This window comes from Strongylocentrotus purpuratus, unplaced genomic scaffold, assembly GCF_000002235.5.
Source record: "Strongylocentrotus purpuratus isolate Spur 01 unplaced genomic scaffold, Spur_5.0 spur5_scaffold_1, whole genome shotgun sequence".
Classification (NCBI taxonomy): domain Eukaryota; kingdom Metazoa; phylum Echinodermata; class Echinoidea; order Camarodonta; family Strongylocentrotidae; genus Strongylocentrotus; species Strongylocentrotus purpuratus.
The window spans coordinates 47,017,458-47,089,546 of NW_022145594.1; the positions used below are offsets into that span (position 1 = coordinate 47,017,458).

General features: G+C 37.4%; 3 protein-coding genes and 1 long non-coding RNA gene across 7 annotated transcripts in view; all 4 read left to right on the forward strand.

The window, feature by feature from the left end:
- The window catches only part of LOC100892282 (ubiquitin carboxyl-terminal hydrolase 2), a 16,162-nt gene extending 10,284 nt beyond the window's left edge, over positions 1 to 5,878 (forward strand). For both annotated transcript variants that reach the window (XM_030978361.1, XM_030978362.1), the window contains 6 exons: positions 798 to 966; positions 2,320 to 2,391; positions 3,343 to 3,421; positions 4,333 to 4,440; positions 4,969 to 5,095; positions 5,625 to 5,878. In XM_030978361.1, the coding sequence (XP_030834221.1) occupies positions 798 to 966; positions 2,320 to 2,391; positions 3,343 to 3,421; positions 4,333 to 4,440; positions 4,969 to 5,095; positions 5,625 to 5,718 (649 nt within the window). In that variant the 3' untranslated portion in view covers positions 5,719 to 5,878. The remainder of the gene's footprint in view (positions 1 to 797; positions 967 to 2,319; positions 2,392 to 3,342; positions 3,422 to 4,332; positions 4,441 to 4,968; positions 5,096 to 5,624) is intronic.
- A 7,741-nt stretch (positions 5,879 to 13,619) lies between these two features.
- LOC763730 lies at positions 13,620 to 16,236 on the forward strand. Of its 2 annotated transcripts, none has more exons than XM_030978363.1 (3): positions 13,620 to 14,059; positions 14,815 to 14,960; positions 15,747 to 16,236. In XM_030978363.1, the coding sequence occupies exons 2-3, from the start codon at positions 14,891 to 14,893 to the stop codon at positions 16,046 to 16,048; spliced, it is 372 nt and encodes a 123-aa protein (XP_030834223.1). In that variant the 5' UTR covers positions 13,620 to 14,059; positions 14,815 to 14,890; the 3' UTR covers positions 16,049 to 16,236. The 2 variants fall into 2 exon arrangements, with proteins under 2 accessions (XP_030834223.1, XP_001199793.3); XM_001199793.4 differs by having other exon boundaries at positions 13,622 to 14,059; positions 14,809 to 14,960.
- A 17,159-nt stretch (positions 16,237 to 33,395) lies between these two features.
- Positions 33,396 to 38,131, forward strand: LOC115921176 (NACHT, LRR and PYD domains-containing protein 1-like). 2 transcript variants are annotated; one of them, XM_030978364.1, is made up of 3 exons: positions 33,396 to 33,571; positions 34,544 to 34,833; positions 36,280 to 38,131. In XM_030978364.1, the coding sequence occupies exons 1-3, from the start codon at positions 33,480 to 33,482 to the stop codon at positions 38,004 to 38,006; spliced, it is 2,109 nt and encodes a 702-aa protein (XP_030834224.1). In that variant the 5' UTR covers positions 33,396 to 33,479; the 3' UTR covers positions 38,007 to 38,131. The 2 variants fall into 2 exon arrangements, with proteins under 2 accessions (XP_030834224.1, XP_030834225.1); XM_030978365.1 differs by having other exon boundaries at positions 36,325 to 38,131.
- A 9,538-nt stretch (positions 38,132 to 47,669) lies between these two features.
- On the forward strand, positions 47,670 to 53,704 carry LOC115921177. Its single transcript, XR_004062791.1, has 3 exons — positions 47,670 to 47,831; positions 51,259 to 51,356; positions 52,213 to 53,704. It is a non-coding gene; the product is annotated as an uncharacterized LOC115921177 (long non-coding RNA).
- The last annotated feature ends 18,385 nt before the right edge of the window (positions 53,705 to 72,089 follow it).

Sequence of the window (72,089 nt, forward strand, 5' to 3'; positions counted from 1 at the left end):
ACGGGTACAACATAAGAACAACCATAGTGCTTATAGTATTGAGTTCTTTTACAGTATTTTTAATGATGCAGTCACATAATCATGTTACTACCTTCTGCCTCAGTCACACCTTTGCATATTTGGCTTGCGTATTGCTGCGTTTTTATGGCAAGCCGTTTTACCATTTATTAATTGAATTCTTTACAACAGAAAATCATTTTTTGATATCAAGAATCCCTAGGCTTGACAGTAACATAAGGCCAGTTCTTCAAAAGTAGTATGGTCCCGTAAGCACCTGAGTTGGTTCTTTTTGATGATGGCCAGGACCGACTTGACTTCGAGTACCGGTCTGATTGTTTTGTTGCGTACCCTTTCCCTTCTGGTGACAGGTCGAGGATGTTATAATGTCAATGCTACAGAAAAATATTAAATATCTGTGACTTACATTATATTTGTATGCTCCTATGTTAGATGTGATTAATTGCATTCCAAACATCAGGCCTAAACAAAAAATATGTTGTATTGCCCTTTATGTGCCAAAACATGCGTCGGTCGGTCGGAAATCTTTTTTTTTTTTTAATTTCTTTTTTTTAAACTCCCTCTTTGGGCTGATATTGTTCAGTTTTGAATGCTTTAATACATTTTTTTTCTAAAAAAAACGGTTAAAGTTTCTTTTTTAAAGCCTACCGTAGACTCCAAGATTTTTGGGTCGCTCGCAAAGGGCAATGTACAACTTTTTTTTTTAGGCCTCATCATTATCATCCAAAGATGCATCGTACATCATTAGGTCAATACAAATTTCTTTCTGAATCCCTTAGCCCCGTTGATCTTGCCAATCTCATGTGGCGGCGCCAGCAGCAGTTGACCCAATCCATCATCTTTGACCTCTTCAATGGCCTCACACGCAGCACACTACGATGTTCCACCTGCGATTACGTATCAGTGACCTTTGAACTATTCTATGACCTTTCAGTGCCTATACCTACGGTAAGTCAAATTACCTTTGAACTATTCTATGACCTTTCAGTGCCTCAACGTGCAATAATAGTCAGCTTCTTTGATTGTGGGCATTGACAGAGAGACAAGACAAAACATTATACTGTGTCTTTATCTGTTTACATACCTGTAGTTATGTGACCCCCTTTTATTTCTGTATGACCTGTTGTATTTTGTAAAATATATTTCACTAGTTATAGAGATGTCATGATCTAGTAGATGCATCGCTGGACTGTGAATCACATGGTTCAGGGTTCAAGTCCTGCTGCTGTACTAATGTCCTTTGGCAAGACCTTAATCTTCGTTTGCCACACTCTACCCAGGTGTAGTAAAACTTGTTTCCTGCTTGAGCAATTGTGGTTGAATATTGAACAAATCTTTCACCATCCAATGACCCTTATGTGGAATCATATATTCTTTGTTTCATGTTGTTTCTCCATACAGGGTTGTAGTAACCTTGCAGATGCCTTAGAGCTGTAGAATCTCATATTCTTTGTTTCATGTTGTTTCTCCATACAGGGTTGTAGTAACCTTGCAGATGCCTTAGAGCTGTAGAATCTCATATTCTTTGTTTCATGTTGTTTCTCCATACAGGGTTGTAGTAACCTTGCAGATGCCTTAGAGCTGTAGAATCATATATTCTTTGTTTCATGTTGTTTCTCCATACAGGGTTGTAGTAACCTTGCAGATGCCTTAGAGCTGTAGAATCATATATTCTTTGTTTCATGTTGTTTCTCCATACAGGGTTGTAGTAACCTTGCAGATGCCTTAGAGCTGTAGAATCATATATTCTTTGTTTCATGTTGTTTCTCCATACAGGGTTGTAGTAACCTTGCAGATGCCTTAGAGCTGTAGAATCATATATTCTTTGTTTCATGTTGTTTCTCCATACAGGGTTGTAGTAACCTTGCAGATGCCTTAGAGCTGTAGAATCATATATTCTTTGTTTCATGTTGTTTCTCCATACAGGGTTGTAGTAACCTTGCAGATGCCTTAGAGCTGTAGAATCATATATTCTTTGTTTCATGTTGTTTCTCCATACAGGGTTGTAGTAACCTTGCAGATGCCTTAGAGCTGTAGAATCTCATATTCTTTGTTTCATGTTGTTTCTCCATACAGGGTTGTAGTAACCTTGCAGATGCCTTAGAGCTGTAGAATCATATATTCTTTGTTTCATGTTGTTTCTCCATACAGGGTTGTAGTAACCTTGCAGATGCCTTAGAGCTGTAGAATCACATATTCTTTGTTTCATGTTGTTTCTCCATACAGGGTTGCAGTAACCTTGCAGATGCCTTAGAGCTGTAGAATCACATATTCTTTGTTTCATGTTGTTTCTCCATACAGGGTTGTAGTAACCTTGCAGATGCCTTAGAGCTGTACACCAAACCAGAAACATTAACAGGAGACAATAAATTTGTAAGTTTAGTATTTTCATTGTTATATTAAAGCCTGTGTTGTATGATAGTTGAAGTAGTACATGTAGTCTGTAAGGTACCCAAGGCCATGTTGGGTTTTTAAGGGCTAAATTAAGTTTTTCTTCAATTGGCAAGACTGGATTTTTTTTCTTTATTGCAAAGTTGTTTCGGAAGAATAGGTCATACATGTACATCTGTAACTAAAATATACTTTTGAAAACTATACTTAAGATATGACATGGCAAAACCGTAGCTTTAAAAAAATGATGGCGTTAAATGCAAAACGCTTCACAAGTCGGTATCTTATAACACATAGATAACTGGATACCCTTGTTGCCTGCACATATCATTCAGTTACTTCAGTAAAAAAACATGCGGTGGTTACCTCGGTATATCTGAACGAGTCTTGAAGATGTTAAAAGATTACCAATTTTATGGATAAACAGTGATAAACATGATTACATATTGCCAAATTATGCATCTTGATGCCCAAATTACTACTAATAGTGGAGATCGTAATCCTTATTTCTAATATGAACCAGGGGGTGTTTCACAAAGACTAAGTTCGACTTTAAATAAAATTGGACTTAAAACTATAACAGGCCGTTCATTCCATTGTTTGCTTTCACCATTTACTGTCATTGGTCTCTGAAGAGACGCATAAATCGTGGTCACAAATCTACAGAATTTACATTTTTTAATAAATCTTTATTGAAGAAAAAATATTATCTAAAGATCATAATTGAAAGACCAATGGTGAGAGCAACCAGTGGCATGAATGGGCTGTCATAGTTAAGTCAAACTTAAAGTCGATCTTAGTCTTTGTGAAACAACCCCCTGATCTATTTGAAGTTTAGCCAGGAAAAAAAAGGAAACCATTATCCATTCTAATCACTCAACAAAACTTGTATTTTCCCCCTCTCATGTTCATTGCCTTGTGACTGATCTGCAGAGGTGTGAGAAGTGTAAGACGTTACGATCAGGAACCAAGAAGATGGAGATTGAGAGATGCCCTAAAGTTCTCATTATCCGTAAGTCAAATTTTGTTGTTTATGTGTTTTATTTTTAAAGTCCCTTGATTTTGGGAAAAGTTCTTTTTATTTGAGAACTCCTTGTTTCATAGCCATTTCAAATTTGTCCAAATCGTTCATGATTGATATAACAGTTGAGTAGTCATGCTTCAATGTTATTTATTTATTTATTTTAAAGTTTGTGTGGCATATCTTGATGCAAGTTTTCAAGTACTCATTCCTCCAAAAGGCAACACCTTCTGGTGATATTATAGAAGAATGACTGTGTTTCAGGCGATCCAACATTTGGGTTGGGTTTAATTTTGCCAGACATTTTGGCCCGAATTCACAAAGGAGGTTTGTCGACAAACCTAGGTTTTTGTGCGTCATATGACGTACATAATCCTTCGTTTGTCGACTTTTAGGGTTAGATTCTGGGTTTCAATTGAATTCATTTTCTTTAGATTTAATTTAAGTTTAAGGTGGGTTAGTGATAATTTGTACTAGGGTTGATGCTGGTTATTAGGTTAGTGTAGGAAATTGAATAGAATTTATTCTTTGCCAGAGCATGTGTCAGACAACCATAATAGGCCATTTTCGTAATGTAACCAAATTTACGGTTAAGTGCCTTAATACAGATTATTTCATTCACCTGTCACAAATAATTGTATTTCAGTAGTCGGAATGTAAATTGCATATATTACGTGTTATGTTTGTCCTACCTAGCAACAACATATGTAATTTGAATTCTTACTATTGAGCTACATTTTTTCTTAACAGGGTATGAAATAATTTGTATCCAGGCACGTCACAAAGGCATAATGCATAAATTGTGGTTACATTACGAAAACGGTCTATTGAAATCAGTTGCACTTGCTTTCAAGGATTGATAAACATCAATCTCATTGGCTGTTTCATCTCTTTCACGACAGAATTGAAGCGGTTCTCATCGTCGCACTCAGGACTGACGAGGAAAGTCGAGACGCATGTAGACGTCCCTCTCCGCGGCCTTGACCTTAGCAATAACATGTCACAAGATGGTAAGGGGGTGTTTCACAAAGATCCCAAGTTGAACTTAACTCTAAGTTAGACTTAAACATTTTGGAGAGCCATTTGTAGCCTTAAATGAAAATATATTCAAAAGCAAGTATTTTAGATTTTTTATAAATTCCACATCAAGAACATGAAATACCCGTTGGTAATAGAAAATATTAATGATTTGAATCAACATTTTATGCCTTCTAAGATAACTTTTACAAAATATTTTCATAGATGCCCACAGCTTTCCATAACTGTTATATTCAATATTACACCATATCACAGACGCTATTAAATAAAAAAGGGCCATGCATCTCAGATTTGGCAGTGTTAAACAATGCATTTAAAGAAAGAAATGAAGGGGTCATGGAAGTTAATACATTTTTGTGATCTTTCTTCTTCTCAACTTTAGGTTTTTAATTGTCATATGAATAGTAGTATTAGTATTATAGGGTAGGGTGAGCCTTGAAATGACCCAACTACTATTTTAGAGCCCTGCTTGATATACATTTTTATTTGTATCCTTTCAGCTGATCCTTCCTCACGTTACCAGCTACAGGCTGTGTGCAATCACTACGGGGGCACTGCAGGAGGCCATTACATAGCGTACTGCAGGCATCCAGACGATGACCAGTGGTACAAGTACGACGATGAGAGGTGAGCATGCAACCAACATGCAGTGGTATTAACTTTATAGTAAGCGGACTAACTTTAGGAAAGAGATGGATGGCGCCATATTAAATCCTGTGACAAATGCCTATTAGTATCATCATTAAAAAGGATCGGCTAACTTTGTTCCAGATTCTGAAACAAAAAACTGGATTTAGCTCATGCTGCAATGATAATTATAAACCTTTCAGTCAGAAACCCTATGACTTTTACAAGCTGATCACCTGTCTGATTATCAAGATATTTATGATTGGAAATCAAAACCAAATTTTGCGTTTGCCTAATGGTTTTCATAACACTACAGTCTATTGGGGAAAACGAGTATGGTAAAAACGGTCACTCAAAGATTTTTTACTTTTTTGAGGCACTTCATGATCATTTTGAAGCTCAACTTTTTTAGGGCTTCAATAGTACACCATATCAAAGACAGTGAAAACATGTAGGGCCATGCATCTCAGATGTAACATTGTTAAATGATGCCTTTAATTTGTATTTTGTTCATTTTCCTGTTTTGTAGAGTCACCCAGCTGAAGGAGTGCAATGTGGTGACAACCAATGCTTATATCCTCTTCTATACCTCAAAGATGAGCCGCAAGGACTCGCGGCTCTGAGACCTACCCCTTCCAAACCTCGCCATTGGATCAACTTAGATGATATAAACATAGTCTCACCTGTACATTATGCATGTGTAGACTGTAGTACAGTCAAACCTGCTTTAGTGACCACCTGTCTACAAAGACCACCTGTCTACAAAGACCACATTTTTTGTTTCCCTTGAAATTGGTTTCTCATTGAAACATGTACTTCAGAACCTGTCTACAAAGACCACTTTTTGTGTTTCCCTTGGGCAGTCGCTATAGACAGGTTTGACTGTATCTAGATGCGCTGTACTGAAGCTCAACAGCTACCCAGATCAAACGGTGTTCACAATGATTGGGTGTTTAGGCATATGGCTCCAGTAACTCTGTTTTGTCACTCACTGGTGCATCATCATTTGGCATCCACCTTGCCTGTCTGTTCTGACATATGGCTCTAGTACCGGTAAACTCCGAAGATCAGTGTTAATTCAGACCCAACGATATCCAGCCAGCTGGCCTGTTTAGGCATGCAGCTTAAACAACCTTGTTCTCCACTGAAGCGATATCACAAACTAGATAGTATTCTCGAAAGCTTGCCTTCTTGGACTGACAGACAAAACGCAAGCAAAAGTACTACTCTGAACACCAGCCAATCACCCAAAGCAAGTGATATGGACTGGAAGTCCATCTTTTACAAACTTACTCGTTCAATTGATGCAAGCCATGTTCTGAAGCTCCACAACAACCCAACCAAGTGATATCGACTGGAAGTTCATCTTTTAAAAACTAGCTCATTCACCTGGTGCAAGCTGTGAGCTGAAGCTCCACAATAACCCAACCTCCTCCGATATCTACAAAAATGCACCTTTCCTTTCAACTGTTCAAACCTTGTGAAGTTCCTCAAGCCCCTAAGCTGAAGGATACCCGCAATTGTATTAAGACACAGCCCTTTTTGCCACCCTCTGCAAGAGGTAAGAATGGCCAATCATCCTACATGTACATGGAAGCCCTCCAGAGTGGATTAAAGCAAAAATTCTCTCCTTTTGTGTAAATATATTGTTTTTAGTAACTTTACACACTCTCTTTAATTTCTGTTTGCTCAATGATAATGTCAAAAATTTATGAAAATGTGATTTCCTAGCGTTCGCTTGAGCTATAAAGTACTAAATACTAGTAGATCTAATAGTAATGTAGCAAAGACGATACACTCACCATGCCAGGCCAGCACCCTCGCCTGATAACTGTCAGTCGTTGGCTGGAGGTTTGACATTACTGTTTCCGAATGTAACAATCCCAATTTTGTTGTCTGTCAACATTCAATTCATTTTTTTCTTCTTCACATCTCTTTAAAAACACATCAAAAGATATACAAACAAATCAGTATAAATTAAAACAGTATAAATATAAAAACATTCATTGACATGGAACGGTGAGGGATCAAGAAAGGCCATTGGCCTGTCAAGGTTGATCCCCTATATTACCACCCGTCAAGAGAAATACATTATACAAAATATAAAAAATGAAAACAATCAAACAAACAGATAATATAACATAGCATAATCACATAAGAAACACAACATAAGTATTTACATAAATCACATAAAAGGCAATTAGATCAAATAAAACTACTCACTACTAAACATATCCTTGTTGTGCACATATTTGTCTGATAAGACTGAGACTTGTTTTGCCTCCATCCAATAAACAAAAAAATAGTACTATGCCAGTCCCTCCTGAGATAAATAATTTCCAATATTCTTTTTCACAGCTTGGTATATTTGTATCGTATTCAAAATATCCTTTGCTGATACGGTACTCATAATCTCCTATTCATTTTTATGAATCTATGCATATTCATGAGTCCTATACATATTCATGATACTCCTCATTTGGACAAGATTTGAGCAAGATTAGTAGATAGGAAAATCAATCACCTCTTTGATCCCTTAATATCAACATGTATTCAAAATATCATTTGCAGATACGATATTCATAATCTTCTATTAATATTCATGAGTTCTATACATATTGATGTCCGAATATCTTGTGTCGAATATATATTATACAAGTCCTTGTGAGGTCTTTCACAGCCTGACTTATCTCAAATTTGACAAAGAATTGAATTTCCGTCTTCCACATGTTGAATTGAATTGAATTGAATTGACATTTATTTCCATTATCATGACAATATATACAAAGATAAAAGATGGCATATCACAACAGATAAAAATATCAAATTTACATATAAAGTGACATATTTCTATTCAAAATATACAATAAATATGAAAGTATAACCCATAGTACAAAATATATGTACATGTATATAGACTGATAGAAGTTTGTGCAATATGTTCACGGGTAGGACTATACGACACTCCTAGGGTATATTTTTTTCTAACGAAGTAATAACAAAATTGATCCAAGTAATTAAATGAATGAATTGGCCGTTGATTAAATTTAATAGAATTAAGTTGGGCTGCAAGGACTGACTGCAGATATCCAATTCCCAACTGACACTAAACTTACTTTTGAAAAAGTATCTTATTCACAGGTACTGCAGAAACAACAGTTAATTATTGCCTTCACATTCACTTTTTGTATTCATTACCGTTTATTTTTGGTCAGAGCTTCATTTTTATGCCTCCACCTCTAAAATTGGTGCAAGAGGCATTATTTTGAAACATCAGCATTGAACAAATTGAGAGATTTAAAGCAAGGTAAATGGCCAATATCTCTTTTCATAGCGTCAATATGATACTCTTCATGGTGAAAACCTTTGTACATGCTAGTTTGGTCACTGCTGTTTTTGCGATTGTATTCTTACAATAGCTTTCAGTTTTAATTCAGTAATTATCTTGTGGCATACGCAATATTTTGAGATTAAAGTGATTGGTCACTTTAAGAATAGTGAAGAAAGCAAGTTTGTTTGTAGACTAGAAGCCTCTAGATTAATGACTTTCATGCTTATTTGAGGGACCTGGGACCCGTTTCACAAAGCCTTTTATCAATTACAAATGACAAAAATCAGTGACAAATCTGCTGATAACCAATCAGAAGCAAGGATTTCACTAGCTTATAACAAAAACTGTCATTTGTCACTGATGACAAGTTTTGTGAAATGGGGCCCTGGTAATTGAGAATAGATGCCTTACCAGAGGGCCTTAGCTTATCAATTTATTAGATGGTTTAATCATTGCATCATTTGTGAAAAAGTCTTTGGGCAATGCCATTCTTGGCTATCGGGGTCCTACACCCCTCAGCTGAAGGTATTTGGTAACGAAATGCAGGGATAAGTGAATGGTGCTGTCTTTAAAATACAGCGAAAAGCTATCGAGTGATTCAAAGTACCGTAGGTGATTGTCACTGAACTCTCCCTTATTTTCTCTTTTATGATGAGTACTTCGAAACGTGTGTGGGTTTTTACAGACGTGTATCAATCAGATATGATTATTTACGTCTGGGGATTGACCTTTCTATCAATAATGATATTTTCTTATAAGACACTGTGTGATTCATAGCTAGTTGTTTTAGAGATAGTTGTGTCAGCGGAAGTCACTTTTGATTGGTTAATGTCTTCAAGGCACCCCATATAGTTTCTTCCCATAGAGATTATATGTGGAAGGGTTCTACTTGGAGCTCAATGATTTAACCAATGACCGGGCTTGTTTACACATACCGTGTGTCACAACTATCTATCTCAATATGCTATGGTTGGAGTATGTCTAAACTCCTGCCTTGATGCTATCAATAAGATGTATTTTATTTTTTAGATGTTGTATGTGATTGAACAACAAACTAACAGCAAAAAAAAAATTAAAACAAATTGACAAATGGGATTTTGATGTGTGTTAGGAGTAGCCAAATCTAGTATCTCTATTCTTAAAGATGATATACCGGTAGTTATAATTTGTATTTCAAAGAGTGCTCCTTATAATTTTATACTTGATATTTGATATCCTTTGATAGCAACAATGTTATTGATTTAAAATTCCATGATGTGCCACAGTTACTGATAAAAACTCTACTCTCTGTCTCTTTCAACACTTGCTTTGGCCACGTACAACTTCAAGGTCACTTTCTGACTCTAGTCAAATTTCTAATTTCAGCATTGAATCCAACCCTATCCCTAACCCTTATCATAACCACAAGGAAAAAGGGGGAACACAACACAACGAACCAATATCCAATCTATCGCCGTAAATCTGTTTGATGATTGTTGCTCTCACATCTACTTCATTAGATCATGAGTAGTGTTCATGCGGGTGAATAAATAATACTGTAGTCGGCATTGATCATGCTGAGTGTTTTTAGTATAAAAGTGCTGTGTGGTTGCAATTCTAGCAGAATTTAACAGTATTATTAGTTTCTTAATAAAAAAAAATTATAACCATCGTTTTTAATATTATAATTATTATTATTGAACATGTAAGTACATAACATGTAACAAATGCCAAAAGTACTGCATATAGCTACATCTATCTGCTCTGTTTTAGAGAAGAATTTAATGTTTCTACGGTCGGTCTGTGATGATTACAAGTCGGCTATTGGGAAAGTCCTCTGTGAACAAAGCACATTGCTATTCAAAATGGTTCTTTTCTGTGTCAATCCGAATGGATTATTATCATTTGGTCCAATGCCAATTTGTCTATACCCAGTTTGAGAACTATCCACTTGGGCTAAGATCAATGTACCTAGAACCTACATCCTGTCTATTTAGTGTCCAATTGGCAATGGCAGCACAGCTAAAGCCAGGTAATAATCTCCAAGTTTGGAAGCGCTTAGTGATTGTAATAAGCGCTATATAAAATCTGAGTATTATTATTCTTATCATTATATTGCCCTCTGTCCTTAGTATGATATGTTTTGTTCTAATGATTAAGGATTGTTAAGATATGATGTGGTAAACAGCCATAAAAAAAACCTGCTACGTTTGAAAAATATATTACTTGTAAATGAATGAATGGCAACTGCTTGCGACGAAGGTCCTATTCTCTAAGCTGTGTAATGTAAGATAAAGATATGCGAAGCGTACACTTATGTCATCATATTAAAAAAAAAAAAACGTTAACCACCGCATGCCTTAACAAGGCACCCTTTAGACATTTTTTAAAAAACTTTATTTTTGTAATAATTTATTAATATGTTATTGTTTGGCACTGTATTTTTTTTGTTATAACGCTTCAAGACTTGGGTGGAAAGTGCTTTATAAGCATCATTTTATTAATATTCATATTCATATTATTATTATTGGGTATTTGATGAATTGCTATTAGATCAAATGGTAGTTAACTGTTTTAATTGATAACTAAATGAGATTGTTAACTAGATTGTTAACTTGTTAACTACTGATTTCTCTCATTGCCATAGGCTTAATACAGGGGCCACCTGGTACCAGTAGGCAATGGGTTAAGTAGAGTTGGAGACTGCTTTAAAGTAAGAAAACAAAATGATGTGAAACCAAAATAGTTCATGTAATTATGTATTCATGAAATTGTGATATATGTATATCTGTTCGATATAAAATTTCTACCAGTATTGTTTATTTATTTGTATTCAGGTACATGTACAGTGTATTGTATCTCTAAAGTGATAACCTTGAAGAAAAATTGTAGCCGTCCTACTTGAAGTACAGTGTATTATGTAAGATGTACAGTATTTATAACTTTGTACAAGAATTGCCCCCCCCCCCCCATTTTTTTTCTTCATGAAAATTGTTAAATGTTGAATTACTGATGAATTGAATTTGAAAATGATTACATATCTTTCATTTGTGCTCACTGAAACATTGAATTCGTTTTTTAAAACCATTTTGGACTGAGAAAAGTAGTTTGCAGAATGATGCATTTTGTTATGTACCCTGTACAATGAAATGTACATTAAACAAATGCTTTAAATTTGCTTCTATATTTTGAAGTTGCATGAAAACTCATCTACCGGTATTCTCTTTTAAATCTCCTCGAGTTAAGGAATATTTTTGAGTTTAGAACTAAATTGGTTCTCAGAGAATTCTGTTTTATTTTTCATTTTATCTTTTGTAATGTCTCAAAGATTTTAAAGTCAAAAGCACTTACAAAATTCTTTATTTTATACTTTTTTTCAATTTGTATTTATTCTACTCATTTGCATCAAAGAATATGACGGGTAAACTAAAGATCATAGATTTTAAGTTACATAGAATGTATTAATTTACGTAATTGATTGTGTACGGGATAAACCCAAATAAACTTGTGAGTGCCGAGAGACGTGACATACGATACATGTTTTCCTTTCAAGCTCTTTTATTCACTTTTTTTTCTCAAAATTTTGAAAGATCAAATTTCATTTATTGATAATGAATAATGCATATACAATCGCTAAGGAATAGTATGTCCCTTGATTTTTGTTCGTGTTTTTTTTAGTGCAAAATTCTTAAGATCTCAAAGATTTGCCTTTTGTATTAATGTTGTTCTTTGCATTTTTGTGTTACAATTATGATTTGTGGATTGTGAAAATTAAGATTTGTTGGTATATATGTGCTCAGTACCAGTCCTACTTGAAAATACTTCATTTTTTTATCACGCTTAATTGAAGATTTCCTATCTCTCCATCTAGCCAAAAATTGACTTCAACTGTGATTTTGGCAGAAGACTATGAAGGATAGAAAAGTGAAAGGAAATGATCTTTCTTTAAAAGAATGCTAGGTCAAAGAAGAACTTCTGAAGCAGTTTTGTCTTGTTATATATATATTTTTTTCTTTAGTTTTCATTTTTGTATAAACATGGACAACAATCGTTCTTGTAATATTTATAGGAACATTGATTTATTGAATAGATTTTTGTAAAGCTTTTGTGCAAAAGATGTAGATTTATGTAAATGTGAATTAAAAGTGATTTTATATCGTTTATAACTAGCATACTCTAGTTGTGTGCTATGATAGTTAATTGCAAAAATACTGTAAATATTTATTTTACTGATGTGTGAAATTCTATTACAGAGTTTACTGTACAAAAAATGTCTCTTGTATCCTTTTTGTCTTCATAAATTGATTTACCTAAAATAAAATTTAAAAAAAGTTAGCTAATGATAGAGATGGGGAATGAGAAAAAGAAGGGAGGGAAGGAAGAGAGAGAGAAAAAGAGAAGAGAGTGGGATGAAGATAGAGGGAGTGAGAGTCCCATTTTTGTGATTTAAAAGAAAGTGTGTGTGTAATTGGGTTTTTACAGGCGTGTTTTAAACGATGAATGTTATGTATGAATATTTACGTCTGGTGACCGACCTTCAACGTCACCATCGGAAAGACGTGGCTCAGATTCGAACCTAGGTCATACCCTGGTCCGATCAGAATCAGTTTGTACTTTGTAGGCGAAGACAGAGAGCTGACCGTACCGCGGATATTACCACTAGACCACTCCCATCACCCTAGACAATCTCTCAATATGGTCTACATTCAAGCATGTTACATTAATTCCCATAACAATGAAATATATTGCCACATCGACTTTTTACCTACTTCGAATTGGGAAATGGTTTTTGAAAGTAAAATATTAAAGTAGCCTTCACATCACTTGCTTGATTTATATTAGTGATGACGTTGTATCAGTCACAACAATAATATTGGCAGAGTAAGCCCGCTTTCAAGATTACAGTTCTCACCTGAGAGGAAAATAATAGTGTGTCCTGGTAGACAGGCTATAGCCCAAATCTAAGTTCTGTTTACTTCGTTGCCTAGCAACCTGGAACTGTTATCAGTGGGACTTTCATCGATGTTCGATAACCGCTTAGCATAACAATAGACCTTATTGCCCAGTAAATATTATGAATAGGCAACCAAGTCGTCTTGACTTTTGTTCCCGCCCACCGAATGGATCACCAATAATGAGGGCGTACCCAGGCACTCGCTGAAAAGAGGGGTGCATTGGTACCCCCAATCCAGAGTAAACCTGAAATAAACCAAGTGTTTTCGAATCTATGCCGCCGTAACTATGACAATGTAGTCTTGTACTTTGTAAAGTTAGAAGCATCTCAAGGGGATTCGTTCGGGTTGAGGGGTAAACTTGAGTTTTGTAAAGGAGGGGCACCACTGCACCCCTCTCCACCCGATGACCCCGGGTCAAGTTATGAATGAATGTGTGTCAATACAGCATGCTAAGCTAAGGTAGTCAGTGTTTATCAGCTGTGTGAATAACAGTTATCTGTCGCGAAGAGAGTGCTGCGTGTGATTTTAGAGCATACAATCTGCAAATATAACTTTATTCCGTGATTATTTATGGTGGATTACTGGGCTTTATTATAATGTCTAACTAAAAGATGGCAGAGTAAATATAACGATTGGAATATATACCTTGGTCAACTTTGAAGGGTGGTTTTGTTGGATTTCAACAAGGAATTACAACTGGTAAGTGGACGGATTTTTCAATATTTCTCAGTTGCATGCAATGTAAACTCGTATAATATATGGGTTATGGAAGCATAATAAACCGTTGAAGATATTTTACAGATGTTCTTCAGTGCAGTTAGCCCTAAGGGCTAGGTGATAATATAATGGCATTGCTATTAATATCACATTTTATATCTAAGGCTATGTATACATGTAATAGATCTAGAGCAGTACAGTGTAAGCGTAGACGTGTATATGATTCTTGTTTCTTTTTAGTTTTTCGATATACTACATTATTTTGCCAACCAGGCATCATTTTGTGACTTTCACTATGTACAGTGTAGATTGCCTACAAGAACGGATTATTCGAGAATGAATTTACGAATCCTCTTTGATAATATTTAGACAGAAGTCATATACATAATTTCATATTGACTATAGCATGATATAGGCCCTAATGATAACGTATGTGAACTTTATTGTACATTTTATCATTAATCATTAAGTATTATCAAGGAATATCTCTTTGGTATTATATAGTATAAAAGTATTGAATGCTTTGAGGGGTACGATTAAAATTAATACCTAATTAAGATGATCTATATATTGTACTGTGACCCGAGGCGTATCGTAGTGCATATACATGTAGTACAGTCTTGAGATCACCGACGAGCTAAAGTGTTTATATGTAATATGTATATTGCATAGTGTCTATTATATATCAAACTCCGCCATCTTTACAGTATTTTCTTTTGTTTCCCCTCCAGTTTTAGAAGAACAAGAAGAGAAGCACTAGCAGTGTTTTAGAAGCATTTTACAACTCAACGTTCGTGTGCAAAGGAAAATAAGATGCCGAGAAACGGGGACCCTACTTCATATTACCATCTAAACTCAAATGTGCCCATCAAAGCACCAGAAGGTGGGCCTACGTATTTAATTATGCTAATGAGAGAAAGAGATAGACGGAAGGAGAGGAACGAGAGAGAGAGAGGGAGAGAGAGAGAGAGAGGGACAGAGAGAGAGGAAAGAGAAACGGGACGCCCATCAAATCACCAGAAGATAATAATGCTATTGAAAGAGAGAGAGAGAAAGAAGGAAAGAGAGGAGACAGAGAGAGAGAGAGAGAGAGGGGGGGGGGGGTAATAAAGAGAAAGAGAAACGGGGAAGCCACTTCATACTACCATTTGAACTCAAATGTGCCCATCAAAGCACCAGAAGGTACGCATTTAAGAGAAGAGAACCTGAAAGAGATAATACATAGATAGATAGATGGATGGATGAATGGATGTAGAGAGAGAGAGAGAGAGAGAGAAGGGTGGGGGGGGGGGGGAGAGAAACGGGGACGCCCATCAAAGCACCAGAAGGTAATATGCTATTGAGAGAAAGAGATAGAAGGAAGGAGAGGAGAGAGAGACAGAGAGACAGAGAGAGAGAGAGAGAGAGACAGGGAGAGAGAGAGAGAGAGGGGGGGGGGGGGGGTAACAAAGAGAAAAAGAAATGGAAACGATCAGAGAAAGAGGGGGTGGGGGTGGGTGTGAACTTACGGTATATATGGGAGAGTGTTTATTTCTATCAAGAACTCAACACCCCTTCATTTGGGAAAGGGTTTTTAAAAATCCATACATTTTTGTAATTCTAATTCGTCATTGTAAAGCGATTTGGTCACCTTTTAATTTTTTTAAAATCCCTTTCTCTTCTTATGCAGGTCCGCTCAGTGACCAAGTCCTCTGGACAATCGCCACGAACCTAACGAGCCCGTGGTACGAGCTCGCCTACGCCCTCAATCTCCCCGACATCGAGCTCGCCCGCATCGACAAGCTCTACCCTACCCATCCCGAGCACGACCGCCATTTTGGTGCGCTAAGGGACTGGCGATACAGGTCATTAAAACTCATACCTCCTCACGAAGCCGCAATGGAACTGTCCAACAGCATGAAGAAACTTGGTCGTCAAGATTTATGTAATTTTGTATTGTATAAATACCAAGAGGCGTTACAATGTTCTTGATTATTTTGATTGAATTATTATTACGTTTCATTAATTCATCTCCTCTTGTTTTCTTGTATCGCCGTAGACTTTAATCAGAAGCGGTTCTGGAATATAATCATTTAACAACTAAATAATTCATATCTCTTGTAAATTTGATGTTTTTGTTGTGTTTTTCAAACTCAAGAATAAAGGATGGATGGATTAGTTTAATCATGGCCTTTGTTGAATACATTTGGACGTAAGCTTTAATAACGTCACATTCCAAATCGGAACAAATCATTGTTTTCATATTCAGAATATTACAAAACTTGGTAAGGGTATGAATAATTTAGTTGTTAACTGTATATTTTTTATGGGGGGGGGGGGGGGGGAAGGGGGTTGAGAGAGTGGGTTGGTTGAAGACCCCCCCCCCCCCACCCCCTCCAGAACAAAAGTCGTCTAGAGCCGCTTCTTATTTCTTTTTGTTGCCAACAGTGGTATCATATCGATATAGGCAATGAACAATGGTGAAGCGAGAATTTTGCAATACGATATTTCTGGGATGAGATTTCACTGGGATGAGATTTCACTCCGATGAATCATGACAATGTGCTTCACATTATTCCCTGATAATCTATGACATCATTCATCCCATTTGAGGATCCTAATACAATTCATATTTCCAATGACTTTTCTGTAGACACTATAAGTAAAATCTGAACTGAAATCTTTTATTGTTAATTAGTAACTCGTTGCTGTATTTAATATTAACCTATCATCAAATCGATTTATGTCTGTAATGTCTTTTTTTATTTTGATCATTGATATCATTTACCTAAATATACAACTTGATATCTTTAAAAAAATAGATGTAGAAAAATAAGTAACGCGTAGCTGGTACTATAGTTATTGAAAAAAATGCTATTAATCTATATTTAATGTATAGTGAAACTGAAGTCACATCAACGTTCTGTATGATTATTAACCTAAAAATATCATATTTCGCTAGGATTTCCTCTAACATGTGGACAAAACAAAAATCTCATGATATTAAATGAGTTCAAATTCGAGGGTATTCCATTCATTCCTCCCAATTTACCTCTCTAACAAGAACGACACACTATTGATTATTATTTTCTATTGATTATTACCAGGCGCGGATCCAGGATTTCTTAGGGGAGGGGGCCCAACTTTTTTTTTGTTTTGTTCCCGAAAATTTGAAAATCGCGCTGGCCGAAAAGTCGCTCAGTGGGGGGGGGGGGGGGGGGGGGGGGGGGGGGGGGGGGGGGGGGGGTACAGAGCACAATTTTTTTTTTTTTTTGCTCCCGAAAATTTGAAAAACGCGCCGGCCAAAAATTCGCTCAGTGGGGGGGGGGGGGGGGGGGGGGGGTAGTGAGCACATTTTTTTTTTTTGATCCTCAAAAAAATTTCAATTTGCACCCCCCCCCCTTGAGCGCCAGGGGGGGGGGCCCAACCTCCAAAAAAGGTAATATCACGTGATTTTACATGATTTTTTCTCAAGGGGGGGGGGGGGGGAGCCCGGGCCCCCCGGGCCCCCCCCCCCCCCCCCCCCTGGATCCGCCACTGATTATTACGACACGTTACTGGCACGGCCGAGAGAGATAGCATTCCGCCCACAAACGGCCAGCCATCAGCTCTTCACTCTGAAGTTCCTATAATATTTTGTTTAACCTTTTATCATTGCTTAAGTTCAAACAAAACGATGGAACAAGAAATGGGAGAGGGGCTCATAACAATACACTCTACAGAGGATTGGTCGAATGTTTTTGGTAGATTCTTGGTTAAAATGACCAATCAAATGGTAAATTTGGTCAAAATAAGGAACATCACTGGAAAATGTTTTGTCCGGTGAACAAATTATACCTTGTCAGTTGACTGGTTCGAATTTATTCAGTTTCATGAAGAATGCTTTATAAGTTTAAAGTGTTTTATGGAAGGAGTGTACTGCAATCATGATGCATCTGTTTGGAGGTAAAGGGCGTTAACTCATACACTTTAACACAGAGTTAACGCCCTTTTGGCTCTGAACAGACCAATTCATTTACCAAAGATGTTTTCATTCACTTTGTAAACATGTTCGAGTTGTCATAATTGAGGTATTGGTATATTTTCAACTCAAAACGATCAAAGTAGTGCATTTACAATGAGATCGAATTGTAGTTTGTCAACTATCAAGTGATGATAATTATAATGATGAATGTAAATAAACATAAATAGATGTGAAAATATTGTATATTAGAACGACGATTCTTTTTCTTTCTCTCTCTATGAACTCATGAGAGTATATTATGTTGTTTAGGCCAAATTCGGCGCCGATAGAAAAATTAGTAGCGCAAGCAAAGAAGAAAAAGAAGGACAATACGAAGAAGGCTATAGAGAAGAAGCAAAAGAAGAAGAACAAGAACAAGGTTGATAAAGAAGAACACTAGAAAGAAGAACAAGAAGAAAGAAAGGAAGAAGAATAAACATAAGGAGAAGACTAGGAAGAAGATGAATAAGAAAGAAAGAAGAAAGAAGGAAAAAAGAAACCAGACAGAAAAGCGGGAGGGAGAGAACAAGAGGGAGAGAGAGAGAATAAAAGGAGAAATAGAGAACAAGAAAGAGTGAGAAAGAGAATCAGTCATTGGCGTAAATAATAAATGATCGCTATATTTTTTCTTTCATATTTAACCCTAAATAGACATATTTATAAAATGCATTTTATTTATAGAAAATTTCAATAACTGGTAACCAAGCTTCCCACAAATCTTCAAAATGGGCTGCATAGCCCTTTGAAGATTAACAGCAGAAAAGGAAGAAGAAGAGCACTGCAACAATAGGCATATACGGCAATATTTTCACGATGGGAGGTTGAGGCCTCTTGCCACTAGAAAGATTTTTTTTTTTTAGTTTTCTGTTGTTGTTGTTGTTGGGGGTGGGGCTTTGGGAGGTTCTTGCAGTCATTTTCTACACGTGCCTCGCTATTTTTTTAATTTTTTTAATTTTATTATTTATGTTGTTTATTTCTTAGGAGGGGGGGGGGGGCTTGATCTCTGAACCCTACAGAACCACTATTATGGTTCTATTAGAACCACTGCGTAAAACACTATTTCCCCACATTTTCTTTAAGGCCTGCATGTTTGCACTTGTTTTACCAGGAGGGCTAAGACCCCCTGCATGGTCACTGACAGGTGGTTATCTCATCAAATCAGCATTCAAGTAACATAATAAATAGGGTACCATGGGGGACCAACGGTCACCACTTAGGCATTGTTTGCTATATAGAGGGCGCAAGTAGCTAAGTAATGCATTGGGGCTTAATATTTTTATGCTCTCTTAAAGACAATTTTATAGAACACAGGGTCTTCTGGGGAACCACGTATATGGATTGGGTCCCATGGGCCTGTATAAGGGCTCCTTCGGATTGCAAAGGCAAGGCTGGGGGTCCAGGGGCGGAGCCTCCCCCCCCCCTCCAGTCGCTCTCAAATTTGAGCTATTCAGAATCTTCAAGATAGCCGTCTTGACCAATAGAAACACACCCTCTCTCTTAACAACAATTTTTGAGAACAACATATTATTTTGGAGTCCAGGTGCCCGCCTTAGAGCCCCTGCTGGGGCAAAGCTTTTGCTAGGGAGCCCCAAAGATTTTCAGTTGTTAAATTATTGATTTTAGAACCTTTAAACTGGCCGTCACGAGTGATAGAAATTGTTATTTCTCCTTGAAATTCACAGAACCTTTATAATAAAAATAATAATAATAGCTCGTTCTTATATAGCGCTTTCAAACTGTTCTATTTTCTCTGTTTTCGTAGGCCCATGTCAAGCAAACTCATCAGAAATCTGTAATCTGTATGTGTAATTATAGGTTTCATGATTTTGTTTCCTCTCTCTCTCTCTCTCTCTCTCTCTCTCGCTCTCTTTCCCTTTTTTAGGCCACCAAAAGGGGTTGGCCGTGGCTGATTGCCCCAACCCCTCTGATCCACCACTGACATAACAACAATTATTATTATTATTATTATTATTGGAGACCCTGAAAACTTTCTTAATACTGATGTCAATTTATGTAGTACTATGCTAACCTGCATGGTATAGTAACATAAACAAGTCAGATCAAAAGAAGTTGAAGATTATACAGAACAAAATGGTGAGATTTATCAACTGTTCTGGTCCAAGAACTCATGTTGGCTACAGCGAACTTTCTAAAGCTGGTTTTCTTGAAGTCGACCAAAGATCAAAACAACTCGTATTGCATCATGTGCATAAAATATACCATACTAGGTCGAATCATTATATTCGATCCAACTTCGATCTTGTTACTGACGTACATGATTATAATACAAGAAATAGACGATTCAACTTTAACTTACCTGAAAGAGTAGGTAGTATTGGAAATTCGTTTTATTACAATGCCATAAAAACATTGGAATTCCCTTCCCAATGGTGTAAAAGAAATAGGAAACTATGATCATTTTAAGAGGAAATTAAAGGAATACCTAATACTTGACAGTCAGAGAAGAGAAGTGAATGACATGTTATATGATTGAAATTTTTATTCTTCTGTCGGTTCATACTTTTTCATGTTGTATATACTTATGTTTTCGTACGTTATAGAATTTCTACAAATTCATCATTATTTTCCTCTTCTTCCTTCTCCTCTTTTTCTTCTTCTCCTTCTTCTTTTTCTTCTTGTACTTAATATCATTTCTATCATCAGTTTAAATGTTGTTATTATTATCTTTAATAAGTAGTTCTTTTAATTTTCTTATCTGTCTGTAAATATTACTATTTTAACTTATTAATTTTATACATGTCTGTAAGGGACCCCACTGGAAATAAGCTCTCGAGCTTTCGTGGGTTATCCTGTTCAAGCTGACTTTTTTTGATCTGTTATTATTGTATATTGTTGTATGTTGGAAGCTTGTCGAATAAAAATCAATCAATCAATCAAATTCGTTCACCAGTCGCGCGCAGAGTCAGAGAATATCCTTTTGAAATAGCCAGGCAGTTGTGAAAAAAGAAAGTTTACATCAGAACAATTATTAACAGCTAAATGCAGAAGTAATCTGGTGCAAGGTCATTTTGTCATCACAATCCATAGTCATAGCCTAGACGTATGCATAGCTCGAATGTCGTGTGTGTAGCGAGCACTAATTTGAGCGCCAGGGGGGGGGGGGGGGGGGGGGGGGGAGCGGGTCTTCGGGCCCCTGGATCCGCCACTGTTGCGACATACTGGTTAGTCCAAAATCTGGCCGATTAAATTTTGACCTCCACCACACCGTACCAACACAAAAATATTCAAATATTAGATGCAGCGGTAGGATGGCTGGGTTACGTTTAAAAAAAGACGCCAGCCGGGATCCGGGATCAGCCAGGGGATTCCCCTCTTATTCGCGCATCACGTGACCCAGCCATCGTGCAGTCGCCATTTTCCTACCAGAAACGTGCACGTACTGTCACGCCCAAAGGTCACGCCACACCACTTTTAATTCTATAATCGACGACATGCTGCCTTTGTAAACCTGATCACACTGAAACAAGATTACTGGTTAGTCTATTTTAAATAGTCTTGTTCCTTGTTTATCATTATGTTACTAGTAGTCTAGACTAACTCCAGCTCCAGGAAGCTCGCCCGCTCCGACACAGGCGCCGCCGACACCGACGCCGCGACGCCTGCGGCGCCGGTGTCGGAGCTTCCTGGAGTTACTACTAGTAGACCTAGATCTACTAGTTGTATGATGGAATGCATGCAGTTTCAAACTTGATGGGGGTAATTGAGTATAACCATGGTCGGCGGCACAGGGGGGGGGGGGGGGCAGGGGGTGCAGCCGCACCCCCTATCATTTGAAAAAAGGGAAGAGGAAAGGAAGGAGAAAGAGGAAAAGGAAAAGAAAAGAAAAGAAGGGGACGAGAAGGAGGAATTAGGCCAGGAGAAAGAGAACTATAAATGTAAATTATGACGTAAGGAAGGGGGGGGGGGGGAGGGGGAAAATAAAGATAGAGAATCAGAACATAAAGAAAAAAATAGAAAAAGCAAGCCAAATTAGGCGATCAGATTTTATTAATAGACGCGTCATTACATTCACATTAGGCCATGTAAAATTGATTTCATGTTGATCGTCCCCGCCCGCTTCCTTTTTTCCGCCCGCCTCCTTATTTTGATATTTGATATTTTTTTTTTTTGTATTTTTTTTGTTGTCTTTCTTCAAACATAAATGTAGGGAGGCCAATGCCCAAATCTAACTTTTTAATTACGAATTTGTTTAAAATAAAACAAAGATTAAAAGAAAGCATTTACTTTCACTAAGAAAAACTCACCCATCTGCCGACTCCAGAAGTTCCATAAAATAGGAGATATCCAGGTTTTAAGCACTACCTTCCTTCTACGCTTGGCCGTACGCAAGAGCCTTGAAACAATCAATTTCATGGTCCCAAAAATTACGTCGAGAATTAGACAGGCCCGAGGGAATGGGCGTGTCATCATGGTCAACAAGTTCAAAACTTCGCGCGAAAGTACATTCATCATCACCGGCTAGCCTTGAATTAGTCGCACACACCGACAAAGTACTACAGGCCGTCCAGGTACGGTAATTGCATGCAAGCCGCAATCGAGCCATGCTAGCCATGCCATAATGAGAGAAAGCTCGAAAACCACTCCTTGTAAATTAAGAAAATGATTGAAATAAATAAATAGGCCTACCTTAGTTTTGATATGTATTCCAATTATTTCCTCATGAGTAAAGATCAATCTGACACTGCAAAATCCAACAGTTGCAGCGAACACAATACGATCGATAAATCCAACAGTTGCAGCGAACACAATACGGAATCAAACATAGTCAATAGGACTGCACGCATTGATAGACGTGTACTGACGGAGATATTTCTCTCCCTCTCTCTCTCTCTCTCTCACTAACCATGATGATATCATACACTAAAACACACACGTTCAAATCATGGCATTCATTACACTTCTCAATTGGAGTATAGACTGCTCACGTAGACTTTTTTTTTTACTGAAATGTCTTTTTTTACACTTCTCATACATTACTGCACGACACACTGGTGTCTAGTGCTGAGAAAAAGGTACTATGTGTGAGACTACGTCAAATTTGTTTTGCGCGCGATGAGACCGGACCTCATACATATTCATATTATGATGTCGCAAGACTTCTATTTGGGCTGGAACAATGACGTCTTTGTTCACAGTTTTGCTCCCCAATTTGAGATGGCTCTAGCTATGGGGCTCAAACCAACGCAAGATTGACAAAAACATCGTACTCTATCTACCTTTGATTGTGCAGTTTGTAAAAATCTGCAATTAAAAAGATATAATCCTTTTTCGTTATATTTTCTAGTTGTTAAAAGTGACATTTGTGCACAACTGATATGTTAATCTCTATCAAAAGTTCTTTGATATTAAATTGATTCCATATTTTTAGGCGCTACCTTCAGTCATTGAGAAGGATTTTAGTGAGCTAACCTCATCGTCCTCTAGGACCCATCTAGTTTCTCTTGTGCGTCCGTTATTTTCGTCTGCTAGCGCAATTATTGGATCAAAATACATCAAAATCTGCAAGATCGTCAACAAATGGTGAAAGACCATTACAGATCCGTGATTATAGGTATGTTGTGGAGTGTGTAATTGTGTATTTGTTATACATTTTATTCCCTAGATATTTGTTTTCTTTTTTTTCCCCTTTTTTTTTCTTCTGGTAATTTTCTGACTTGGACGACGAGCGCACAAATCGTAGGCGTAGAAGCCTTACGCCCGGGCATTGGCCTCCCTAATAAATGTAATACAATTGAACAAATGTATAACATGCAAAGTATATAAGAGGAACACTTATAAGAATCAAGTTCATACAATGCATTTACATGAGAAAACAAAAGAAGAAAAAACGAGGAGACCTAATTAAAGCTTAGCTTGTAGAGGTCAGGTCCCTCAAAAACAATAACATAAACAACCATTAAGAACAGCCTGGTTATATAATACAAGAAATGTTCGTCAAAGGCGCTAAAGTACTAAAACAAATAACTATAAACAATAACCATATGATTATACACATGGTTTAACTGAGTAATAAAAAAGGGTGGGGAGAAAACAACACAGAATACTTATCATATGCATCTTTTCCACCTTTTCTTCAAATACGCTGTTCAAATATTCTTGTACAAACATACTAAGACTCTAGAAAAAATTGTATTGAAATGTAGAGTGGTTGATATGCTACATTGTATATGATCGGCGATATGCTGAAGTGAAGCTGCGCTAAAAAATGATGCGATGATGCATGCGCTGCGCATGAATATATCGCATGTATATGCTTGAGTCGAGGAGCTAGCTAGAGATGAGTCGATCGAGTCGACTGATCATCGCATCGCAGATACCTCACGATAGTGCGGCCGCGCTCTAGCGCTGGATTTTACACGCGGCAGCCATCTTGGGAAAAATATCAAATATCAAATAACATGGTACACCCTCCTCCTCTTTTTCAAAAAATCCGGACGATCAACATGTAATCAATTTTACATGGCCTTATTAACGGAAGTTCAAACATTGGTTTACGATAAAAAACTTTTCACCGAAAAAAATAAAATCAAATTAATCCCATATATCTCCTAAACCTTATGGCTGATTGTTCAATTGAAACAACAAATTCATCCATAACAACCCTTCTGAAAAATATGGTGAAAACCCCCCCCCCCCCCCCCCCCCCCCCCCCCCCCCCCCCCCCCCCCCCACCCCCCCCCCCCCCCCCCCCCCCCCCCCCCACCCCCCCCCCCCCCCCCCCCCCCCCCCCCCCCCCCCCCCCCCCCCCCCCCCCCCCCTGACTGTTCTTGTTCTTGTTAGTTGAACTTAAAAACTGTTTCCTTTTTAATTTGGCAAAAAGTATGCACCAAATCGATCCATTTATGCATCAATTTAAAAAAAAAATCTTCAACTTCTGAGGTGGCACATCCTCCCAAGACACCCCCCTTCGTTTTTGCTCATGCATGTTGAGTTGAACTAAAGACTGTGTTCTTTTAATTTCGCATAAAGTATGCACCACATCAAGCTATGTATCCATCAATTTAAACAAAATCTTCAACTTCTGAGGGGGAATATCCCCCTCACTGGCTATCAGACACTCCCTGCATGGTGCGCCCATCTGCCCTCCCTAACAAAATAACCTGGCGCCGCCCCCGAGTATAACTATAGGTTGTTGTTGTTGTTGGTAATAGTTTAATGGCATTCATTCAGTATTGAATATATACGCCATATCTTTAGTTTTATAACAAAATCAGTTATACAGTATAAGAAAACTGAGAATGAAGATTTGTAAGGATATAATTAATTAGTCAGTAACACAATTTATAAGAAGTCTCTGGATGGTTTGCAACTTTGTGTTTCTGCTTTTTTTTTAACAATAGGCCTACTCGCTGTAGTTGTAGTGTTGTAGTTGTCCTTGTCTTATTTGGTTACAGTCATCATTTTGATTCTTGTTATCACCTGTATGACTAGACCATTTCCTTTAAAGGACAAGTCCACTCGAAAAATAACTTACTTTCAATAAAAAACAGAAAAATCAGACAATCAATCAAAAAAAAGTCTGAGCAAAATCGGATAACTAATAAGAAAGGTATGAATTTTTTGAAAAAGTATGTATAACTATGGAAGAATATGGAAGATACCGTGCATCCAGAAATGTAATTGTTTAGTTAATTAAGCAGGGCTGTCAACTTTGGGGAACTGCTTCGTGGGAGATTGTATGCAATTATTTTTGGGCCTAACGGGGGCGGTTTTGAGTAATAATTTTTTTTTTGAAGTGCTCACTACCCCCCACCGTTGAGCAAAACAAATTGCTTACGATACATAGGCTACTGTATCGTATGCTGCTTCATTTTACACGTTTGGCGGGAGGTTTTTTCATAAACCGGGAGATTGCGGGACAGCAGGAGATTGAGCCTGGTGGCGTGAGACTCCCTCCAAATGCGGGAGGGTTGACAGCCCTGGGGGGTGTTCCACAAAGATCCTAAGTAGAACTTAACTCTAAGTTGGACTTAAAAATTATGGACAGCCATTGGAGTCTTAAAATGAAATATATTCAAAAGCAGAAATTCAAGTATTTTAGACTTTTTATAAATTCCACATCCAGAACATGAAATCTCCTTGATGATAGAAAATATAAATGATTTGAATAAACAATTAATGCCTTTCAAAATAACTTTTACAAAATATTTTCAAAGATGCTAATGGCTTTCCATAATTTTTAAGTCCAACTTAGAGATAAGTTCAACTTAGGATCTTTGTGAAACACGCCCTGATTAAGGGCTACTTCCCCCGCAATGCTAATGATCTCCTTTTCTACCCCTTTAAAGTTATCACCTTATTACGGAATGTACTGGAAAAATGCAGAAGATCTGCAGTCAAGTTTCCAGGTCTGTTTTCCAAGGTCCATCTTCCTTCTCCAATATTTTTGATCTGATGATCGATGTGACAGTGTCAGTGTGTAATGTACATGTACACATTACTTCAATGTTAATTTAATTTTTGTCCTCCCTTTTTCTACTGTAAATAGTGTAATGTTTCATATCGCCCCATATGCGCTTCCAAAGCTAAGAACTTTGAAAATTATTACCCTAGCTTGTAACAAGGTAATAAATTTGATTAAAAAAGTACATAACGAAAATGGCCAAAGGGTGTCTGGGCTGACTCAAAGTCAGCGGGCCAAACTCCGGTGACACTGTTGTGGGCAATAAGTCCTAAAACAAAAACTTGTTGTATTGCACTTTGCGACCAACCCCCCAAAAAATTATTTTAATTAATGAATAAAAAATATTTATTTTGTTTGTTTAAATGGGATATAAATGCATAAAATCAAATTATTCCAAAATTCTCACTCGTGCGAACCATGGGTGATTATGAGGTGAAAAAGATATCATTGGAATGATGACGTTGAAACACATGTATTAAAGCATTAAAAACTGAGAAATATCCGCCAAAAGAGGGCGGAAAAAAAAAGAAGAAACAAAAAAAACATTCAAATCTGAAAAATATCGGTCCAAAGAGGGCGACAAAAAAAAAACTTGAAAAAAACAAACTTTTCCGACCGACCGACCCATGTTTTGGCACCCAAAGGGCAATACAACAAGTTTTTATTTTAGGCCTAATCGTTGTTACTACCTAGGGGGCAAAACCCCATTTTGGGGGGTTTTGAGACATGGCGTGTTGTAAAAGGTAGTTCAGTCTCAACGTGTGCGGGGGACCTCCCTGCACAATTTCTATGTGGACTACCTTTGCAATATGCTACTGGAAAAAAAAAAATCTATAACTACTGTTGTACAACTCTGGGGATTACTTTTTAACAGTACCTCATTTTACCATGTGTAAGGTGTCATATGAAAGACAATTAAATTACCTACAAGATGATACCTCATTCAATAGGTTTGGGGATGAATTGCTAAACAATTTTGAGCCAAAAATGTGATTTTTAACCATTTTTTTCAAAAATATGAATTGCACATCAATACATATTTCTCCATATTTAATCGACTATGATGCTAACTTACTTGAAACCTGCTGAAAAACTGTGCGGACACATTGTTGATATCATATGCGAATTCCAAGTTTATTGCTCATTTTACTAAAAAGTTATAGTGCTCTAAAGTTGAAACTTTGTTATGAGCCAAAATAGCAAATTTGGTTGCTAAGGGCTGTCTTCTCCTTAGCAACAGTAACATAGTGACGTGAAAAATAGAATATATCGCGAGAAGATGCTATTACTAAGCAGATGACGACTTTGATAGGAAGTATGATGTCAGATGTTGCATTTTCATCATATTTTAATGATATATATCGCTTAGTTCCCGTTGCTATGGTGATAATATGCCTAGCAACTGTTATATATACATGTAATGTGTTCTTACAGTGAAAAATTACGATATAGGTCAGGTAATACATGAAATAAGACCTGTTGCAAGTGACAGACATAATTTGCCGTCTTAAACAGTCATGTTCATAGTGCATGATGTGGTTCAGAACTCTCACCCTACCCCCTCCCTCTATTGAAATGCCCCCCCCCCCCCACATCAAAAGTAATTTTGGGATGGGGGCAGTATGTTGTGTAGGACATGATGTGTATTCAGAAATGATGCAGGCTTTCTGTCAAGTGATACATAAAATGAGATTTGTATCCAGGTGGTAGTCATGATTTTCAATCTGAATCATGAATATAATGGGTGTAGGGTTCAGAATGGGCACCCTTCCCTTTACCTGAGATCCTTCCCCCCCCCCCCTCCTAGAATGAAATTAGAGCAATTAGTGGGAAGCTATATTAATAAAGCAAGTTGCAAACGAAGAAGAGATCAAATAATCTTCACACAGCATTTGTTATCTAGGCTATAGTGAAATTATCTGTCAGTGGGTTATACTGCCCCGCCCCCTCCATATTTTTCATCTCAAAACTTTGGCATAATCCAATAGCTACAAAGCTATTCGAAGAAGAAAAAAAAATTGCGATACTGGACGGTAAGGTTCAAAACTTGTACGCCCATTTCATTTTTGGGGGTAGATTGAAAGATATCGATGAAAGTCATCAGAACCTGCAATTCAAACGCCACTACAGTTTCTGTGACATTCCAATGCCCCCCCCCTGCCAATACGCATACACACTCTCAAAATTAATGAGAGAAACTGATGCCAAGCATCATTTATTTTAAAAAGCACACTTAATTTTATAATTAAATAGATCATGAAGAATAAAATGATACAGGAAAAGTTTGAAATAACCCGCTCTTCGATCCACTCTAAAATTTGAAATAAATCCAGATAAATAACTCATAAATCCAGATCTAATCTACAGTTTTGTGACAGAGACCGATTATTAGGACATTACCGAATAATACGATACTAATTATATTAAAATAATAGACAGGATTTACACTGTGAAACATTTACATGTAAATACTTGGTAATGGTGGGTATAGCTTGCACCTCCCCCTTCCATGTGCCATGCCCATCCAACCTCCCCTAGATAAAAACAATAGATATTAGTGCCAATTACAATATACTTTTGAAAAATCAGTGTTTATGCCTAGATTGTTAAAGGCAAGCATAATGTATGCCAGCACCATATCCTTCTTACTTCCTTTCCCTCTTTCTCTAAAGTTTGACAAAAGTCGATTTCTATAAGTATTCATCTCTCTTTGTCATGATTGATTGATTGATTGATTTGTTGAGGGACAAGAAACCTGTTAAAGTTATTTGTGAAATAACATGTGATTTGGATTCATAAGACGGACAGGGTCTAAACGATTTAAGAGATTTTTAATAATCAGGGGCTTAATATAAGGGGAAAGGGGCCAATGTGCAAGTTATGCACACAAAACCGTTTTAAAATATGAAATGAGGAAATAGCGAGGAGGCTTAGCGGAGATGGCATTTAGTTTTAACTAGTATGGTGAGGTTACAATTTGATAGGTAATGATATAACATAACATAAACATCCTTTATGAACAACTTAAAGTCCTTGATTATTCGTTTGTTGAAATTGAACATTAATATAATCATAATGATGTTGCATTCAGTCGGCTTTTGAATGAGCTGGAAGCTCCTCTCACCTTTGGCCTGCTATGATTGCTAGTTGAATCACTTCGTGACAGGTACCAAGAAAATTGTTAAAGAACTTGGTGTAGGTATGACAGATCAATACTGGACGACTATACACTAAAACAGGAGTTCCAGAGTATTTCAGTCCTGGATCAGAATCGCGGTTCAAGATTTATATATGATTATGCACCGATTGCATCCACAGCACCAATGATGCCCTGGAGTAGCTGGAGCGCCTTATGGATGAGATAATATCAAAATCCACACACTCTTACAAGAACCAAAGATTTGTGAAAACACATTATGAAAAATCAAAGAGGGAAATCGATGAGAGAATTTCAACTGGGATCTCCCTCACAAGTACCTATACGACAAGCTGTGGCCCAATACCACAATGAAGTGAAGGTGGAAGAGACATTGTAGGCCAGGCGGCAGCAGAGGATGCTATCATGTAGTATCTGCAATGTCTTTCATTTCAAAGAATAAAAAAGAGCTAGGGATGGGGTACAAATTCTCAACCCAAGCCGTCCAGTATCTCCCAATTCGGTTTAGCGCTGAAATCACATCTATCTTTCGAATTCTGGGCCCCGTCTTACATGTAGTTGCGATATATCCAACTAAGGAGCCTAATACTCCTTGTCCAAACCAACTTTATCTTGAATAATTATCTTGAAATCAATTCACAACTCTGTTTGAACAGTGGCGCCTAGAGCAATCAATGTAACTGCCCCCCCCCTTGCCCAAACGTATCTACGTAACTGCACAAGTAAGGCGACTGGCATGGGAATTTTGCAAGAGAGCAAATCGATCGAGTTGTAGGCCTATATGTATAGTTTCATATTTTAATCATAGATAAGTTGTTTTCTATTCATTTCTACTTAAATAGTGAACAAAATTAGCGAACACTACGGTCGAGGAATATAGTAAGGTAACCTAAAGATAAGATTTTTTTCAAGAATTGAAGTTTTTTACAAAGGTTGAAAGATGATTTTCTTTTGAGAAAGTTGCCATTGCAAACATTCAGTTATTTAGGGTGCAATATCTCACAAGAGGCTGGTGAAACTTATAAAAGGGGGCAAAGCAATGGGAATTACTTGTTGGTGTCAAATTTGGACCCATTTAAAAAGTGCTAATTATAAACTATATCTATATTTGTGTCCAAAATTAGGAGATCCTGTGCAACCTACGCTACCGAGCTTTAACAAAAATTATATTTCTAATGCATTTAGCCTCGCATATTGGGGCGCATGTATTCAATGGGATCAAAAGTTTCTCTCTTTTACGTTTTTGTGTGCCCCTTTTTGTACTCCCTTCAAATGCACGTGCCCCCTATCCCCATAGAGATACCACTGCATACCAAATAGATATAAATATGTAGGTTTGTGTTTGGTTGGAAGGCTTTCGATCAAACTGGATTAATCATATGTCTTAATGAAGACAATGTACTAATTTATCGATTGCAATGTACTTTATGAATATAGCTTTGTAAAAAATGCTCTTATTTGGTTCTAGAAGTGGGGGGGGGGGGGGGATGGTCACAGAAGGGGCAAGGGTGGGTGCACATTCTGAACTCCTACATCTATTGTCTTCATGATTCAGACTGAAAATCATGACTATCACCTGGAATGGATCCAGAACTCATTTTATGTATCACTTAACCGGTAGCCTGCATTATCTCTGAACACACATCATGTCCTACACAACAAACTGCCCCCATCCCAAAATTACTCTTGAATTTAATGGGGGAGGGGGGGGGGGGGTGAAAGTTCTGAACCACACCATGCACACCATGCACTATGAACATGTTTAAGACAGCAAATTATGTCTGTCACAGGTCTTATTTCATGTATTATTTGACCAATATCCTAATTTTTCACTGTAAGAACACATTATATAACAGTTGCTAGGCATATTATCACCATAGCAACGGGAACTAAGCGATATATATCATTAAGATATGATGAAAATGCAACATCTGACATACTTCCTATCAAAGTCGTCATCTGCTTAGTAATAGCATCTTCTCGCGATATATTCTATTTTTCACGTCACTATGTTACTGTTGCTAAGGAGAAGACAGCCCTTAGCAACCAAATTTGCCATTTTGGCTCATAACAAAGTCTCAACTTTAGAGCGCTACAACTTTTTAGTAAAACGAGCCATAAACTTGGAATTCGCATATAATATCAACCATGTGTCTGTTCAGTTTTTCAGCAGGTTTCAAGTCAGTTATCATCATAGTCGATTAAATATGGAGAAATATGTATTGATGTGCAATTCATATTTTTGAAAAAAATAGTTAAAAATCACATTTTGGCTCAAAATTGTTTAGCAATTCATCCCCAAACCTATTGAATGAGGTATTATCTTGTAGGTAATTTAATTGTCTTTCATATGACACCTTACACATGGTAGAATGAGGTACTGTTAAAAAGTAATCCCCAGAGTCGTACAACAGTAGTTATAGATGGCGGCCATTTTGAAAAATGGCCGCCATTTTTTTCCAGTAGCATATTGCAAAGGTAGTCCACCTAGAAATTGTGCAGGGAGGTCACCTGAACACATTAATACCCAACAACCTTTTACAACATTCCATGTCTCAAGAACCTGCTGTGCCCCCTGGGTATACGTGATTGAATCCAAAAAAAGGAAAGCATGACCTCTTGTGAGGTAAGGACTAAGGACTAATCAAGGCCAAGGCTTGTCCATGATGTAATTATTAAGAAAAGGGATGGACAGAAACAAGAAATCCATAGTGAGTTCATTATAAACATGATGTAAAACAGTTTAACACACCAAAGCATCTCAAATTCTCAATCTAACAGAGCGATGTGAAGAAAGTAAATGGTACAGATAAATACACAAGAAATATGTACAGTGGCAGCCTAAGTCAAGCAATCATTTATAAAACCGAGGCTTTGCCAAGGCATATATGTTAAGTATGCGTCTATAGGGCAAATAAGATGTACCGGTAATCATTTACAACCTGTCAGCCAAGATCAAACTTTTGGAATGTATGATTTTTGGGAGGGGTCGTGTCTTATCAATTTCTGTTTATTGATAATAATTATAACATTTGGGTCTGGGCCTATGACTCATGAGTATGATTTATATATATTGTTTTGTATGTGTATAGACTCAAATACATGTAGCTGGGTTTTATGCAATATGAAAGCCTTAAAGGGATCCAGTAACTTTGTCTTAGATTCTGAAACAAAATCCTGGATTTAGCTCATGCTGCAATGATAATTATAAACCTTTAGGTCAGTCAAGAACTCCATGACTTTCACAAGCCGATCGCCTGTCTGATTATCAAGGTATTTATGATTGGAAATCGAAACCAAATTTTGCGTTTGCCAAACGGTTTTTATAACACTACAGTCCATTGGGAAAAACCGAGTACCGGTATGGTAAAAACCGGTCACTCAAAGATTTTTACTTTTTTGAGGCACTTCTTGACCATTTTGAACCACAATTTTGTTAGGGCTTCAATATTACACCATATCACAGAAACTGATAACACGTAGAGCCGTGTTTCTCAGATTTAGCACTGTTAAACGATGCCTTTAACGGTGAGCATTTTGCATATATATATATGCATAACATTGGGGGATGATTATATAGGCCATCCCCCCTTGGTCAAACATTGGGGGGCGGGGGGATATATCCCCCATCCCCCCATCCCCCCCCCCCCATAATCTCCACCTATGGATATAGTGAAATTGAAACTCTTACGGATCTTTATTCCAACTGTTTTATGTTCATAATGTTTATATTTCTGAATATTGTTTTCAGGTTTTGTTTTCAGGTATTGTTGCCCATGTCTTATCACCATTTTCCAGAGGACTACATTTCTGTCGAGTGAGAAAGACATCTTACACCATGGATGGATTCTGCCTTCTCTATCTGCTCCTGATCCTCTTGATGAGATCTGGTGACGTTGAAACCAATCCAGGTCCGAACACTGCAGTAAGGTATGCATACTAGTAGTTCCTTCAGGGATTAACAATACAGTTGAGTTCTGGGCCCTGTTTCATAAACCTTGTTATCGATAACAAGTTACAATAATTGTTATTAGCTACTGAAATTGTGGCATTTGATTGGCTGAGAGCAGATTTGTGATTGATAACAAGTTTTATGAAACAGAGACCTTCAGTGAAATTACGAAGTTGCAAATGATAATTTTGCCCAGTCTTGCTAAAGTCACATGTACTGGACACAGAAATGTTAATATGAGACTGCACAAACATGTGGCGGAAAATTGTGGTCCACAGCAAAATATTTATCATATTAAAAAAAAAATGAAGAGCTTTCTTTTTCAGGGAAGATTTTTTTCTTTGATACTCACAACTTTTTTCTTCACCTTTCCCAGAACTCAACTTTCTTAAACAAGGCAAACCACACAACGTGGCCAATCGTCATGAATGAGTCAATGTGACACTTAAAATTATCATGTTTACAAAAAAACTTAGTGATTACATATTATTCAGCATACTGATGATAATTATGATGACGAAGGTATAATGATAATATTAATAATATAATGATAATAATCCTCATCATCATCATCAATTCTAGTAATGATGGTACCTGTAAACATTATCATTATTTGTACAATTAGTAGTAATCCTTTTCATATTATTATTATCTTTATCATCATAACCATCATTATTGTATTTACTTTCAGACTCTGCTTTTGGGGGAATAATTACCCTTGCCAGAACAAAACCGCTCTCACCTGCAACTTGGGCAATATTATGTTTCAAATGTTAACATCACATGCAGGCATTGCATTCTGATATTCCCAGACTACTATATTGCATGCTCGAGCACGTATGTACACTGTAATACAAGTTGTTGAGTATCACATGATAACTTCTCAGCAAATAGGATGCTCTCTAATTAATATTCTATTATACCCAATTGATTTATTATTCATTTTACAGTACTGTCAGTGAAATGGAGTTCCTGAAGCTGGCCCAGGACATCGCTCCATCTTACTATAACGCTGTAGGGATATCTCTAGGGTTCTCCTATGCTCAACTACAGGCAATCCTGGTTGAGAATTTGAAGAACTACACCAATGCCTTACTGGATGTCTTTATGAAATGGAATGTCATGCAGCAACCTTCACACTCAAACAAACGACAGCTTTTGGCAGACAGACTACGAGAGATTGACTTGGGTTCCCTATCAGACGGATTACTCAATGGACCTCCAATTCCAAACAGCACAGGTAAACAGATTTTAATTCTTGCTACACCAGAAGACATAGAAGACCATTCATAAAAGTGAAGTCAATTTTTACGATAGAGATAGTGAGTGCTCTGTGTTCTATTCATTTGCCACAATTTACAGAAGTGTCAAGTTTTATCAGGCCCTTCGCATCTTTTCATAATTTACTAATTTAGCTTTGTTAATCCTAGATATTTATCTGGACACCAATATCGTACATGTACAATAACTTTGAGTGACAGCAGAATTTAATGTATGTCAGCTTTCTTTACATGCAAACGTTCTACAAAAAAAAAAATATATTCCATTCTGATACTGTAATTATGCATCCGCCCACTGAAGATGGTGCCGATGAAAATATGTTTTGGGGTTGTATCCATCCGTCCTGTTTTTTATTGCGATATTTCAAGAACCACTTGAGGTATGAACTTCACACTTGGTGATAATATTTAATCGCAATAAGAATATAAACTTGATTAGATTTGGGATAAGACAGTGTAGGTCAAAGGCCAAGGGCCATAAGGGTCAAATTAAATTAATTTTAGGGTTTAAGCCCCATTATTGCAATGCATGAGCCTTGAATTTTAAATTTGTTGTTAATATGTATCACCATATTGAGACGAACTAATTATATTTCGGGTTAAGAAGATCAAAGATCAGCAAAATAGCAGGATTATCACCATAATAATAACTATTTAAAGTTATATCCTTCATCAAAAATTGATGGGCTTTTTATTGGTTGAGAGCTCTTCACGTGATAATAATAAACACTATTTTGCAAAAAGTTATATTTTTACGGCTAGCAAAAAAACTGTGAAACGTTTAACTCATAGCCTGCCATAAGGCGGAAGGCACGCTATTGTTAAAATGCTTTGTACACGCGAGCAAGCTACTGTTACTCAGCTTCTTTCATGATTGCACGCATTCATAATAGCAGTTATTGTTCATGCCCATTGGGCTGTGCCTAGTGTTTTGCACGCGCTATTGAAACCATCGCGTTAATCCGATTATCTTGTTATAAATTTGGCATTGGGGGGATTTGCGGCTTGGCACAATGGGGATTACCCCTGTGGCAGGATAAGAGTTAAATGTTAAATTTTTGTTTAGATTTGTTTTCAAATAATATTTTTAATTTAATGAATTTTGATCAATTTCAAAATTTTAAAGCAAATATACCCTGTCCTTGGAAAAATTATTCCAGTGATATTCATGTAGAAGTGTCATGTAAACCTAAAGTACTCAGATTTTGAATGCCCTTAAAACTGAATGAAATCATATAAGTTCAGACAAACATGTACATGTAGGACTTTGTGTCTTTGAGTACATGCACCTAGTCGTAGGCCACACTATTAGCCTCAAGCCTTTACAATTCTTTCAGATGTACCTTGTAAAGAACATACTATGTTTACCTATAGATATTATGTGAATATAGATTATGTATTTTTAGGAGGGCCATCAAGACTGACAGAATCACAGACCAAACCTCCTTCAGCTGAATTTCAGACCAAACCACTTTCTCCTGAACTGGTTGAGCGGTGTGCAAATGATTTCAAGTTCAAGTACAGGTCAACTCTTTGTAAGATCAGAGCTGATCCTCTCAATCCTGCTTCTGTTGTGCAGTTTAAAGAAATGTATACTAATCTGTTCTTACAAGAAGAACATGGAACAGAGAAGCGAAAGCTAAATTTCAATGATATCCTTGGTATCAGAGTCAATGGAGAGTTCCCCAGGCGGATCATGGTTCAGGGAGAGGCTGGGGCTGGAAAGACTACCTTTTGTGCCAAGATTGCCTGGGACTGGATGAGAGGGGAGTATTTCAGTGACTTTGTGTGGGTCTTGATTGTTCCTCTACGTGAATTTAAGCAGCACACTATTGGCGAGATTGCAAAGTCTTATCTGGCCAAAACCAATTCAGCAACAGTTTCTCAGATTACTGAGTATATCCGCTCAAATTCTGACAAGGTATTTATCGCTTTCGATGGGCTAGACGAAGTCAGTGGCAAAATCATGAAGACAGAATCTTGTGAATCACAGCCTACTGATCAAATGCAACTTCAGCCATCACAGCCAAGTGTCACCTCCTCAGAGGCATGTGGAAGCTTATCTGAGACTGGTGATATTGGACTTGTAGATATTCTTTGTTCGGATCAACTTGCCTCTTGCCCAGTCTTGGTGACGACTCGCCCATGGAGAGCAGTAGAGTTTAGATCAGATGGTGATCTAATGAAGCTCTACACATTCATTCATGTTGAGGGTTTCGACAGAGAGAATTTGTCAGTTTACATTCACAAATACTTTCCAAACAATGATGATAAAGCAAATCAGCTTATCCAGTTCACCATTGATAATGATATCATATCTGAATACATGGCCCACTATCCTATATATGTAGCCATGTTGTGTCTTATGTGGAAACAACTTGATGAGCCAAAACTAAAGGAAATGAAATCACTGAAAACCTTTTCTCAGATATTCAATGAAATGATTGGCTTTCTAAAAGAACATTATGCTCAGAAAGAGGTGAAGAAAGTAGGCAGCCCCTCACTTAATGCCTATTTGAAAAAAATTGATGAGCTTCTTGGACCTATTGCCAAACAGGCCCTCAATGGTCTGCTAGAAAATGCATTGGTTTTCAGTGAAGATGATTTCGAAATATGCCCAGAATCCAAGGACACTGCCTGTCGGGTTGGGATTTTGTCTCAGGAGGACAGAATTACCACTAGCATGGACATGCATGAGAGGAATCCTCATGTGCAATTGCATGTCTTCTTCCCTCACAAACTGTTTCAGGAGTATATGGCTGGAGTCCATCTTGCTTCCCTATATGAATCAAATCGTAATGAACTCCACAGGCTGATTGAGCAAGTAGTGCTGCCAAGAAAGGAGGAGTTTAGGTATCTCCTGTACTTCACTGTGTCACATAACAAAAGCATTGCAGCCCATATAATGAGGTCTATGCTACATGATATATCCATGAACAGAGGGGCTTCACTGCAGGAACAGAATATAGATTTCATTGTTGATGTAGCCTTTGAGAGTCAGGACCCAGATGTAGCAGCCTTGGTGAAGGCCATGATTTCATCAGAGAAGAGTGTGCTGGGCGACACATCAGCACACACTGTAGCTGGTTATGTATTCACTGGGGTACCTGTGGTAAGTTTAATCATTGATTGATAACCACAATTAGTTTATCCATTTTTGTACAAGTAATTCATCTTTTGTAATTTTATCATAGTACAACAGTAAAATCATGGAAGGGTGTATCCCAACTAGCACATGTGCTATTATCTGTACTATTATCTAAGTACACTGTTGGTCATAATGGTGGAATAATTATTTTTACCCCAATTTATTGAATGATTTTGACAATGGTTTATTCCTAATAGTTCTAGATAATAGTATACATTCTCAGATTTTATTGAATGACAATTGGGGAGTGTTTGTTTTGCGTGACTGCTAAAGCATGTGTGTGCTACAATGATAATCAACTAGGGGACCTACGTCCTTAAGTCATAACTGACAGTAATGGGGATTATGATACCTCATAAAAGGGCACTAATATAGCACATCGACACGGTTTTGATCCTGGGGGCTCAGTAACGAGGTCATTGCTTAGCCAATGAATCATGCCTGTACGCAGCGGGCGCTAGGGTACGTCGACGCCCCCACAAAAACACAAAAACAAAGAAAATGCAATAAATTTTCAATAATTTATTGCATTTTGCCCCGACCCCCAACATAAACAAATCTTCTTTGTGGACATGCCTTGAACCATAATGCATGGCCCTACAGAGGAATTATTCCACCATTATGACCAACAGTGTATATCAAGAACTGCAATGCCCGCATTTCTATTTCTTTGAGCAGATAAATAAAGCAATTAGATGATGCTATTGTATACAACACCCAACAAGGCACACGTTATTAATCATGTATGGTTTTCCTGTACTGTGGTGTACATGGCCTTGGATGCTAGCATACTAATATGTGACGCATCAAATACGATACATTGCAATGCAGGATATAAAATGGCGTCTAAAAAGTCCCGTTTGAAGAAAAAAATCAAGAAATAGGGGGGAAGACGAATAAGAAAAAGAATTCAGAACACACAAATTACAAGGCATTGGCGAGGACGTCAATGCAATTACATTGAAGCTATGTACTGTCACATGCATATAATACATATACAAAATGCATCTATACCTTTAAGACAACATTTTGGGAAAGGGAACTTCATCAATAGTTTGCACATTTTCATCCCTTCCATAAAATATCTTGGTTTATAAGTGTAACAGGGCACAAAGGAATCTGTTTGATATTCTTGGCTCTGTGCAAAATTGGTGTTATTGATATTGCAACTCTTAACATACATGTACATGACTACTGTAGATCAATTCATCCTATCTTCTGCTTACTCTCCCTTGTTAAGACTGAATACATGTATGTGCTCATCAAGGGGGAATCAACATTTTACTTCTGTTCTCCATATGGGGCTTTCACATATACACTCCGGGGCCCGTACGGCGAGTAAAATCAGACATTTTGGGAATTTTCGGCCGGCTGCCGTAAAGTTCCTACGGGCGCCGCGACAATTTTTTAAGCTGTACGGGCAACGTGGTGCTGAGTTGGCTGCTCCCAATTCTCCCGGCATTTTTATCTGACCGTTAGGCCGTAAAAAGCCCGTAAAGGGCCCGTAGGGCACCTTACAGGTTCCGTGCGGGCTCCGGACGGTGCCCGGACGGGCACCTCACGATTTTGTTAGGTAAATTTTCATGAAAATTTTTTACGGGCGCCTTGCGGTGCTCAAGGGTGCCGTACGTGTACGCTACGGCTACCTCACGGGCCTCTCAAGAGCCCCGGTGATATGCACAACACCGGAAGTCTGCCGTCCGGGGGCCATTTGAAATGAATATTGCCCGAGGCATCTCATAATGTACAACGCAACTTTAAATAAAGGAGGTGCGGATGTCAGAAAACACATAGTTCAGTGCACCGCACAGCACCCGCCCGGGCGCCTTGAGGATCCCGGCCGGGCCCCGGCAGGGCACCTTCCGGGAGCCATGGGTGCACCTGCTCATTGGGCAAAGCCCGTAAGTTTACCGGACGGCACCCTGCCGGCACCCTTACGGGCACCTTGCATTTCACTCGACCAATATTCACCGGGCACCTCCCGGGCACCGCAGAATATGTGACCACACATGCCGTAGAATATAAAATCGGAAGGTTCCCGTACGGTCTCTAAATCCACGGCAAGCCGCCGTGTAGGGAAAATGGTACGGGGCCCGGTTTATATGTGACCTAGGCATAGCGTGCCTAGATTTTTTACTCCATATATCCACCCTTTAAAATTTAGTGATCGTGTTCCCATTTATAAATGATTAAAGTATGAGGCACCAGATGGTGTGAACTTAAATAATCTCCTTTGAAATCTGTTTTTAGACTCATACCTCCTTTTATTTTGTTTAATGATTCTCTGATTAGTACATTGTAAACTGAGATGTAGCAAAAATAGAAATTTGATATGACATGTCATGGCAATAGTTCTTCAGCCTGTACCCTTATTTATTTCCTTTTCCATCTTTAATACTCTCCGGTAGTTCTAGCAGCACATCTAGGACAACCGCTCATGTAGGTTACACATATATGCCCAACATCCAAGTAAACGTCTTACCCATCAGTAATCACTTTGTCCATTTTTTTAGGGTATTCTCTTGATTCAGAGAGAATGTGGACCTACTATGTCACTTGATGTGGCTGAGTTAATATGCACCATGCCATCCTTGAAGGAAGCTTTTCTAGCAGGTGCATTGCATCATTGTTTTTTTGAAACACTTGCAAGGAAAGGAAGAGAATCAAAGGTGAGCAGTTCATCCACAATTGTGATGTTTCTATGATGGTTTAATTTAATTTTATCCCATTTACATCTCTTCCCTTTTCTAATCTACACTTTTACTTTTCTTTAATTCTTTTAAATGTAGCAAATATGCTGGTTCTTTTGACATAATGATATATCAATGGTCTTTTCACTAAGGCGGCAGCTGTGTTTAATAACAAAAGCATTTAAGTGTGCATACTAACAGTCGAAACTTAGAGGGTGGGCAGGGGAGTACCATATAATAATAATAATGATACTCAGTTTTTTTTATATAAACAGTTGTATGCATACAATTGTAATGTTCTAAACGAAACTCACATGTAGGAGGATCAGAAAAAAGCAGAAAAATAAGAGAACCAAATGATGTGAAAGTTTGAGCAATATTCGGTTAAATATACAAAAGTTTTTAATTTTTTATGTTGTCATCAGTAGAACACATATTTGCAACACTGTGTATATCTTGTGAGCTTCTCTCCAATTTGCTCTATAAAGAAAATTTCATGAACTTTAATTTTCTTAGTTATTGATAATGGAATAGATTTGTTTCATACATATTTTGTGTGCATGTTAGCGTGTACGTGTCTGAATTAGGAGTGCAAAGGACATTTTGCATGCTACCCTAACGACTGTTCTAAAGCAAACTAGGCGACAAATTTACATAAAATTGTTCAGATATTCATTACAAAAATGTAGGATTAGGCCGATTAATTTATAATTTGTTTTATAAATTAAGTCGTAGAACCAGATAAATATGGAAAGGGGAAATCGAGAAAAGGCAGAGATCAGTACGGTTCGCGATTCACGGCTAGCTCGATCTCCAGACGGGCTGGCTATGGTTATAGCCAACATCAAATTCTGTAGAACTTTGTGAAATCTGTGAAATTTAAATGTTAGCAGTGTCCTAAGATAATGGTAATAACATACATAGAATGAGCTGTAAATGGTACACGAGCATTTTTCTACATCAATAACCCACTTTATGTAATGGACAAAAATAAACTAATTGAATCTTTGGGCAGCACAAAACGTACGACCATACGGTACAATGATCTAAAAATCAGACTATTACTTACTGTCTTGGTAGCACTTTTGTCGTTTCGACAACTTATAGTCGTTATTTTCCCACTTTAAGACATTTTCAAGCTCCCTTTTTTAAGGGAAGTTCTAAATTAGTATTATCTTTCAAATGCTGTTGGAATTTAACGTTTTCATTTTTTTGGCCTGCAAATGGGACATAGTTCCTTTAAAGAACACGAAGACCCTTGTGAAAAGCTGCACCTTAAAGGGATAGTTGAGTTCTGTTTTCAGACTGCAAATACCTTCAAAGTGCACGGTTATTGCTCTTATTCTTATCCTTGACATTTATAGTGCCCTTTTAAAACCTACAATTACTATGAAGGTAATTTTAGACCCCAAAATGTGTGAAATACAAATTCAGCTCCACTTTAAAAAAAACACGGTGAACGTTAATTAATGATTTACTTAAAAATAACAATGCATGAGCCGGCTAATTGTGGGTAATATAAGCAACACGAAAATGCCAACAAAAAAGCCAACATCGGCATTGGCTGAAATACGACGTAAAAGGCGTTATTTTGTTTTTTTTCAACGGTTTTTTCGAATATTTGTGGTGGTACACAAGTATTAGAAATCGTTATATTTCAGCCGTCTCTGAACCGATTTTGATCAAACAAAGATGATTTTGTCATCGAAATATTATGTTCTTTCAAATTTGACACTCAATTTTTCATTATCTTACAAAAAATATTTTGTGTAGCTCCCTCTGCAACAGAACTCAACTATCCCTCATAGATTTTAATATTTTGCTAAGCTCCACCCCAAAAACCTCCAGATCTCATTCCCCTTGTGACATCATCTGTCAGTCATCAATGAGCTAACTTGAGAAAGTGGCATGTAACTTAAGTTTGCCAAAGTTGACCACCTGTTACAATACCACAAACAATAGCAACATATGAGTTGCTATGTCAGACATGTCAGACTAAACTAATATTCTAGAATAGACAATGGTATGAAATTTCCCCAGCTTAACACACGTTCATAATAGAATTGCATGCTTCCATACATATGTACAATACATCATCATTGCAATTGTCTTCCAACTATGTATGTTGCTATTGTATTGTAACAGGTGGGGTGGGGTCTGAAGGTTTTTCAGGTGGAGCTTAGCAAGTTTGAAAAACAAATATTTCAAAAAATATTTAAAAATCTATGAAACAAATTTAGAAGTTTACATATCAAAATATGAGATGTATGCAGGACTGCACACCAACAGGAATACACTTGTATTTCGATGTCATGGGCCCTTTAACTTAACTAATGTCCTTGCTTGTACTGGGAAGGGTGGTTTCTAACTTTTCTAAGCTCTGGCAGGTAGTCTACATCTAACTAACTACGGGAATCCATAAAGCCCCACCACCTGTTTCATCTAACTAATCTACATACCGATACTTAAAGCACCGACACCCTGCGCGGTTCAATTCATCCAACACTTGATTGGGACAGTATAAACAAGAGTGAACGTTTGGGCGTAGTGTCTCTAGAAGAAGAAGACCAGTGATAGAAATAACGAGAAGTAATGATCACATGGTGCACATATATACATCAATATATTTTTTTTTTCATTTCAATTGTTTGTAAAGTTAAATGCCTTCACTTGATACGTTGGAATAATCATGGAATGAAAGCAAACTACACTTTCTTGTTTTAGATTTTGTTGAAACGTTTTATTTTTTGTAATGATGTCATCCTTGACTGAATAGACCCTTTCGCTCTGTCTCAATGTCACCTCTCCCCTTTCTTCTAATTCTCATTCCCTCCTCTTCCCTTTCTTCTTTTTCTCATTCTCACCTCTTCCTTTTTTTGTATTGCTCTTGTATGTTTGTGTGAGACTGTGGGTGTGTGCATATATATATACATGGTTGATACCCGCTGTAGTAAATGTTTGGTTTTGTTTCCCCTTCTAAATACACACATGTATACCTTGTGAGTTTGATTTTGTTTTGCAATTTAATTTAATATCGTGTTTGCCTTCATAAGGGCCTCACTTATGCGGTGGTCACATCCCGCCGTACTTGCAAGTGCGTGCTGTCTACGTGCAAAAACGTGGGCAAAATTTGGGTATCCGTACGTAATGAGTACCGCCTCCGTACGGATTTGGGAGCACGCAGACACACCGTAGCACTTTTAGTGCACGAGGAACTTTCGCTGCGTTCGGGCTGCGTTCGGGCTACCGATTCACCCCAGTGCGTGTGACGTGCGTGCCCAGTACTGCCAACGAGCGCACAACGCACTGACTCCGTGCGTCTTTTAAAGGCGCACGTGATAAGTGCGTGGTCCGTGCTTACTCGCCACTTCCCCAGTTCAGCTATCCAATGAGCACGCAGAACTCACGTGGACCGTACCGAGTAAGCACTTACAACGCACGTTGTTCGCACTGATTTATGCAGTATATAGTCTCTTCGGTGGAATGGGCGGCATCTTGAGGCAGCAACAGCTGGGACTTCTGGAGAATATCGGAATGTCGTCCTATATAAACACCGAGTTCATCGCACGTGCACGCACTTACAACATGGGAGTGAGTAAGGACACCGTTCGTGAACAGCACTTGTAAGTACGGCCTCCGTACGATAACGTGGCAACCGCACGGAGACCGTACGTTGTAAGCACGTTGTAAACACGTTGTAAGCACGTACAACGTACAACGCACTTACCACGTGCGCAACGTACGATGCACGCAACCGTGTGGGCCACGTACTTACACAGTGCGTGTAACGCGCGTTGCCGGTACTCCCTCCTTTTGCCACTCCCTCCCTACGTTTTCAGAAAAACGTGGTGGCCGTGGCCTCCCCAAAAACCGTACGGACTAAAAACACGCACGGTGGGATGTGACCAACGCTTTACCAATCACAAGTTATTTCTTGGAGGTCCTGGCCTGTTATGTATTTTGTTATGATTTGTAATTTTCTGTTCATGTCAAATAAATTGAATTGAATTGAATTGAATTTAAAACTATGCATGTGGAAATTCAGTCGAAATTAAATTGTGTATAAGATTTGCAAAATTTTGATCAATAATCAATATCCAACCTTTTCTAAGTTTGATTGATAGGAAAAATATGTCAAAAGTTTTTTTAAGAGCCAATTTTAATAGAAGGCTTGAATTAACAACACTGTACCATAGCAACAAACCTTCTGACTAAGGGGTCTTGTGCACATGCAATCCAGAGTTATGAATACCTTATATGCATGATTAGCAGATGCGGATTTCTGAATATTATTAATTTCAGTGTTAGTAGGAGAAGGACCTAACAATGCAAACAGGTTAGACGCCCTAAAATTAATTATATAGAATTTTAAACAAAATACTCTTACTTAATCATCTTCTTCATGGAAACTTTAGTGTGTTTTTTCTCTTCTAAATAGACAAGGATTGAATTTGAAAGTAAAATTTATTCATTTACTTTTGTTGAGTATGTTGTTATGAATGCAACTATGTAACTACCCGCGGTAATGGAATTTGTATGAAATGTAAGAATACAGTGAGAAATTAGTAAATAAAATGAATGCATTTATGGATGAGTTACCTAACTATATACACCATGAATGCAGGTCAAGTATCTCGATCTTAACCTCATCGAGTCTCCTTCACCAGCCTCATCACATCACCTGGCAGAAGCACTGTGTACTATGCCAAACCTGACTGACCTGACACTTGGAACGGGTCTCAATGATGAGTTCTACTATACATTGAGTGCAAAGGCATCATCCATACAGGTATGTGGGTCATCATGTAAATGTCATGGAGAGTCATTGATCGACAGAATCGGCAGTAATAGTTATATGGTGCACATGTGTATACCGGGGATATGTTTTCTTTTCTTCCAAACACCCACCTCACTTGGTATATTGCAACAATTCAAATTCACATTCATTTGGCAAAACATAAAAACATCAAAATGAAATAATTACAAATGTAATCATTATAAATACCGGGATTGCTGAAATAAGTTAAAAACTTGTAAACAAGCAACCCCAAACATAAAAACATACAGATACAATACGATGAAATACGATACAATACAATAATAACAATGTTACATACTAATAAAATATATTAATCAATTATGTAATCATTAAACATGGAATGAAAGAAAACTACACATGTACTGATTCAGTTGAAAGTCAAGTTTGTATAAGATTGATATATCCAAGGAAAAATATGTATAAAGTTTTTAAGAGCCAATTTTAATAAAGGCTTGAATTTACCAAACTGAACCTTATCAAAAAAACCACCTGACTTAGGGATCTTGTTCACATAAAATTAGGAGTGATGACTACATTTAATACTTAACGGTAATAGCAAATGTAGATTTATGGGTATTATTAATTTCAGTGTTAGAAGTAGGACTTATAATGCAAACATGTAAGAAGTCCTTTAAAGAATATATATAGATTTTTTTTTAATCACTCTTACTTATCAGCCTCTCAATAGAAACTTTAATGTTCTTTTTTTTTCAATAGACATAAAATAAATTGTAAAATTAAAAAATTAAGTCATTCATTTTTGTAATTAATGGAATTGGAATAAAATGTAAGGATACGATGAGAAATCAGTAAATCAAATGTATGCATGTATAGATGATAACTTAACTATATTCACCATGAATGCAGGTCCAGTCTCTCGATCTTAACTTCATCGAGTCTCCTTCACCAGCCTCATCACATCACATAGTAGAAACACTGTGTACTATGCCAAAACTGACTAACCTGACACTTCCAGTGGTTCTCAATGAGGAGTTCTACTCTACATTGAGAGCAAAGGCATCATCCATACAGGTATGTATGTCCCGATTTAAATGTCATGGATGGTCATTGATCGACAGAAACAGCAGTAATAGTTATATGGTGCACATGTTTATATGTTTTTTTTTCTTCCACTTGGTAATCGGAACAGTCATGAAACATGGTATAAAAGCAAACTGCACATGTACTGATTCAGTTGAATGGCAAGTGAGTATAAGGTTGACATTGTTTTGATCAATAAACAGTATCCAAGTTTGCTTAATAGGAAAAGTTTTGCATATAGTGCCAATTTTAATAAAGGCTTGAATGTACCAAACTGAACCATAGCAATAAACCTCCTGACTTAGGTGGCTTGTGCACATGAAATCCAGAGTTATGAATTCCTTTAATACATTAAAGGGATAGTTGCGTTTTGGTATAGAGGGCGCTACACAAAATGATTTGTATGCCTCCGCTACAAAGTAGCCAGAGGCATTGTGTTTTCTGGTTGTCTGTCCGTACGTCCGTCCATACGTACGTCTGTACCTCCCGTTTTGTTGGCTTTTTGTTGGTTATATTACGCACAGCCAGCCGGCCCATGTATTGTTATTATTAATTAATTGATTAATTAACGGTCACCATATTTTTTTGAAAGTGGACCTGAATTGGTATGATCGGATTTAATCTAAATTTTACAGATTTTGGGGTCTAAAATGACCTTCATAGCAATTTTAGGTCCTAATAGGGCACTAGAAATGTCAAAAATAAGAATAAGAGCAATAACCATCACTTTGAAGGCATTTGCGGTCTTAAACAAGAACTCCACTGTCCCTTGAATAGCAAATGCATATTTTGGGGTACGATTAATTTCATTGTCAGTAGGAGTAGCCCTATGAATAATACATTTATAATTTTGAAAAAAAAATCACTCTTACTAAATCATCCTCTCCGTAGAAACTTTATAGTTTATTTTTCTCAATAGACAAGAATTAAATTTGAAAATTAATTCATTTTTGTTGAGAATGTCATTTTGAATGCAACTATGTAAGTAATGGAATTTGTGTGAAATGTAAGAATACAGTGAGAAATTAAATTATTAAATAAAATGTATATATTTATAGATGAGTTACTTAATTATATTCACCATGAATGCAGGTCCAGACTTTCAGGCTTGAAACTGTCCCGTCTCCGATACCAGCCCCATCAAATCCCCTCCTTGCAGAAGCACTGTGTTCTATGCCAAACCTGACTGACCTGACACTTGGAATATTAATCAATGAGGAGTTTTACTCCACATTGAAAGCAAAGGCATCATCCGTACAGGTATGTGTGTCCTAATGTAAATGTCAAGGAGAGGGTTATTGATAGACAGAAAAAGCAGTTATGGTTATATGGTGCACATGTATATTTGTTTTGTTTAAATTTTTTTTTTTTTTTCTTCAACAAAGCCACTAAAGTCACGAAAGCTGTGCAAATCTCCACTTGGCAATTTGGTCACTGGATTGTAACAGAGCTACAGACAACTCTCCTGTTGGTCATATCAACAAATATCAATTAACTGTTTAACTCCTAAGCACGTTCTGTGTTGGGGAACTACTCAAAATAATTGTGGATAGCATATTATTAAAGGCTCTATAAAGTCTAAACAGAAAAGAAACTCCTGAGTCAAATAATTTGAAATTTAATTTGTCATGAAATATATTTGACTGTGACAAGAAAGAAAATAAAACAAATAGAACTTTACTGCCTGAAAATGAGGTGGCAGTGCCTGAATATGGTGAATTAAAACTTCGGGGGGGGGGGGGGGGGGGCGGGGATGGGAAGGAGGAAGTGGTTTCAGATCCCCCCTTCCCACAGAGAGCAAGCAGAAATGACGAGACTTTCATTCAGTTATGATGTTGTCCTAACATGTATGATGTATCCAATTAAAGCAGACAAAAGGAACTAGCCTTTTTTTTAAAGCTCAAGTGAGCTATTGCTGTGATTATTGCTTTTTGACCGTCCATATCCTTTCTAAATTTATAAATTCTTCTCAAAAACGTGTGGCAAAATATTAACAAAACTTGGTAGGCATCCCCTGCAGGAAAGAGAGATCTAAATTTGTTCAAATGGGGTATATGCCCCCAAGGGGGCTTAAGGGCATCATCCCCCAAAGTGCCCATTTTGCAATAATTAGACATTTTCTACTGTTAGTAAAGGGGATGGGAGCTTATTGCGAGGCCCCTACTTTCATTGGCTCAGGTGAGTGTAAGGTCTGTGGATCTCTTGTTTAACGTGATATTTATGGCAGGATGCATACAATTGTGGGCTGCTATTTAAGAAGATTATAGTAGGGATATATTCTTGCAGACATCATGCACCTGAAATTTGGAACTTGCTTCCAACTAAAATCTTCAAGTACCTTTCAGAATGCAATGTTATTGATTCCTGATTGCGTGTGACTCTCACTGAATATATTTATTTAGCTTTCCATCTCTCTCTCTCTCTCTCTTCTCTCTTTTTCACCTCTCTCTCTCTCTCTCACTTATCTTTTTCACCTTTCTCTCTCTCTCTTCTTCCCCTCACATTTCTCCTTGGCTATCTTTTTTACTTTTGCATCCTATCGTGTTGTATTTCATGTACACGGCTTGTGCCGGTTGTCATGCAATTACTTAATGATACTATCCGAAACTTTACTTGCTACTTGTTTCTTACTATACTTATCAAATCTAATTTGAGAGGAAGCTGTCCAGACAAAACCTTCTCTTGGTTGTTTTACAGCTGTGTCTTATTCTGTTTGTATTAATTCATTGTACATGTATATGTTATTTCAATTTATGTATTATACGTTACATGTAATTGCATGTTTTTACCTTTGTAAAACTGTTTTAAAGATGGAATTGAATAAACTGAACTGAAATGATATACATATGTCTTAGAATGGTATTTCCACCTTGTTTTCACCTTCTGTAGGGTGCCCTTTTCTTAATGTTAGTTCCCCCTTCATTTCAAAAGATGCTCCTCCGCCCCTGTTTTTAGATCATTGTTAAAAAAGGCATAATTCAACTGATATTTTCACATTGCGCTAAAGTACAATTTAAGTTTATTGAATTAAAAAAGTCCTTTCCGTAGGAAGGGAAACCCCTCCACATACCACCACCCCCTGTTCCCTTGAGGAAAGCCCTATCATCCCTAGCCATTATCCTGTAATGGCAGCTATTGACCTGGGTAGCATGTTATTGTCCTGGGAGTAGTTGCCCTGGGGTTAGTTGTCATGAGAGAAGTTGCCCTAGGGGATTCATGGTCCAGGGGATAATTGTCTTTGCCTTGGGAAGTGATTGTCCAGGGGATAATTGTCCTGGGGGTTTGATTGGTCCAGGAGGTAATTGTCCCGAGGCTCATTGTCCTTGAGGTACTGTATAATTATAAGCAGTAATTTTTGTGGGGATTTAATATTCACAAACACTCATTGTTTGCAAATTTAACAAGGCGTGGAATATTTCCAGCAAGTAATGTGGCTTGTCAAAATCACTAAAATAAGCCCAGGTGTAGCGGAGCATCTTCCAAAGTAGGGGGGGGGGGGGGACCAACAAAAAGGGCACTTTCTGGAACATAAGGCCCCCAAGAAGGGAAATCCCAAAGCGAAATATACCATTTTCAGACATTGGTATATACTCCTATATTGTGATTACAATATCAGGGATGATTTCAATATGTATTCTTTCTTTCCATGGTACAAGATGCTGCTTACGAATCATACTTTGCAGTTCGGTGTGATGGTCTTGAGTATTCATTCGAAATTTTGAAATTTGTGAGGTCGCAGTGCGAAAAATTACATCTTATAAAGAGGAAAAAACAATCCTGATTGGGTAATAAGAACAATCTTATCATGAAAGACAGAAAAGACATTTGATAAGAAAAATATTAACATCAACTATAAATGCGAGTGAGGGGGAATATTAGAGAATGAGTTGCTCATAGCTGCTTTTAATTAGGGGCACATTTTTGGGTAAAAGGCAAAGGGGACACTTTTCAAAAGGGATAAAGAGACATATTAGAAAAGATAAGGAGCACGTGTAAAAGTAAAGGTAATTATCAGAGGTGAAAATGTGGCACTTCTCACACCTGAAAAGAGGGACTCACCAGAGATGAAAAAAGGCACTTTTGAGAATAGAAAATTGGCACTTATTTATATAGGAAAAGTGGCATTTGTTGAAAGAAAAGGGGCATCTATCAGATTTTAATTGGGGTAATTATCAGAGGTGAAGGGTGCACTTATTAGAAGTGAAAAGGGGCACTTCTCCTACCTGAAAATAGGCACTTATGAGAATGTAAAATGGACACTTATTGCAAAGGAAAACGGGAATTTGTTGAAGGAAAAAGGGCATGTGTCAAAATAAAAGAGGCACTTATTTAAAGGGGAAGTGGCACCTCTTACAAAGGATAAGGCCGCATTTGGGGGTACTCCCCCCCCCCTCTCCCGAAGCGCCGCCTCTGCGTGACCACAAATACATGTATATTGTAATGGGGCACTTCAATAAATTACTGTCATTCATTTCTCCCGAAATATTTCAATTGTTCTTACTCTACCCTTTTAAAATTCTCCATACATCTTTTTTTCTTCTTATTTTCATTTTATTTAAGGGATCTAACTGTCTGTAGCTCTTGAGTGTATATTCCCAAGAATAAGATTATGTACAAAAATGAAATAGATCCACTTACTTGAAACTGATACAAGGATAACAAGCAATGTTGCTGTCATATGTTACAGGGTTGTTTTCCTCAGATCAGGAAAGGAAACTTCAAGTTCGATGAAGTTGCTCAAGTTGACTTGAACTCATTTCTTCACACCCTCTAATATTCGCAAAGGTCAGTACAGTAAATGTGACTTTAAAATATATAATTCAGATAACAGCATATAGACTTTTCACGAGTGGTGCTATATAGAACAATATAAAGAGCCTCTAATGTAATATGAACAAATACAATGCTGATATATACCCCACCAATTTAAGATTTCTTTTCTGTCAGAAAGAAATAATCATTGGCAGCTGAAGATGACTTGAACTCATTTGTTTAGACCCTCGCTTGTTTGCAAAGGTCAGTACAGTATATACGATTAAAAAACAAAAAATCAGATAACAGCATGTATACTTTTTATGAATAGTGCAATACAGAAACAATATAAAGAGCCTCTTATGGCATACCTGCCAACTGTTCCGATTTAATCAGAATATTAAGATTTTTTCAAAATTCTGAATGACCCTTTTTTTTTCTTCTTTTTTTTTAAAGCCAATTTTGCTAGTTTTAACAGCCTGTTAAAAGTACAGATTTCTTATTTTCAAATGTTGGCAGGTATGTAATGGAATAATAAGAAAAGATACAATGCTGATACCCCAGCAGAGAGCATGCAATAAAGTGATACTGTGTACCTTGAAATAATTTAAGATTTCTTGTCTGACAAAACTTAATATTCAGTAACAGCTGTACTGTAAAGTGCTTTCAACCTAAACTTGTAGATTCTTTTGTGTGTTTTGGGTTTTTTGTGTGTGTGTTCTTGATGTTTTTGTTACACTGTAGTCTCTTCTATTTTTGTTTCTTCTTCTTCATTTGCTGATCAAAATGTTTCTTGAGACTTGTACATTCAATGAGACCAAGAGTAGTTGATTTTTTTATTTCTCATCTTTCATTCAGATAATAAGAACAAAATCTGTTTCCTTTATAGGTTCTATGACTCAGCACACTTAGGCAACTCTAATGACTCGTATGTCTCGGCCAACTCAGGCAACTCAAATAACTCAGACAACTCAGCCGACTTGGGTAACTCAAATGACTCGGACAACTCAGCTGACCTGGGCAGCTCAAATGACTCGTATGTCTCGGCCAACTCAGGCAACTCAAATAACTCAGACAACTCAGCCAATTCAGCCAACTTGGGCAGCTCAAATGACTCGTATGTCTCGGCCAACTCAGGCAACTCAAACAACTCAGACAACTCAGCCAACTTGGGTAACTCAAATGACTCTGACAACTCAGCCGTCTTGGGCAACTTAAATGACTCGTATGTCTCGGCCAACTCAGGCAACTCAAATAACTCAGACAACTCAGCCAACTTGGGTAACTCAAATAACTCAGACAACTCAGCCAACTTGGGTAAGTCAAATGACTCGGATAGTTCGGCTGACTCGGGCAACCAGCTCTGCTCTGTTGTGTAACCCTCCAGTCTCTGGATATCGTCAACCTATCATGTTGAGATGGCACATTCAGATGCACCATTCAACCAATGATTGTAGAGCGGGCAAGATCTAGCTGACCTCGGCCTAGTCAGGATCACTTTACTACAGGATTTCATTCAGCTTCCCAAGACCGGCCAATTGTACAGGAAAGAACAAGTTCTTCAAGTAGCCCAGGTTCTTCCAGTCAGGTATCACATTCAACCAGCTTTTCGTCTCCAATCCAAAGTACAAGCAGTACTGGCAGAGATAAAAACTTTCATTTTTGTAATACGTCAGATACAGTATGTCAATTTTCTCAGACATACAAAGGTATCAACAGTCGGAGCAGGTCTCACAAGAGGCAAGCTCCTTGTACTCATTCAAGAGTTCAACAGGATGATCCTGAAATTGCAGTGAATTCTAGTTGCTATGGTATCTGTAGAGTAAGACAGTGTCCCACTGGTAACACTTCATCTTGACTTTGTGTATGTATCATACAGGGCTCCACACTAACTTTCTTTTTGGAAAAGAGGTTCAGATTTAATTTTTAACAGTCTGTAGGCATGAGCCCTAAGTAAAAACTTCCAAATTCGGGGGGTCCGGACCTAGATTATGAGCGTCCATGTGTCCCGGCGAGCCTGGATGGTTTTGAGCCCAGGACTGATAGCAAGAAATTTGGGGCAAAAGGGGATAATTTGTGGTGATGTTTGAAAACATTTGAATATTCGTAAAAAGGCTGTTTTCTTTTTTGTCTTCACCTTGATGAGTACAGTCCACTATCTGGGGTTAGTGTATACATTTTACGAGAAAGGGATCATGACAATGTCACAACGTTTGAAAACATGTGAAAGGCCTATGTAGAAAGTGATGCAAAAATAGGATACGTTTTGTGAATGTGTACTGAATGAGCCCGAAACAGAGTAGTACCAAGAGCCCATTGTGTGCTTGTTTTATGAAGGAAGGGATCATATTTTCCTGGGAACTATTTTTGAAAATACTTAAAATTTGCTATGATGATGCATTATGCCTGTGTATAAAAGGTGACAACACTAGCAGTGGACTAGTAGTTATATTGATAATAATGATGGCTTCTGATATAGTACACACGCCCGTCATGCCATGACAGTTTAGGCGCTCAAACATTATTATTCTGGCGGCAGCCAAATATGTAGCACTTTCGGCATATCAGCTAGGTGCCTACCTGGGTGGAGAGTGGCAAATGAGGACTAATGCCTTGCCAAGGATGTTAGTGCATTAGACAGATTATGTAGTGCCTGTACCAAGTATATGTGTATTGTAGACTTTTACTATTTTCGTTTTTGGTGATTTGTATGCAATGTATGAAATACCACTCAACTTTCACAAAGTGCGTTATGAGGTTAAAGATCCTATCCGATGAAAATACAACTTGATATAAATGGAAAACTGAATGAATGTAGAATACAAATATAAAGGAATAAAAGTATTTACCCTATCTCAAATTTACAGTGACGACATAATATGTGTTCACCTATATAGCTGAGTCAATGGACAGTGCTTAATTAATGCAAAGTCATTGTGAACATGGGTACTCCACATATCATGATGTCTTCAAGTCGATAGCAAGTTTATAGGTCGGCAACTTCCGATTTTCAAAGCTTTAGATTTTTTGTTTTCAGAGAGCGGATACTCCTCTGACAGACCCTAAAATTGCATATTATTGATATAATGTAATCTTTGGCTTATAAGCTTTACGTTGAAATATAATTCATCCATTTCATTTTTCAGTTCGGATATGGTCTAGTGTGTAATATGTCAGATTTTGTATCAAAATATCACTGTATTTGTCAATGTCATTGCACATGTTCAATACAAATATAATTAAGTAGAATCTAAATTAACTTGTGAATTTGTTACCGGAAATTACCCAGATGTTAAAAGCCATAATGCTCTTGTTATCTTGTCAATGAACTTAATAGAACTCGGTATACTTAAGAAAAGCTTTGTCTGGTAAGGGTGTATGTCATAGGCCTGAGATAACAGTGTAACGTTTTATCTGACATGGAATGTTGTTTGTAAATTTAGAGCTAAATCCAGTTCTAGATTTCGAAATCCATTTGAGGAAATATTTTCCAAGATTTTCTTTACATCTTTCCAGTGTACTGTATATGTAAATATGCTGCTATAATTGTAAGATACATGTTTCATTTTCTAAGATGCCTGAGTTATCAGTGTAATATTCAATTTCACATGGATTATTATTTGTACAGTGTAACTACATTCACCAGTACTATATAATAAATCCATTTGAGGAAATATTTTCAAGGTTTTATTTTCATTATTCCAGTGTACATGTAAATATGCTACTATAATTGTATTTTTACGATACATGTTTATTCTAATTGTATTCAGTACTCTCTGGATTTCAATAATGCTGATGATATATATTCCAGGCTTTTATTTGCATCATTACGATTATGATTATGCAATGTTACGATACATGTATATTTTGAACTTGTATATGTTTGCCATATGTACTTGCCTTGTAATTAAGTTTGATATTTTAGTAAGTTTGTATTCCTGATTGGCTTATAACATACAAATGTAGATACTTCTCTTTTGAGCATTCTGTTACCTTGCCTTTTGATCACCATTCTCTTCTGATTAAGTGATGTCATTTTTATAATCCACTCATAATAGACAATGCAAATCGCTCAGATCTATGAGTTTATTCTGAATTGTGTCATGCAAAAGGATGAAATAAGTGTCTTTCTATGTATATATTGGATAATCATGAATTACTGAAATAATTTGCAGTGCCTTAGATATTTCAACAGTTTAATGTACAAAGGAGACAAAAGAACTTGCAAGTTGTAGTTTGATGATGATGTATTTGTTAGTGAGTATCCTATTAGCTGAAACGGTGTCACATACATGGCACTCAACATTCTGTTATATTTGCACGACTGTGCAATATAACTACCTTATTTTTCATGATATAACGCATGCAAAAGTGAATTAGACTGCGCATATCTCTTCTAGTTCACTATGCGTTACCCATTATTTGCATTGTCTTAACTGCACGCATCTGACGCGAAGGCAAGCTGAAAATAATCGGGCCTGACTCCAAAGGTTCGCAAATACCCACAATTTTATATAATAAATATTTCATGTAATTCATTGTACAGTGTAATATGTATTCATCTCCAAATTCAGAATTCTTTTCATGCCATTAAATAAATTATTACAAATTATTTCATTCACCTGTTACAAATAATTGTATTTCAATAATCAGAATGTAAATTGCATATATTACGTGTTGTTAGGTAGGGCAAGCCATAATGTTTGTCCTACCTAGCAACAACTAATGTATGAATTTGAATCATGACTATTGAGATACATTGGTTCTGAACAGGTGAATGAAATAATTCGTATCGAGGCGCTTCAGAAAGGCATATGCATAAATTTGGTGTACATGACAGAAATGGCCTATTGATGTGTTTGTCATAAGCAGTCATGTTTCTAAATTGAATAAACAAGGAAGATTTAAATTATCAATCTCTGATCTCTTTTTCTGATGTGTAATCTAGGATAGACATGGGGAGACGAAGAGAGAGAGAAAGAGAGGGAGTGGGGGGGGGGGGGGGGAAGGGGGCTAGGGGGTAGAAAGAGCAAGAGAAGGGGCTATGACAGAGTGAGGGAGGGAGGGGTCTACGGAGGGAGAGAAAGAGGGGGTTTGGGCTTGGGAGGGAGAGGGAGAGAAGAGATAAACGGACCCACACATTTAAACTTCAAAGGGAGGAAGCAAGAAAAAACAAAGATATAGAGGAGCAGAAAAGGGAGATGCTAAGAAAAACAAACGGGGGAATTCAAAAAAATGAGAGAGAGAAGATCAATAAAAGAGGAATTCAACAAGGGACGGAGCATGGGAAATGGTAATAGCTAGTTGACTTTGAAGGGCGACCGAATGAGAAGAAAGAGAAAAAAGCTAGGGAGGGTGAGGCACAAAGGAAATGGGGAGATTTGAGAGAGAGAGAGAGACATACATCAATATTGAAGAGAAATATGAAGAAAGGATGACGAAGGAAGAGAGGGTGGGGGCGAAATCTGTAGAAATGAGTGAAATTGGGGAGGGATGATGGAGTGGAGGGGGGGGGGGGGGGGGGAAACGAGCATGAAAAACGGTTAACGGGTGATACAAGAGATAATAAACATTCATGATATAGAGGAAAGGGGGGTAAAGAAATGTAAGTAAGAGGAGCAGAAACAAGGGAGATATACCGGGACAAAAATAAACAGAAATATGGAGGAATGGGACATGAGCTAGAGAGAGAGAGAATACAATAAGGGTGGTAAAGAGAGAATTGAAAGCTTGGGAGGAAGAGAGAGAGAGAGAGAGAGAACAAAATAGTGAGAGAGACCATGAGAACTTAATGGAAATGGGAAGAGAGAGAGAGAGAGAGAGAGAAAGAGAAAGAGGGAGAGCAAACGAAAAAGAGACATAGAAGCAATCAGTTGCATTATCTAATACATTATATTTTTTCTTTCATCTTTATCCCTCAAAAACGCATTTTTAAAATACATTTTATTCATAGAGAATTTCACTAACTGGTAGCCTTCCCACAGATCTTCAAAAAAGGTTGCATAGCCCTTAGAAGATTAACAGAATAATTGGAAGAAGAAGAGCTGCAACCATAGTCGTTTACGGCCATATTTTCACGAGGGGAGGTTGAGGACTCTTGCCACTAAAAGAGTAACTTCCTTTTTGCGGGTGGGTGGGGGGGGGGGGTTGCATTCATTTTCTACACGTATCTAGCGATTTTTTTTTTAATTGTTATTTATTGTTAGGGGGGCTTGAGCCCCAAACCCCTCGAGAACCGCTACTAATATTACTGCCTAATCCCAGGAAACCTACTAGCTCTGCTAAGAGTGCATAGATGAATACCTCAATTCATTATGCAACTAAACAAAGTTACTAACACTATATTCCCCTCCTTATTTTTTAGGAAAAAACCCAGAACTGTTCCGACAAATAATATTTCCCTAATTCTGAGATTTATGTAAGTTAAAAATAGTTCAAGTATTCATGAAAGGAAAATGACACCCAGCCAAATCTAGCTGACAGCTTTGTTACAAAGATTATGAGGCAGTTAAAATTATCTTGAACTTACTAATAATTTATTACTTAGAAATGAAAACAATCACTCCACATTTTGCAGCTTCCTTCCAAGCCATTATTGTGTTAGGTCGCCATTTTTATTGAAATAGTAATGTTAGAGCAGTACAACTTGTGAGATACCTACTGACCTGTATTTTAGTTACAGTGTAGTACATTTACCTGTGAAATGTACGACTATGGTTTCCTAATATAAACTGGTTTTGTAATGCATTTAAATGAATGGCTGTTCTCTCATAACGTAAGGTCACAAGCTATTTGGTTCAGCTGTTTTAAACAGTTGAGCAGTTTCTTTTGTTAAACATGTATGAGAAATTATGTTTTCAGGACAAGCTCATAGAACAAAGGGTCTTGGGAACCACTTATACGGATGGGGCTACGGGCCCGTTTCAGGGCCCCTTCAGTTTGTAGGGGTACTGGAGTTCGGGGTGGAGATGGCCGTCACGAGTGATAGAGAAATCATCTCTCATTCTCTCTTCAATATCAATTTTATATAACAGCTGTTTTTTCGTACTGTTTTACTTCCCTCCGAAGTTTTCATAGGCCCATGCCGAGCAACCTTATCGGACCTCTACATGTAATCTTTCTGTGTAAATTTAAGCTTCATATCCCCCTTTTTTTCTCTCTCTGTCTCTCTCTGTCTCTCTCTGTCTCTCTATCTTTCCTTCCCCTCTCCCTCTCCTATTCTTTTTAAAGCCCCTCTAAAGTGTTAGGAGCCCCACAATTTTTATGGTAAAATTTTAGTTGAATTGTATCATAATGTGAAAGAGGATGTTATTTAGGACACATTTCTGCAAGCATTTTCAAAACAAATGTGTTTGAAGTCGAAAATTGATGGAAGAATACAAAATATAGGTTTCCTGCGTGCAACAGAAAACACAAATTATACATATATTCTTTTATCAATATTTGTCTTCAAACGTTTTGTGTTTTGTTTGGGGGGGGGGGGGAATCTTTGCCGACGTATGTTTTAAATAAAATCCTCTTTCACATTACGAAACAATTTTAGTGCAATTTTGCTATCATTTTTTTTGCGAATTTGAGACTCCCAACACTTTAGAGGGGCTTTAATTTAACCTTCTTTTCTCTTTATATTATCATTTTTCTTCCATCGCTCTCTCTTCTTTCCTTTTCATTTTAGGCCGCCAAAGAAATGGTGGGGTCCAGGGGCACGCCTTAACGGGCACCTCTCGGGGGTTCCCAGGGAGGGAGCCCTCGGACGTTCTTGAGTTTTAGCTATTCAAAATCTTCAAGTTAGCCGTCTTGAGCGATAGAAGAAAAAAAAGCCTTTCTTATAACGACAAGTTTATACAACAAAGCGTTGATTTGGGAGTCACTTCTATCTTCATGGATAGGGTCCAAAAGCACGCCTTAGGGCCCCTTTTGGCTTGCAGGGGCAGAACTCATGCCGGGGACCAGAGGGCGGAACCCCGGACGCTCTCGGACGCTCTCGAGTGTCGAGTAAACGACCCTAGAGTGTCGCCCGCTGACTGCGAGATAGCATAGATACCAATATGCCATTTTTATAATGTAATCAAATTTAATGCATGAATCTTTGTTAAGTGCCAAATAATTGTATTTCAAAAGTCAGAATGCGAATTGCATACATTCCGTGTTGTTAGGTAAGACAAACCATAATCTCTGTCCTACCTTGCAACAACTACAATTAGCATTCCGTTGAAATACAATTATTTGTAACAGGGGAATGAAAGAATTTGTAACAAAGATTTACGCATCAAATTTGATAACATAACGACATTTTTGCTATTCTAGCTCCACTGATCATTACTGCAGTAGTGCAGCATTGAGCATTGTTTATATTTAATTTCACAAGCATGTTTTCTTCGTGGAATAGTTTCACTGCTGATTTATTTACAAGTGCATGCTACTGCACATTACATAGTGTGAACATAGGCCTATTATAGAAGCTGTAAGATGGCATGTGAAGTTTTATGAATCATGCATTAGTTACGGGGCGAAGAAGTGAAAAAGTGATGATTATTCATGAATGAGTCACTACACCGAATCAGCTAGTCTAATGTCGGAGGAAATGAGACACTAAGAACTTTTTTCTTCTACGGAAATCCGTTACAACTATTAGCTATTTCCATTGATCATTTCTTCTTCTATTGAAGATATTTTCGATATGCAAGAATTAGAATGTGATAAAACCTTAATACCATGGACGTTGTATTCCTCGGTTAAGACTGAATCAAATACCAACTAATGTACGTAGGCAAAGATTAACTATTCATACCGCAACAAAGGAGAAAAAACACACTCTTCTTTAATACCGCTTATCACTCGAAAATATGAAAGTCTAGCCTGTATAAGCTTGTCTTGAAATCTTGTCCCCCTTCTTCCCTTTCTCATTTCTTCTTGTTCATTTTCTTGTCCCGACTTTTAAAAATCTTGTTCTTCTTTCATTTTCTTCTTCCTTCTCTATACCACTGAAAGATGGCCTAATTAATAGTTTCAAATTCTTAAATCATGCACCATTAAAAGCTTGACTGCTTTCGTGTGATGTATATGTCATTTTATTTGATTAAACATGAGTTTATCCATATTTGCTTAGTTACCTTCATGAATGATTTGTGTGTATTAGCTAAGTATATAAGGTCTTTAATTTAAGGCTATCTTTAGAGGGTTGCCGTAACAATATTGTGATTGATTTGTAATGTGGTATTCTCATCTTATGGATAAGTGAATGAGATGAACAAGTCATTTTGAACATTCAGTTGTTGTCGAGCCATGCATGCATTCATTATCTTATCCATTATGTAATTATCACCGACCAATGAAAAAGTAAAACGAAATGTTGTACATAATGACGTGGGAGAAGCACAACCACTAGATAGGAGTATTTTTTTCTGCAATGATTTACTTTCAACTAATCACTTACACCAAACATTGATTACATTATTTTGTATTTTGTATTTATTAACATTTATTTCCTTCTCAACAGTACAATATGAAACACAATGTATATATAAATGATATTATTTCATCATAGAGTATACAGTAAATAATTCAGATACAGAAGGAGGCGAAAACCTGGAAACCATAGCTTGAGTTGGGCCTACAATACTGTTCACAATATATAATATATATATTATATATATATGATTATTATATATTTCAAATTTGTTGCTTTTTATATTTGTAAAGCGCTTAGAGACATTTGTATTAAGCGCTATATAAAAATTAAATATTATTATTATTATTATTAATACACGACTATCATTTTTCTACCTGCATTTTTGAAGATATTTATTACTGTATAAAGACTACATCAAAGCACATATGAACACTTTAGGGAATACTGGGATACATCGAAAGTATAGTTTGTTTTGAATGTATAGCATATGCATTTTCAGTTCTAAATTCTCTCTCAGACATACAGGTAAAACAAGGAATGTATACATTAATTATTGTCCACGGGCGTAATTGTCCACGGAGGTAATTTTCCGGGGTAATTGTTTTTCACCATTATAATTATTTGACTTATATATGCCTAGATATACTTTGTCTAGTTCTGATATTCTTTTACTAATGTAGAACGCTGCAAAAAACAAAGATGTTTCTGTAAAATTCAGGTTTTCTCAATCCATTCAACATCAGCTTAACGGGTAAAAGCCCTCTGAGTTTCAAGTACAGCCAGCATACCATACCATACCAAGAACGGTGGACCCGAATATCCGGTAAAGTGTCATGAACAGGAGGCAAAATATTCTTTAAATTTTTTTACTTCTGCTGTCTGTCTGAGTTTTCTCGTATTTTAATTAGGGAGCAATGTTTGTATCAAAGCGGAACGAAGTAATACCCAAATTTGGACATGTTTAGACTTCAGATATTTTTCCATTGTGACTTTACTCCAAAGAATCTATTCGACAAACATGTTTTTAAGGGTCTAAGCACCAACGCTCCACAGGGAACAATAAATGATCAGAACATGATTTAAAAAAAAGGTAATATGTGTTATTTGCGATGATAAGTTAAAAGCATAGTTTATGAACAAAAAGATAACCTGATAGAATAGGAGATCGAGTTATTCAGTCTTCATATTTTGTTTGAATTATTTCAATCACTCCTCCCTGAATTCCCCGGGTAAACTCACACTTGAACCAAGCATTTTATTCATTTATTTATTAATTAGGGATTTTGTTATAATTTGATGTTTCAAAATAAACACATTTTCTTGTTTTCTTCACCAACCTATACCAAATACGTAACATCTTCGTCTTAGCAGTACAAAATCTGCCAATAGGTTAAGATATCAATATGTTACAAAGCTTGAATTTCATTGGTTTCTTATTTAAGAGTATACCAGAGCCTAAATAAATTTCATTATGATCGCTAAGTACACATAATTATCTGGAATATTTTGTACCGGGGACGGAGGAATTCATTCTGATCATTTGGAGTGTCAACAACTAAAGTATAGAAATGCAGACCGTGTTTTTTTCACCATTTCAATTATACATAATATAAATGCCTAGATATAATTTGTCTAGTTGTGATATTCTTTTACTTTAATATGTAGAACACCCAGGAAAAAGTTTCTCTAAAATTAAGGTTTTCTCAATGTATGCAACATGAGCTTAACGGTTAAAAGCCCTCTAGGATTCAGGTACAGCATACCATACCAAGTATGGTGGACCTGAATATCAGGTAAATTGTCATAAACAGAAGTCAACAATTTTTTTTGATTTTCACTTAAGTTATATGTCTGTCTGATTTTTCTCGCATTCTATTTTAGCGAGCAATATTTGTATCAAGGTGGAACGAAGTAATACCCAAATTTGGACATGTTTAGACTTCAAATAATATCCCATTGTAATTTTATTCTAAAGAATCTATTCGACAAACGTGATTTTGAGGGTCTAAGCACCAACGCTCCACAGGGAACAATAAATGATCAGAACATGATTAAAAAAAAAGGTAAAACCTACCAGCGTGAACACAATTACAAAGGATTTCAATCAAGGCACGTTTCCTTTCAGAATGTCCCTTTCAAATGTGTTTTTCTTTTTTTCTTTTACCCTTGTTACAAGCTCAGCCATAAGAAATATCTTATTCACCTACGGTACTGTCACATGATATAAAGAGTGTGCAAGTCCGTATATCATGGTCTCACTAACGGGGATCATCAGACATAGATTTGTGTGGTTTCCAGGCAAAGTCACTCTTTTTTTTTCTCTCTCTCTCTCTCCCTTTGTGTTTATATTATAATGAAACGAAACTCGAAAGTGAAAATTCAAAACATAATCATATAGTGACCGGGAAACCAAAGCTTGGTATACCTTTGACCCCCCCCCCCCTCCCCCTCCAAACTAACATGTTTACATTTGCAGCAGAAGATTTGGAATTGTCTAGATTCGCTATATTATAGTAGATGTATATGATTGAATATCGGAAAAAGTACTCAGATGCAATGCAGTTGATTTATATTGAAGTCCCCTCCCCCAAATCGTCATTCAAAGTAGTTTCTTTTCTGTCTGGGAACAGACTAAGGTTTCCACTTGTTGAGCTAAATGCCCAGGCCACTTTATCACGTGATATTATTTGTACAGCACAATGCCCATCAGGACCGACTCGCTGAGCAAGAGATATGTATTCTTTGGTTTAGTTGGTTGGTTCTAGTTATTATGTTCCTTCCTCTTTAGTGTCAATCTAAAGTGTCAAATTACTTTAGGGTCAATCTTATACTGCTTTCAAACTGGCTTCTATCGGAGTCACACCGATGAAAATACCGATTGAATTTTCCTTATGTAAACAAAGGTGAAACCGCCGTTTTCTCCCTGTCGCTTTCTAACTGCCGGTGAAATTCACTCGCTGTGGCGAGCCCTTGCCGGAAGTGAAGAATTATTGCGTAATTATCAAGCCCGCGCTCCATATAGCTAGCATGCAGCATGTTCAACCATAAGTCAACAAACACAGCTGGTTACGATAAAGCGCGCGTATACTGCGACCTTTGACCATTTTAATCGCTGTTTTAATCGCCTTTTTCTCCCGAACGCTTTCTAACTGGCAATTTCATCGGTGTCACACCGATAGAAAGAGAATTTAATCGCCTATTTCTCTTCTTTTCATCGGCTATTTAATCGCCTTTTTCTCCTCTGTTGCTTTCTAACTGGCCGTTTCATCGGATGCGTCCGGATGCATCCGATGAAAATCAGTGCAGTTAGAAAAGGGTATTAGAGTGGTCATCTTGATATCAAAGGATGCTACTTCCGGGAACTTTCAACGTCTAAAATTGGTTCTTCATATTCAGTTAGTGTGGACAGAGAGGTGGCCGACTATGAAAATTCTACAGAGCACTCAAACATCACTTGATCTTCAAAAGATATGACCCAAGCCTTATCACATCTGAAACCAGGCAAAGCAAGCGGCCATGATAATATGTGTTATTTGCGTAAATAACTTAAAAGCATAGTTTATGAACAAAAAGATAACCTGATAGACTAGTAGATTGAGTAGAGGAGCATCATAACATCCATATTAAGTCTACATGTGTGTTGTATAATGTTTTTATTAGATTATTTCAATCACTACTCCCTGAATTTCCCGGGTACGCAGACTTGAACCAAGCAATTTATTCATTCATTTATTTATCTAGTGATCTTGTTATAATTTGATGCTTCAAAATAAACACATTTTCTTGTTTTCTTCACCAACCTATACCAAATTCGTAACATCATCGGCTTAGCAGTACAAAATCGGCCTATAAGTTAAGATATCAATATGTTACAAAGCTTGAATGTCGTTGGTTTCTTATGTTAGAGTGTGCTAGAGCCTAAATAAATTTCATGAAAATTGATTCATAAGTACACATAATTATCTGGAATATTTTGTATCGGGGACGGAGGAATCTTTTCAGTTCATTTGATGTTTCAACAACTAAAGTATAGAAATGCAGACCGTGTGTTTTTCACCATTATTTTGCCTAGATATAATTTGTCTAGTTCTGATATTCTTTTACTAATACAGAACGCTGCTAAAAAAATCTATTCAACCTGAGCTTAACGGTAAAAAGCGCTCTTAGATTCAAGTACAACATACCATACCAAGAATGGTGGACCTGAATATAGGTAAAGTGTCATAAACAGAAGCCAAAAATATTATTTCGATTTTTACTTCAGTTATAAATATGTCTGTCTGATTTTTCTCGTATTCTTATTTAGCGAGCAATATTTGTATCAAAGCGGAACGAAGTAATACCCAAATTTGGACATGTTTAGACTTCAAATAATATCCCATTGTAATTTCATTCTAAAGAATCTATTCGACAAACGTGATTTCGAGGGTCTAAGCACCGACGCTCCCCAGGGAACAATAAATGATCATGACATGATTTAAAGAAAAAGGTAAAACCTACCAGCGTGAACACAATTACAAAGGATTTCAATCAAGGCACATTTCCTTTCAGAATGTTCCTTTCAAATGTGTTTTTCTTTTTTTCTTTTGCCCTTGTTACAAGCCCAGCAGTAAGAAAAATCTTATTCACCTACGATACTGTGACATGATATAAAGAGTGTGCAGGACCGTATATCATGGTCTAACTATGGACCTATTACGGATGGACATTCATCGTTTTCTTAACGAATTCATTGTGATTGTCTCCGTCAATGTCGTCTCAATAACATTCCCTACATTTTTCTTCACTTTGATCTCATGATGGTCACCGCCAAAAAGCCGGGACAGAATCAAGATAGTGATTTTACACTTGTTAATCTACATGCGCAGAAGATAATAACTCGCCTAAATGATGGAAAATAGATGTGCAGTTCTGGCTTATAATCGGAAATTGTTGTTCCGTGTACTGTACACGTATTTTATTTTGAAAAGCATGTTGATATTACCAGATAGAGGTTATTTTTGGATTTTTTGTTTGTGATTTAAAATCCCGTTTCCCCCCTATTTCCTTATAATTAATATTCCAGAGTTACAACGCACAGGGCTGATACAGATCATGGCCTTCTAATTGTTTTATAACGTCATAGGTGTGTGCGAAAGTTTGCGAATCAGTACTAATACATTTCATATCACCATAATAGTCAGCTTTTCAACTTTGCTGCTCTCCAATGAGGATGCTTTTATTTAAGACACACTCTTACAGAGCACACCATTCAAACAAAACCCAAGAGAGGGAAACTGCTCCTTTGTCAATGACCGAAAATGCTTACGCAGCAGTGGCGTAGACAGGTTCGTACACCTGGGGGGATGACTCAGGGGCGGATCTAGCTTTTTGCTAAGGGGGGGGGGTTGACCAAAATAATGACGATGCGGAGCATCGTCCGCGAGCCGCGAAGCGGCGAGCCGATTTTTTTTGGGGTGTTTATTTGAACCCCGTAAGTGATGTTTTCCTGGCATCTATTAACACAATGGAGACCATAAAAAGCAGTGCATGATAACGTCTTTTTAAATCAAGTAGTTAAATACACAGTTATATCCAGAGTTATCATGTGTTTGGTTAAGTTACCAGATGAGTTGAATATCTTCTCACAATATTTGCACTTGAAAGGGTTTCTCTCCAGCGTGCGTTTTTTTTTCTTTCTTTTTTTCTTTTTTTTTTCTTCTTTTTTTTTTTTTTTTTTTTTTTGTTTTTTGGGCCGCCCAAGGGGGGGGGGGGGGTTTAAACCCCCTACCCCCCCCCCCCCCGTAGATCCGCGCCTGTTTAATCTTGTGGTTATCTTGTGGTTTCCAAACCACAAGATAACCACAAAATACTTGTAAGATTTTCTTTTTTTACCGTCTGAATTGGCTTTCACCGTGTGAATGCGGCTAATAACAATAAACACAATTACAATAATGATGAGGATTATTATTATCATCATCATAATTATTATTATTATTAATATTATAATTGTTATCATTATTATTATTACTATTATTATCATTACTATTATTATCATCATTATGACTTATTAAGTAAGCAAATATCATTCCCCAAAACCTGGGGGGGATGATTGTACATGCCATCCCCCTCATCCCCCCCGTTGTCTACGCCCCTGTTACGCAGTCGTTATTCTTAAAACAGCTGAATGTTCTCATTAAGATGCACATAATCAGAAGGCGGTGACTATCATTGGATCAAAAAAAGAATCACGTTGAATGTCCATCCGTAATAGGTCCATGGTCTAACTAACGGGGATCAGACATAGATTTGTGTGGTTTCCAGGCAAAGTCACTTTTTTTCTCACTCTCTCTCTCTCTCTCTCTCTCTTTGTTTTTATATTATAATAAAACGAAACTCGAAAGTGAAAATTCAAAACATAATCATATAGTGACCGGGAAACCAAAGCTTGGCATACCTTTAACCCCCCCCCCTTCCAAACTAACATGTTTACATTTGCAACAGAAGATTTGGAATTGTCTAGATTAGCAAGTATAGTAGATTTATATGATTGAATATCGGGAAAAGTACTCAGATTCAATGGCAGTTGATTTATATTCAAGTCTCCTCCCCCAATCGTCATTTAAACTAGTTTCTTTTCTGTCTGGGAACGGGCTAAGGTTCCCGCTTGTTGAGCGAAATGCCCAGGCCACTTTATCACGTGATATTATTTGTGCAGCACAATGCCCATCAGGACCGACTCGCTGAGCAAGAGATATGTATTCTTTTGTTTGGTTGGTTGGCTTTAGTTGTATGTATTTTCCTCTTTAGTGTCAATCTAAGGTGTCTAATTACTTTAGGGTCAATCTTAGAGTGGTCATCTTGATATCAAAGGATGGGAAACCTACTTCCGGGAACTTTCAACGTCTAAAATTGGTTCTTCAGATTCAGTTAGTGTGGACAGAGAGGTGGCTGCCAATGAAAATTCTACAGAGCACTCAAACATCACTTTGTCTTAAAAAGATATGAACCAAGCCTTATCACATCTGAAACCAGGCAAAGCAAGCATGATTGTGTTATTGACGTTAATACGTTAAAAGTATAGTTTATAAACAAAAAGACAAACTGAATTACCCGGGTACGCAGACTTGAACCAAGCAATTTAATAATTAATTTATTTATCTAGTGATTTTGTTATAATTTGATGTTTCAAATAAACACATTTTCTTGTTTTCTTCACCAACGGTATATACCAAATTTGTACCATCATCGGCTTAGCAGTACACAATCGGCCCATAGGTTAGGATATCAATATGGTACATAGCTTGAATGTCGTTGGTATCTTATTTTAGAGTGTGCTAGAGCCTTAAACAAATTAAACATTGATTAATAAGTACACATAATTGTACCGAGGACGGAGGAATGTATTCTGATCATTTGAAGTATCAACAACTGAAGTATTGAAATACAGACCCGTGTGTTTTTCACAATAAACATGATATATATATATATATGCCTAGATAAACTTTGTCTAGTTCTGATATTCTTTTACTAATGTAGAACGCTGCACAAAAAAAAAAAATCTTTTTGTAAAATTCAGGTTTTCTCAATCTATTTAACATGAGCTTAACGGTTTAAAGCGCTCTTAGATTCAAGTACAGCATACCATACCAAGAATGGAGGAACTGAATATCAGGTCAAGTGTCATAAACAGAAGCCAACAGGTTGTTTTCGTTTTTCACTTGAGTTATAATGATGACTGTCTGAGTTTTCTGTTATTCTATTTTAGCGAGCAATATTTGTATCAAAGCGGAACGAAGTAATACCCAAATTTGGACATGTTTAAACTTCAAATATTATCCCATTGTAATTTTTATTCTAAAGAATCTATTCGACAAACGTGATTTCGAGGGTCTAAGCATCAACGCTCCTCAGGTAACAATAAATGATCATAACATGATTTAAAAAAAAAAGGGTAAAACCTACCAGCGTGAACACAATTACAAAGGATTTCAATCAAGGCACGTTTCCTTTCAGAATGTCCCTTTCAAAAGCGTTTTTCTTTTTTTCTTTAACCCTTGTTACAAGCCCAGCCGTATGAAATATCATATTCACCTACGATACTGTGACATGATACAAAAAGTGTGCCAGTCCGTATATCATGGTCCAACTAACGGGGATCAGGCTTCCAGGCTGTTGCCTCCCCCCCCCCCCTAACCAAAAAATAAAAGAGAAGGAAGGAAAGGGAAAGAAAAAAAAGGGAAAAAGGAGATAAAGGGACGGAAAAAAGAGGAAGAAGAAAAGAAGGAGGATATCAGTTGCAATTTTCCCGCCAAAAAGTTGTGGATCAAAGGGGGGGGGGGGGGGGGAGGGGGCAAAAGGCCCTTGCTCCCCCCCCCCCCGTCCCCGCAAAAAAGAGAGAAGGAATGAAAAGGAAAATAGGAGAGCTCAAAGGGAACAAAAAAGAGGAAGAAGAAAAGAAAAGGGAAAAAAGAAGGGGAGTTCAGTTGCGGTTAATCCCGTCAACAATGTGTGGAGCGGGGTGCATGGGGGTCAAAATGACCTTGCCCCCCCCCCCAGTAAACCTAAAAGAGAGAGAGAAAGAAATGAAGGGAAAGGGAAAGAGGAGAGAAAGGGAAAGAAGAAAAAAGAGAATGAAGAAAGGTAAGGGATATCAGTTGCAATTTTCCCGCCAACAAGGTGTAGATCGGGGGGAGGGGGGGGGGGGGGAATAAAATTCAAACGTGGTTTATTTATAATTCCATAACGGTGGTTTACAAATAATGCTGAAATGACTTAATTTTTCGAGATGTTCCCTCACTTTTAAGTAAATTATGCTTTTTTATGCGTTTGTTGGAAAATGACAAATTCCTAAATTTACAGCCAGGCAAGAAAATGCTTCTTGAGATGCCTACATGTCAGGGCCCGCGGAACGGTGGGGATCGGGATCCTCGAGGCCCTCCCCCCCCCCCCCCCACACACTTTTTTTTGAAAAATATATGAAAGAGAAATAGAAAGAAAGAGAGCAAGAAAGAAAAAAAAGTTAACTGCCAGTGTCACATTATAATGAGGAATCAAAATATGCTCATCTGACCATGATTAAATGCCTAAAACCCCGAGGGCTCTGCCCCCTGGATTCCACCTAGGACCCTAAGGCGGGCTCTTAGATGCTCATCTGATGGTAATTTAATGCCTAAAACCCCTGATTTCTGGGGGCTCTGCCCCCTGGACCCCACGCCAAATATTGTCCTGCCAGTGTCACAAAATAATAAGGTATCAAAAAATGCTCATCTGACCGTAATTAAACGCCTAAAACTCCTGAGCTTCCGGGGGCTCTGTCCCTGGACCCAACCAAGAGCCCTAAGGCGGGCCCCTTGATTCTCATCTGACCGTAAGTTATTGCCGTAAACCCCTGAGCTTCCGGGGGCGGACAAGGTATCAACATATGTTCATCTGACCGCAGGCGCGTAGCCAGGGGGTGGGGTTGAGATGGTCCCCCCAAAAAAAGAGAGGAGTGAAAAGGAAGAGGACGTAGGAAGAAAAGGGAGTAGACAAAGAACATTTTTGAGATTCAGACAGAGTTAAGGGTCGAGAACGGTACAACGAATCGTCTTCTTTCTCTAATAATTTAATAAAACGTCAAAGCTTACGCGCTTCGCGCAGGAAGGTGTGGGTGGAACTTAATTCAGACAAGGATTAAGAGTCGAGAACGGTACAACGAATTGTCTTCTTTCCCTAATGATTTAATGAAACGTAAAAGCTTCTGCGCTTCGCGTGGGATGGGAGGGGGAGGGGGACTGAATTTAGACGAGGATTAAAAGTCATAACGGTACAACGAATCGTTTTCTTTCGCAAATGATTTATTGAGACGTAAAAGCTTCCGCGCTTTGCGCGGGAAACATAAATTCAAACGAGGATTATTTTCGAGAGCGGTACAACGAATCGTCTTCTTTCTCTAATAATTTAATGATACGTCGAAGCTTCCGCGCTTCGCGCGGGAGGGGAGGGAACTGAATTTAGACAAGGATTAAGAGTCGAGAACGGTACAACGAATCGTCTTCTTTCTCTGGTGATTTAATGAAACGTAAAAGTTTCCGCGCTTCGCGCGGAAGGGGGGGGGGGTGGGGAAACTAAATTCAGACGAGGATTATTTTCGAGAGCGGTACAACGAATCGTCTTTTTTCTCTAATGATTTACTGAAACGTAAAAGCGTCGCGCGGGAGGGGGAAATTGAATTTAGACGAGGATTAAAAGTCATAACGGTACAACGAATCGTCTTCTTTCTCTGATGATTTAATGAAACGTAAAAGCTTTCGCGCTTCGCGCGGGAGGGGAGGGAACTGAATTTAGACAAGGATTAAGAGTCGAGAACGGTACAACGAATCGTCTTCTTTCTCTGATGATTTAATGAAACGTAAAGTTTTCACGCTTCGCGCGGAAGGGGGAAACTAAATTCAGACGAGGATTATTTTCGAGAACGGCCCAACGAATCGTCTTCTTTCTCTAATGATTAAATGAAACGTTAAAGCCTCCGGCATTTTGAGTAAGTTGATTCTTATAGGTTGAAACCCACTTTATCCATCAGTACTAATTGTTAAATAATTGTCTCTTACTGCCTTCCAGTTAATCACAATGCGGCTATATAGTGAGAGTGTGGTTGTATTCGATGAAGACTTTGCAGAGTTAAATCCTGGTCTAGAATTACTTATGGTTGAACATGCACGATCAATTATTGGCCTCCGAATCTCGCTCTCCCTATCTCTGTCCCTGTCTCTGTCTTATCTGTCTTTCTCTTATTCAATTCCCTCTCTTTTACCCCTATTTCTTATTTTACACTCTATAGGATGTAGAGTGCGTCTCTCTATTTCACGCGTAGTTTCAAACATTAATTCTATTCGGGTGCTTTACGTTGTTTCAACTTCATGCGTCTTGTTGCGGTGTGCACAATACAGAATCGTTAATAATTATTTTTTATCTTTAATAAGGAGTATTTATAATATGTCTTGTATTTGTGTTTATTTGTTTTGATGTACGGCAAACATTTGTCCTCATGTGTCAAGTAAAAGGTTTGATAATTTAACAATTGAATGTTGCTAGTCTTTTGAAATACTATGACGAAATCAAGACAATTTTGTGTGAAAATGTGACTCATGTTTTTGCTGTGAATGAAATAAGACTGGATGGCAATATATTCCGGTGTACCCCACTACAATGTTATCCGTAAGGACCGTAATAGAGACGGTAGAGGAGTACTGATTCATATTCATGAAAAGCTTGGGCTATGAAGTTTTGAAACATAGTTCGTTATTGCGAATGGAAGCAATTGCATTATTGATACGGCAGAAAAACGCGAGTCCCGTTGTATTTTCCTATTGGTACAGACCTCAAAATTCTAA

Coding starts and splice junctions, on each gene's coding strand:
- LOC763730 (XM_030978363.1), top strand. CDS start 14,891: ATGCCGAGAAACGGGGACCCTACTTCATATTACCATCTAAACTCAAAT. Junction 14,961..15,746: donor GCCCATCAAAGCACCAGAAG/GTGGGCCTACGT, acceptor CTTCTTATGCAG/GTCCGCTCAGTGACCAAGTC.
- LOC115921176 (XM_030978364.1), top strand. CDS start 33,480: ATGGATGGATTCTGCCTTCTCTATCTGCTCCTGATCCTCTTGATGAGA. Junction 33,572..34,543: donor GGTCCGAACACTGCAGTAAG/GTATGCATACTA, acceptor TTCATTTTACAG/TACTGTCAGTGAAATGGAGT. Junction 34,834..36,279: donor TCCAATTCCAAACAGCACAG/GTAAACAGATTT, acceptor ATGTATTTTTAG/GAGGGCCATCAAGACTGACA.